This window comes from Elaeis guineensis, chromosome 16 (assembly GCF_000442705.2).
Source record: "Elaeis guineensis isolate ETL-2024a chromosome 16, EG11, whole genome shotgun sequence".
Lineage (NCBI taxonomy): Eukaryota > Viridiplantae > Streptophyta > Magnoliopsida > Arecales > Arecaceae > Elaeis > Elaeis guineensis.
This window is the reverse complement of record NC_026008.2, coordinates 2,577,688-2,649,776: the sequence shown is the minus strand read 5'-3', so window position 1 is coordinate 2,649,776 and position 72,089 is coordinate 2,577,688. Positions and strand designations below refer to the sequence as shown.

The 72,089-nt window shown below is 42.0% G+C and overlaps 1 protein-coding gene across 2 annotated transcripts; it reads right to left on the bottom strand.

Annotated features, from left to right (window-relative positions):
• Nucleotides 1–18,165: 18,165 nt before the first annotated feature.
• Nucleotides 18,166–68,501, bottom strand: LOC105034030 (protein ACCUMULATION AND REPLICATION OF CHLOROPLASTS 6, chloroplastic). Of its 2 annotated transcripts, none has more exons than XM_010909053.3 (6): nt 68,018–68,501; nt 67,481–67,936; nt 66,245–66,505; nt 65,180–66,140; nt 64,272–64,414; nt 18,166–18,696 (listed from the first exon to the last, which is right to left on the bottom strand). In XM_010909053.3, exons 1-6 carry the CDS (start codon nt 68,348–68,350, stop codon nt 18,406–18,408), a joined length of 2,445 nt encoding a protein of 814 aa, XP_010907355.1. In that variant the 5' UTR covers nt 68,351–68,501; the 3' UTR covers nt 18,166–18,405. The 2 variants fall into 2 exon arrangements, with proteins under 2 accessions (XP_010907355.1, XP_010907356.1); XM_010909054.3 differs by having other exon boundaries at nt 65,180–66,056.
• Between the last annotated feature and the right edge of the window lie 3,588 nt (nt 68,502–72,089).

Below are 72,089 nucleotides of genomic sequence, written 5' to 3'. Positions count from 1 at the left end.
TCACTCTTGCTTATGAATGGACCTCCACAAGATGCATCAACCATCTATCTATATTGGTCTCCTAAACCCTCCTAGAAAGCTGGAATAATTTGCCACTTAGGTAGACCATGGTGTAGGCATTTTCTAAGAAGTTCCTTAAGTCTCTTCCATGATTCATGAATTTGTTCCCTTGGAAGCTGAGCAAATCCAATGATGATTCACCTCATGATGTTGGTTCAACCTATCGGATAGAATTTCTTAAGAAATTCATGCTACAATTCAGCCCAAGTTCGGATTGGTCTCCCTATTGTGCCAAGCCAGTACTTGGCTTTGTCTTTAAGTTAGAAGGAGAATAGGGTCAGTCTAAATGCATCATCAAGAAATCTTGGATCTTCATCGTGGAACAGATTTCAAAGAACTCATCTAGATGCTTGTAAGGATCTTCATTGGTATTCCCATAGAAAGATGGGAGCACCTAGATTGTGGTTGACCTGATCCCATAATGGCTTGCAGGAATATCAAGTAAGTGGATACAAGTCGATGGATTATAGGTGGAAGGAATAAGGTATTCCTTCATATGCCTAGGTGGTTCAGCCATTTGATTGTCGGGTTTAACATGGATCAGCTGATCAATTTCAGGATTGAGTTCAACTAGGTCAGAAAAAAAAAATTTCTACCATGCATAACCAGTGCAAACCCTAATCTGTGTGGTTTAGATTTTTTTTTAATCATAAGCAAGTTAGCAAACAATTAAACCTAGACATCTATAGATTTCTTAGATCTAATAATTTGATATAGAGTGACTCGGCCTAGATGCAAGTTGGGTTTGTTCTCACTTCCTTCAACTAGCCAAATAAGAGGTGGGATCGTGGGAGTCCTCTCGTTGCTTGCCTTAGATACTAATTAGATTGGCCAAGTAAGCTAACAGAACCAATTAAATAATCATGAGTCCACTTAGGCTTAGCCCTTTTAATCTCTTGCCTGAGACATCAATTTCAGAGGTAAGTCCAAACTTACTTTGTACTTGACTTCACCACAATACTCGAACTGAACTCAATTATTCCTAAGGGTCAACATCTACTTAGTTTTAATTAAGCATGGGTTAATGATGGATGCTGGTTGGTTGTTTTTGGACCAAGGAAGGATGACAAAAACCTCACCTTATCTTGTTACTGGGTGTTGCCCTTAAATTGATTTGAGATGAAAATGCACAACCAATTTCACACAAGAGGTTCTATGCAACTAAATTAGATGCATGAAACTAATTAACTTGAGAGGCTCATCTTGTCTCCAACAATCACCAAAAAAAAATAAATCTAAATGATGCATGCTCTAAGTAATTAGGGTTTCTACTCTTGTCAAGAAGTTTTTATTAGATTCAAGTGGGTTATTTTTAAATTAATTTGAAAAAAGTAAATAATACTAAAAAAAAGAAGTCTAGGGTTAGGATTGATCTCACCAAGCAAAATTAGAAGCTTTCTAACTCTTTTCTGATTTTTTTTTTTTCTGCTAAAAAGAATAAAAAAAATTTAGTAAGCTATATTTACAAAAAAATTAAAGAAATCAAATATTAAAATTGGTGCCTTCTTAGACAGCGACGTCAAAATTGATAGATCGCAATGTTGTCATTAGAACATCATGATTATCAAATTAAATCTAACTTTTAAAAAATTAAAAATATATAAAAAATAGTGAGTCAGATCGAATCCATAGAGAAGGCAATACTTTTGACTTAAAAATTTTAATTTTTTTTAAAAAAATTTAAAAAAATAACTTAAATTGAAAAATAAAAATTAAAAAATATAAAAAATAAATTTGGTACTAAAATCTACTAATTAGATCTTAGGTTCTACTTGTAATAAACATAAAGAATAGAATTTAAAGAGCATGAAAGTAACTTGGTACTAGGATCTACTATCTAGATCTTAATATCTACTTACAATAAAAATAAATAATAAAAATTTAAAATACAAAAAAAATAAGTAACAAAAATTTAAAGTATATGAAAATAAATTTTTCATTAATTAAAATTAAAGTTCAATTATAAAAAATTTAAAAAAATAATAAAATAAAATAAAATTATAATAAAGATCTGAAGTTGATCGGTGCAGCCTCATCGAAAAGATGGTTGATGATCTCTCCTTCTTCCTTCATACTCCGTGGAGCGAACTGGCTTCTCTTCTTCTTCTCTTTGGATCTCTACACTTCTTCTAATTTTTTTATTATTTTTTCTACTATTTTTTTATTTTTTTTTCCACTGTTCTCAGACTCTCCTTTTATAGATGAATTTTTTTTTTGATAGAAAATGAAAAGAATATACCCTACAAGCCAATCGAAATTTGTATTTTGATAGATTTTTCTGGTAATCTTTCAGACTCATGTATTGACTCTTTAAATAATAAAAGATATTTTTTATCATATGCTGCATCTTACTTTTGTAATGATTATGATGAACTTCATAAATCAGGATAATGGGTTTAGGATTATGATGAGATCATATCTATGAGACCTAAAATCTTAAAAATTCTGATTTAGAATATTTCTAGTCATAGGAGCATTGAGAAGGGGATCAATATTCCGGATAGACTAGCACTTCCTATGTATGCTTGATGGAGAGGGTGGCTGATCTCATATGCCACTTGTGTGAGACACTAATACAAGGAAGTGGGTGCTCATTAGAGAATGAGTTCACTGAATTGATCCGACTTAAGAAACATCTTATGAAATTTACTTACCCGTCAAAAAATATTTTCTTATAGTAGGAGTTGTGCATATAATCCTTTGACCTGAGACTACCATAGAACCTTTTATACATGAATCTATATTTTTTTGGTTCATACTCATTTATGACTTAGTCATGTACGGGGTGTTCTGGATATGGTAGAATATGTATGGAGGTTGTGAGTAGGTCAACATGGAATCGATCACTCCTGGTAAGAGGAGATCGCAACCTACTTGCTCTGATCGATTGATGATTTAGGAAGCCTTTGATCAAAGCAGAATGAAAATTAGAAAGAGTTTTTAATATTTTATTAATTGAATCATCATATAAGATTGAGAAAAATATAAGTATGATATTGGATTTGACATCATTCTATACCCAGAGTCATATTCGGGGTGCAGGGAGATCGCAGGATCAAATTGCATAATAACTTTCCACTGAAGGATATTTTTGATATTTTTACTAAAATTTTATATCTTTTAGGTAGACATGATACATTGCTAGATGTCAATCTTATCTTGTAGATTTGATCGAATTAAAGAGTTTAATTCAATCGCTAATTAGAAAGAGTTCTAATTGTTGAAATCGGGTTAGTTCGATTGAATCTAGATCAGTCAGATTAAATTCTAATCAAATCAAATCAACTTACACTCAAATCCATTGCTGGCTAGATGTAGAACCCAATGGGTCACACATAAAAAAAGTTGATTAGGGGTCTAATTGGATTAGATCATATTTGTAAAATTGACATGCTAGCACATGTTGCAAAAAACTAGCTCCTTGTTTCGAATCGGGTTCGAAATTGATTCTAGATTGGGCTAATTAAGACCAAATTAATTCAAACTAATTTTAGGTTTGAGTTGGGTCAGCCTTAACTATATGTATCAAAAATTTGGAGCCAGAAAACTAAGTCTCCATGAGTCAAAAATTTTTCTTGTGTGTGGGTGCAGTTTTTGTGTACAGAAATAGCTTTCACATCTCATGAGATAGGACACCTCATCCTCGAGATTATCCAATGTTCCATGATGAAATAAATTTTTTGATGATTTTTAACTTAATTTTTTGTGTAAATAAATTTTTTGAAATTAAAATTCCTTCTGGTTTAAATGTGAAAATTCATCGAAGTTGGAAATCCTGTCAGTCTAATCCATGCGCCTGACCAAGAGTCCAATTTGTGAAGGACTCTAACCCATTTGTCACGCTACTTCTTAACCTAAGATTTTTTTCACACCATTTTGATATTAGAACCTTCATTTTTGGCTATTTGATGGACAAAATTACACTGATGGGTGGTGAAGAAAAATTATGCCATAGGAAGCTGCGCGACGCATCAGAGAATCATCGAGAAAAATATTCTGAAGAGTCCTTCTGCATGAGCCATCTCTTGAATTTTTTTTCGATGATTGCCATGTGTCAAAATCTTTTAGATAGGTATGAGAATTTATCAGAAGGTGTGAGATTTTTTGATGGATGCGAGATGGTGCGTGGAAGGGGCGCGAATAATTCCCGAAGGCAACCCGTCGTTAAGTATTTAAAGGGGGGTGCACCGGAGGATTGGATTCATTCATATTTCCAATTCCTCCTTTCTTTCTAATATCCTCTCCCTATTGTCCAATTAGTCACTTCCTTCTCTTGTTAGGACAAGTCCAAAATAGTAAGGACAAGTCCGATTTTAGGACAAGAGTTTAGGAAGAAAATTAAGAAAGATAAGGAGAGAAGAAAGGTAGGGATAGGAAGGCTAGGAGAAGAGGAAGAGGGTCTTAAGGTCTTGATGTCCAAGAAAATTCTCAGAGTGAGAAGTTTGGAGGAGGACTCATCTCAAAGAGTTGGTGTCCTGATTATAGTCCTGTGTAGATCACCGTTGGAGGGCGAACATTTAGGTGCCTGATGGAGATTCTGTCGGAATTTGGATTAAGCGCTACAGGTATTCTTCTATAGCTTGAATTTAATTTTAAATTTATATTATATATGATTGTTAATCATCAAGGAGATACTGATTTAAGGGTTTTATATTTAAAATTTTTAATTTAAATTTTGAAATCTATTATGATTCTGCTGTGCATACCCACCCTAAAATCCTACAGAAAATAGTCCCAAAACCCCTCAAAAATATGTCCAACCCACGTATAACTTTTTGACCATCAGATTTTGATTCAATGCATGAGATCACATCAAAAAATCAAAGACCAGCACCTAATCTCAATCGGATTCAATGTCAGCCATCGAATCACATTGGTGGATGATTTTGGACCAACGAATGGTGCCAAAAAAACTCTTTCTATTTAGTTCTCCCACCAGCAACCAACCACAACCATCCGTTCTCACCTCAGAATTGCTTGGAGCCGTTGGATCATGCAAAGGATGTGGACCACCACCGTTGGATATGGGATAGTGCATCCTCAGCCGTCCGATGCGATATTCAATGCGATCTCAGCCGTTGATCAGTGCAAAAGCCAGCTATCACCGCTATGGACCTGTGGCTGATTCTATGGACCGATCAGCCAGTCCACCATGCACCGAAGGCTTTTTAAAATAGATTTTTAGATATTTTTGCTTGATTTTTTCTTGGATTTTGTGTCTAAAAAATTAAATAAATAAATAAATTAAATTTTTTATTAATTCTCTAATTATTTTGGTGCTTAAATTTTTCAATCAACTTGGCATCTATTTTTCATAAATATGCTCTAATTTTATATTTTTTAAAATTATTTATTTTTACAAAAAAATTAATTTAATTATGAAATTAGGGTTTCTAGAAGATGTTGGCACCATTAATTACCAAAAATATTTAAAATAAATGTACAAATATATGAGTTATCACATGCCAACCTGAAAGATATAGAATTTGGTTTAAATTATCAAAATATCCTTCTGTGGTAAGTTACCATACAATTCAACATCCTGCATCCCAAATATATTTATAAGTATAGAATTATGTCAAATTCAAACACATATTTTTATTGATTCATCATCAATCAATAATAACTCTAATGAAGAATTAGAAATCCCATCTAATCTTCACACTACTTTGGCCAAAGACTTCTTGAGTTATCTAGAGATGAGAATACATGAGATGTCATCTCTTCTTACTCGGAGTGATTGATTTCTTGTTAATCTACTCACAATCTTCATACACAATCCACTATCCAGAACACCCCATCCATGATTTAGTCATGATTGATTATGAACCAAAATATGGATTCATATGCACAAGATTCCATGGTGATCTCAGATCAAAGGATTACTTGCACAACATCCACTTAGAGAACTATCTTTTGATATGCAAGTAAGGCTTCCATAAGATGTGTTCTCTTGATGGATCAAATCAGTATACTTATATCCTAATGAACACCCACATCCTTGTATTAGTATCCCTACACAAATAGTTGTGAGATCAACCACGCTCTCCTTCGAGCATACATAGGATGTGCTAATCTTTTCAGAATCATTGATTTCTAACTCAATGATCCAACGACTAAAATTATTTTAAATTAAAATTTTAGAATTTTATGTCCCTCTGATATAAACTCTTCATGCCCATAAAATCATTGTCCTAATCTATAGGGTTCATCATAATCTTAAAAATTATTAAGATACAGCAAATGATGAATCATAAAATTACTTCTTTATTACTTGAATAATAATTGTCATACATGAGTTGGAAGACATAACAGAAAAGTTTCTATCACATATCAAATACGATTGGCTTGTAGGGCATAATTTGTTTAGACATTGTCATATCTATGTCCAATAAATATAATGCCATTGTCATTGAGACTAGAGACTATAGATAACAAAGATTTAAATATTACTTTAAATTCTTTGTCACAAAATTGGCTAATGCTAAGTAAATTATATTTCAATCCTTCAATTAATAAAAAATTTTGAATAGTTGTAGAGAGAGTGATACGGATGTTACCGATACCAATGATATGTCCTTTTTCATTATCTCCAAATGTAACCACTCCTCCATGCTTAGATTCAAAAGTGACAAATTATGATTCGTCACCCATCATGTGTCTTGAACAGCCACTATCAAGATACCAAAACTTTTTTCTTTCGTGGGCTGCAAGACACTCCTATAAAAAAAAATCAAATAAGATTTTTAGGTACCCAAGTCATCTTAGATCCTTTAGGGTTAGTTCTAATGGTTCTTTTCAGAATCCAAACCATTTTAACCATACTTCCATTTAATTTTTTGAAATTACATGTATAAGATTTATGGCCTACTTTTCCATAGAAAAAATGAGACATTCAAAATAGGATTTGATGAGGCTCTAACAAAGAAATTTTTTAGTAATTTTTGCTTCTTTTGAGGTTTGAATCCCAATCTAGCCTTGTTAAAAACAGCACTTTGTTCATTCAAAATCATATGCAGTTTTTTAGAACTATGAGTAAATTTTTTTACAAAAGGTTTACTTTTTTTTAGTTCATCATTTAAGTTCTGATTTTTCAAAAGTTAGTAAATCAAGTTTTTCAGAAATCCTTTCTTTTTCATAAGTTCCTGATTTAGCTTTTTCAATTCTTTGTTTTTCAAACTTACTTTCTTATATTCAGTCATAAGTTCTGAAAATACATCTTTTAATTCATCAAATATAAAGTCTAGCGAGTTTTCAGCATTTACCTCCTCTTGATGCTCCATCAAGCAAAGATTTGCCATTTCTTGTGTTACTTCTTCGGAGCTTGAGTCCTCACTATCAATCTAAGTGGCCATCATTACTTTCTTCTTAAACTTTTTGGATGATTTTTCGAGGAGAGGATAGTCCATCCTAAAATGATCGAATTTCTTGTATTCAAAGCAAATGGATAGCTCCTTCTCCTTTTCTTTCTCCTTATCCTTGCTTGGTTCACCTTTGAAGGTCTTCTTTTTAAAACCTTGCTTCTTCTTCCTCATGAAACTCTTAAACTTTCTTGTGATCAAGGCCAAGTCTTCTTCTTCTTCTTCATCTTCCTCATCAGACTCATCACTTTCATCATCCTTGGGGTAGTTCTTTTGAGTGCGATAGTCTTTTTCTTCTTGGTTTCTTCTTCCACATTTTGTCTCATGGTTAACTCATGAGTCATTAGAGATCCATGGAGTTCTTCTAGTGGCAGTTTATTGATATCCTTGGCTTCTTGTATAGCAATGACTTTTGCCTCTCAAACCTTCGGAAGAGATCTAAGAATTTTACAAACAAGCTCACTGTTAGTAAAGACTTCCTTAAGCTTTTCAAACATTTATAATATCAATGAATCTAGTAAATATTTTGAACATAGATTCATTTTGCTCTATCTTAAATAATTTATATTTATGCATAAGCATATTTATTTTAGACTCTTTAACTTGATTGGTACCTTCATGGATAACCTCTAACCATCCCAAATTTTCTTAGCTGATACACATATAGAAATTCTATTTAATTCATTTGGATCTAATGCATAATATAAAATATTTATAGCTTTAGCATTTAATTCTATCAATTTTATATCAAGCTCATCCCATCTTCTTTGGGTTAGAGAATATCATTACCATCTACTTTAATCGTGGGTGTGTGTGGACCTTTGATTATAACTTTTCAAAGTTGATAATCAAGTGCTTGAATGTAAATGTACATGCATGCTTTTTGATAAGTGTAATTTATTCCATTGAATAATGGTGGACGATTGGTCGATTGCCTTTCGATAAGAGATGCACTCATTTGGATTGCCATTTAATCTTAACTTTTGATCACTAGATCAATATAAGTGAGTACCATACTCTGAGACCACTTGTTGCCCAGCAACACAATCTAAGAGGAGGGGTGAATTGAATTTTTTAAAATTAAAATAAGATATGTGCTATTTTTGCAAAATAATGAAGTAATAATGAATGCTGAAAGTTATGCAACTAAGTAAACTAAAATGCAAAGAGATGATGAGCTAAAGAGCAAGCAAGCAGCAAACAAATATCATAATTTTTATAGTGGTTCGATACCCTCAGCACCTACGTCTACTTCCTAAGATCCATTTGAAAATTTCACTATAATCTGTCCAAGATTATAGTCGGATAGTTTTCTCGGGCTCACTATCCAAAACTCAATTAATTTTATACCAGATTACCAACTATAACCTACACAATGCCAACCGTTAGCTTACAATCCAATTTTTAGGCTTGGATGGGCCTATCCTCTAGCTTTAAAACCCAATTGAAGCTAGTTACAATGAAAGATGAAAGAAAAGAATAATAGAACACTAAAGCTCCTTTAATGAGCAAATGATTGTCGTTGAAGCTTGACTCTTTTTTTATGGAAGCTTTTGGAAGGATGAACTTGTCTTCTTGTTGAAAAAAATCACTTGATTTTATGTTTCAAGTGGTTACAAATTGAATGCTCTCTTTTCAATGCTTTTTGGACTTTTTCACTTCATTTTTGCTTTCTCACTTTGATTCTCTTATCTTGTCACATCAAATAGTTATTGGAGCTAATAAACCACTACTTGAAACCTAAAAAAATTATTTCTAGCCATTGCAATCCAAAAAATAGCCATTAGAAGTATTTTTGCATAGTTTTGAATATTCTATAGAACTAGCCGTTGGAACTCAAGTTGACTCAGATTGGACTCAAGTCGACTCGTATGGCCTTCGAGTCTACTTTTTTGAAAACATGCCTCTCTATCTTTTTCCTGTAACTTCGACTCGAGCTGCTTCTCGATTCATTCTAAAAATTATAGTTCTGCCATTCTTCATTCGAGTCAACTCAACTCAAGCTCGAGTTGAGTCGAGGGCGTGCCAATTGAAAAATTCTACGTGCCAGTGCTGTTTTTGCTCACTATTTTAGCTTGAGTCGACTCGGATCAACCTTGAGTCGACTAGAGGTGCCCTCCACTAAACCTTTTGTAAACTTTTTCATTTGAATTGTTCTTCAATTGCAATCTTTCAATACCCTTCTCCAACTTTATTTTAGATGTCTGTCACACTCAAAAGCTTCCAAATTCTTATCATTTGTTTTTTATTGCACTTTTAAAAATTACTCTCTTGGTACTCTACAACCTTCTTGAAACATAATTTTAAAGAAATCATTAATCCAAATATATATTCAGATGTATTGTTATTCATCAAAATCAATCTTTGGGGTTAATACCGATTATTTTTTGGATTCACAATCAACCCAGTTGATTTTATGGGCTCACCAACCAAACTTACAATATCTAATTTCGGACTTGGATGGGCTTTTACCTGAAGTTTCTTTTCTGTTGGGTTTCGATCACGCAATGAAATATGAATTTTAAAAAATTTTGACATGCAAATCGAAAGCTTTAACAATTAAAACTATCAAATCAAAACTCAAATCCTAGAATCATCTTGTAGATGTCGAACAAAATAAAATCCAAGTATGCAAAGAGTTAGAAACTTATACTTTCTCAAATGAGCAGTATGGTAAGAAGGTGATCTCCATAAGACTCCAAAGTAGAAGTCCTTCAATGGTGATCCACACAAAAGATGGTTAAGGTCCTTTCCAATCGGTGCACCACCGCAGCCTTTTCTTTACAAGAACACTGCTGGCTTCTTCTCGAAGAACGATCGCACCAACACACTATTGCCTTTGATTTCTCTACTAAGATCATATCAAAACAAATTTTTCTAGAAATCTCACAACCTAGGATTTGATTTTGTACTCCAACACATAAAAAAATCAAACCCTAGGGCAAGCACTCCTCACTTGCTATTTTTCTCACCTCTCTTCTTTCTATCTTTTCCACTCAATTTTTTCCTTATATTTTTTTTAGATTTTTTTCAAATTTTTTTTCTCTCTTATCACACATCAAGATCTCTGATTTTTCACTAAAATATAACCCTTATCCCATAAGAGGTGCCCCATTTAAATAGGTGAGGAAAAGGCATCAAGGAGACCCAAGGTGTGCCAACTCTTGGCGCTCCACTTCCTCAAGCGGAGAAATTAATTCTCCAATGAATTAAGTAGCACAAAAGAGGCTTCACATAGAAGAACTCTTTCTCTTCTGTGTCCCATAATTCTCTTAATTAATTCTGACATGTGACATTAAAGGAATCAGTGGAAAACTAAGAGGTGGTTGAGAGTCTTAAGGAAGAAGGACTCTTCCTCTTCTTAATGCAAAAAGAGGGTGGTGGTATTAATTTTTTGACATGAAACTAGAGTGGCATGGAGGAGTCCTTCCACACTTAAAACCCTTCCAAGTTGGGTAGGAGTCCAATTAAAATAGATCTAATCCAATCAGGTCAAAGGCAATAGATTCAAATTAGCTCAAATACTTTGAACTTAATCTAATTAAGAACTTGGATTAACACAATGTGCTAACAAATCAAATTAATCCTTAGAATTTATATTAAATCTTAATTAAATCAGATCAAGATTAAATTTTAAAGTGTATGATCCATTGGATTTCAAATCTAGCCAGCAGTGGACATAGCTCTTGACTTAATCCTAATCCGATTAGATTAGATCAGCTTAAGAGTCTCAATTAACTAGGACTCTTCTTAATTAATTTTTAAATTAATTTTTTTTTAATTTTAATGAGTCCACAAGTCAAGATTGATATCTAGTAATATATCATGACTATCCAGAAAATATAAAATTTGATAAAAATTATCAAAATATCTTTCAGTGGTAAGTTACCATGCAATTCAATCCTTCAGTCAAACAACATCCTATATGAGCTGTGGACATAGAATTATGTCAAATCCAATTGCTTATTTAAATGTATCTCGATTAGAAGATAATGATTCAGTTGATGATACATTAAAATTTTTTTTCTAATTATCATCCTATCTTGGCCAAAGATTTCCAAAATCATCAATCTATGGGATCAGATAGGATGTTCACTCTCCTTATTAGAAGTGACTGATCCCTTATTGATCACTCACAACCTTCGTGCATACTTCACCACATCCAGAACACCCCACACAAGGATCAAGAATCATGTTAGAAAATGAACCAAAATATGAATTCAGTACACAAGGTACCATGATGATCTCAGATCAAAGGATCACTTGCACAACTCCCATTAGAGAACAATCAGCTGATATGTAAATAAGACTCCATCAGATGTTCTCTCGTAGGTCTATTCAGTGAACTCATTCTCTAATGAGCATCCACATCCTTGTATTAGTATCGTCCATATAAGTGGTTGTGAGATCAACTATCCTTACCACTGAGCATACATAGGATGTACCAGTCTTATCGGTATCATTGATCTCTGACTCAATGAACCAATGACTAAAAATATTTTAGATTAGAGATATCAAGGATTTAGATCTTACGAGCATAATCTCATCACGGTCCTAAAACTATTGTCCAGACCTATGGAGTTTATTATAATCTTAAAAATAATAATAAGATGCAACATATAATTAATCGAAAAGTCTATTTTATTAATTAACAATGTCAAATACATGAATTTGAAAGATAAATAATAGAAAAATATCCTATCGCATCCCATATGCGATTAACTTGTAGGGCATTATTTTTTCATTTTTCCCAAAGAAACTTATAAAGAAAATAAAAATACAAAAAAATAGAATTTTAGTATAAATAAAAATAAAAAAAATAAACTCTTTAAGCTTGGAGAAGTTGCTGATTGTTTGCTTGATTGAGGCTTGAACTTCTCTTATTTGAAGTTTCAAAGCATGTAGAAGAAGTTAAAAAAGATTTCTGTTGAAAGCACACTCAAAATTCTGTACTTAATTCTTCTCTTTTCTTATTCTCGAGGATATTCAGTAGTCCTCACATAAATTGATATGTTCTTCTTTTTAATCCTCTTCTCTTGGCTCTTCATTAAGTTTGAAAGCTTTTAAATTCTTTTTAGAAGCCAAACTAACCATTTCTAACTGTTAGAAAATAAAAACTAACTATTAAAAATAATTCTGCACACTTCTGAAATTCTGCAGAACTAGCCATTGGAGCTTCGAGTAGACTCGAATGAACTTCGAGTCTACTCAGCTAAAATTCTTGAAAACATAGCTCTTTATCTTTTCTTGAGACATTGACTTGAGCAATTCGAGTCGACTTGAGCTGTCGCTTGATTCGTTGAATTTTTTATTCTGAAAAATTACAGTTCTGTCATTCTTCACTTGAGTTGACTCGAATAATCCTTAAGTCAACTCGAAGGCATGCTAGATGAAATTTTTACATACCAAAACTATTATTCTTCACTATTTCAGCTCGAGTTGACTCGGATGATAGCCAACTAAAAATTTCTATACATTTTTTTTGCTTAAGAAGCTTTTCATCTTCAATCTTTGAGAACTTCTTCCATCTTAATTTCTAAGATCTTTCACAGCATTTAAGCTTTCAAAAACTTCTTGTTTGAGTCTTATTTGACCATTAATCATCATTCTTTTGAGATAATTTTTTCTACAAATAATTCTTTATTTTAAGCACCTAAAAAATCCTATATTCACTGATGAACATATGATTAGTACCATAATCATTCAACGTTTGTAATCATCAAAATCAATCATAGAGTCAATAAACTTTGTGTCTTACAACCTAATCCATCCCTCGTTGCTCCTCTCTACCAATCTCGATGGTAGCTTGAAGTAATGCTTTCTTCATGTCAACTAGGTTGAAGAACTCATCATATGTTAAATACATGGAGTGACAGAATGATGGCCCCATTGGCCACCTATATAACTCAGCCTATTTTTGTAGTGATCTCCTCTTCCCTTCTGTGAAGTCTTGAACAGACTGTCTGAAATGTTGATAGACCTCCTTGGGACATATCTTCTAGATCGTAACATCAGAATTTCCACTAACTAGGTACTGCTTCAATTTGGTGATTCATTCCCTCCAAAAGGAGGAACACTATTTACACCTCCAATAGCTCCAATGGTGATGGCCACTTACTATCTTATTATGATGTAACCCAATGTTATGATCGATATACTTTTTTGGTTTCTATCTCTATTGCTAACCAATTAATCTTAAAATTTTTAAAAACACTTATTCTTAACCCTAGAACATGGTTGCATACATTGTCACTATGCACTTATAAAATATCAACAATATTCATGGATTAATCTTAATTTTTAATTTAAAATTACTTAAAAATTGAAAATTTTTAAAAGCTCCTAAGAAAGTGCTAGTTACCTCAAAAGCTACCTCTAAACTGTACTTGCATTTTCTAAATTTACATAAATTTGCAATTTATTAGCATTTTTAAATTATATTCACATAAATATGTATAAATTGCTTGACAATTAATGCATACTTTAAAAAAAATTCTGAAGAACCTTCGCATGCTACTGAAATTTCATTACTTTCTAAATTTAATTTTTTTATTAATTTGTTAAAAATAATACCTAATTTGAATAAATTCTAAAAAGTTAAATTTCAGTTACGAGTAATGTTTCCTCTAATAGGAGGTATGATGCATATTTTTTAGCCCATATGAAATACTAATAGCCTAACTAATTTAGGAATTACTCTAAAGTTGGTGTTTTATTTGAGAAATAATTAAGGTGCTGAAAATAAATCAAAATTGCTGTCAAAAGAGGATTGCAAATAGCATGCTAGACGTCAAGCATCAGACCAATTTTTGAATATAGCATCTCTTTGTTTTCTTTTTATTTTTCATCTAAAAATATATGAACACAAAAATAAAATATGTAACAAAAGATTAAAGAAGTTATGCCATTACGTTGATAAGATCTATGATATATCATGAGAATATGCCAAATGCAAACTTTGGACAATTTGTCTTCATATTTTCTCGATTTCTATCTATTTATGGAATGTAATAGAAAAAATAAAATGTAGCTATTTCTCTGATCAGTATGGGCCCTTGTAGGATCAAATTGTTCAAAATCTAGCAGTTCCCAAATTATCCGGCCTAGTAAAGGTCATTCCGTACCCAAGATTGTGCCAAGACTACGGACTATCATAGTTTGTGATTGGTACAATGTGTTATGGGGATTATACCACCTCAGTTGATGTCCTCGAGACTCAGTTCTTGAATTGACAAGAATACCAATATAAAGCTCGATTGTGAAGCTCATCATAAGGCCGATGTCATCAGAAGGCCGAGGTCATCCAAAAGCCAACCTCATCGAAAAATTGAGATCATCAGGAGGCCAACCTTATCAGTAGGTTGATAGCTGAGCTCATCAGAAGACCAACCTCATCAGAAGTCCAACCTCATCATAAGTCCGACCTCATCATCATCTGGGTACATGATAGCAGATCATTATCTGAGTTAATGATACTCCCAGATTATATTAGCCTCTGACCGACGTGACTCTTTAGTATTACCTGCTAAGTCAACTTAGTCCAAAACTGCCAATAAGCAAGATACTCATCTCAGTTGTCGACCGATCTGATTATTGATACCAAAGGCATAAATCGACCTGATTATTGACACCAAAAGCATGATGCCCAATTCAGATATTTACTGATATCAATTATTTCATATCGGTCTATTACCGACATGGCATCAGTAGTATGGATGGTTATCTGATGGCTGTCATCCAGCTCAACCGTAACTGCCTTTCAGTTTATTTCAACTCATCTTTACGTAGGCAGCCGCCCCACGATCTCTGCACAGTTGATCATTCTATTACAACAACCCAACGGCCTAATAGATCTCTAATGACCTAACAGATTTTTAACGACCTAACAGATCTCTAATGGTCTAACAGTTCTCTAACGGTGTAACAAATTTTTCTTAAGGCCTAAACAAGCTTCTTCTACAAAAAGGAGACAAGATGCTCTCCGGAACGTAAGTCCAAACTAAATCTGAACTCACAGAGATAAACTTCTACTAAAATTTTCACTGAGGAATCATAGTTCTCTCTAGTTCATTCTACTTATCTCCACTCACAAACTCTTATTTCTTATTTTTTACTTCATTTTTACTACTTATTCTTAAGGCTCCGACTGACTTAAGCATCGGAGGATCTTAAACTGGAGGGCACCCTATAATTTTGGGACTTCTTTTGCAAGTTTTGTTCGTGGTTCACGTCAGCTCAACTCTTAGCTCTCCAGCTCGGTTCATTGCCGACCTCATCTCTGAAGCCTTGCAACAATACAGCGTAATATCGACCAAACCAAATTGTTTTGTATGATATTATATACTATGGGTAAAATATCTGATCCGTTTGTGCAAAACTTGAACAAGCATGTGAAAGGAGGCAGAGAGAAACAAGCAACAATACAACCACAAACAACTCCAGCAATATTAATCTGTGTTACAGAAGCAATCCTTGAATTATTTGTCAACGAATCAAAGATGTAAAGTATTTAGGATCGTTTTGGTATGGACTTTGCTTGCTTTTTATTTTCGTTTTCTGAAAGTTCAAAGAAGAAAATTGAAAAGTAAAGATTAGACTTTATTTGCTTTCAAAAAAAGTGAAAATTCATTTTATTTGCTTTTGGAAAAAATGAAAATTCAAGTAAGAAATAGCGTACCATTTCACAAATGCTATCTTCAACATCAAGTCTTCATGTAATATTCCTCGAATATGTAGAGAAACAGAAACACAAAATCAAGAACTGTTGGAAACCTGAGTGGGTGCCCGTGATGGGTTGACCCAGCCTGGTTCAAAAAGGCAGTTTTGTAAGCTGCCGAGATGCATGACTTAATGGCATGCGTCGCAGTTTTTTTGAGTGGGACGTGGGCCACGATAGTTTGTGCTGGTGAATGAATATAGAAGGGGATTGCACAGAAATAAAAAGATGTGGGATGCGTGAGCAAAAGTGCTTCATCCTTTTGTGATAAAAAACATAATGAAGGTCTTTTATCTCCTTGATTTTCCAGTGGGAAGATTAAGATTTGTGATCAATTATTTTGTTTGTGCAATTTAGTCCAGCACAATTTTTTTTCTCTCATGTGGTATTTAGACGGTGAAAAGCGAACCCGTTTCATCTGTGATCGAGTTCCGACCAGACCGGTGATCAATCAACAAATTAGATCCGAGGATTTGCAAATGCACTGGTAGAAACCTGTAAGTTCTGCTTCCGAATTTAATTTTTTACATTGGTATCAGAGCTCAAATTCGATTGTTTCTTGGCCTGCTTAAATGCTGTGTGGATGATTAAATGTCTCGAATTACCATACTTTTATTTGATGGAATTTCGATATCACTAACGCCATATCACTGTGTACATTGCATTAGGCTATGAAATTTTATGTGAAAGAAGCCTATGACATTTGATTAAATTTGGTATAATTGATATGAAACGGAAGTAAATCGCATGAGATATAAGCAGTTTAACATTCTAGAACAAAAATTTCTTGGTACAATTTGGTTATGTATATTACTTTTCTGTAATTAAATCTGGTAACATTCATGTTACTAGATTTATTTTGAAATATGACTCCTTGTTTTATCATTTAATTCATCTGACATGATATTTGAATATCCCAATACATTCTACCCCTACAACCAACGGAATGCATGAATGTACTAAAACAATCTGAGCACTGTGATTTATACCATGTCCCATACCCAAATTTTTACTGTGAATGTATGGAATGGTACATCGGTACCAACACATGGTACCTCCTTGTACTTGTTCTGGGACTTTAAAATTTGCTCACAGGGAATGCATACAGAGGTGGTGTGATGAAAGGAGCACTGTTTGTGAGTTGTCTTCGGACATTTGAACCTAATTACACTATGCCACCCCAGAGGGCATTGGTTGAGGTCCCTGTTACAATTAGAGGAAGCTTGGAGGTCCCTAGGCTAAATTATGATCATGAAAATCTAGAGAGAGACTTAGGTATTTGAAAACAAATAGTTTTTTAGGGCCTAAAAGTTAGATTTTTAAACACATGATTCCAGCAACTCTTGAGAACTGTACATTGATGACCGTAGAAGTGACTTTGTGTCATTATGGTGTATCCATTCCTAACTAAAACATTTTTCCTTCATTTGTTGTGGGAAAAATGGCAAAACGACCACTTGTAATGAAGACGCCGAGAGTCATTAGAACTATGGCTCAAAAATAAAAGAAATCAGAAAGATAGTATTAGAACTGCATCATTATCGTATGAAACTTAGACATGATGTAACCATTCACGTCAAGATCGTGAACAAGATGATCGAAGAGCTCATTCATACCGACTATTTCATAAGTGAATCATTAAAAATCATCACTTTGTGTACCACGATGAATGAGCCTTGATCCTCTCTTCTCACAGATATCTATCTTAGAGAAGATATTACTACAAAAGCTCAAGTTAGAAGAGAGTCCTCAGCTGCTCCATATTGTCTCAGTTCCTCTAAATCGTTGGGTTGATAAAAAAAAATAAAAAATCAACTAATCCTTGAATAATTTCAAGAATGTTACTCCTGTAGCCCTTATTTGGTCCGGTCAGGTATGGAGAGTTGCTTGCATCCTGAGGACGAAGCTGTGTCAGGCGCATGCCCTCACAGTTACTGACATGACTGACGTGATAAACAATTAACGACCCATAGTTATCGGGATCTGTTGTCTGCTAACAACTTCAATGTTCAGGAGACAGATCTGCAATTATTGAAACCTTCGTAACCATTAAATCAATCTAAATCAGAGGCTTATTATCACCTCTGAGCAGAGCTAAAAGTCGGTAATTTTTTTATCTACACTGCATGATAAATGTTCTTAAAAAATTCAAAAATGATGGATGATTGCAGGCCCCCAAACTCCAAGAAATTCTGGAGCAAAAATCAGAAATGATGCTCCGATGGAACATACGTTATTATTTACATCAATCAGAGAGGAAAGTGTCGTCTATGATTTCAGGACTGCTCCCTCTGTTATCTTCCAGCCGGACTTGGAATAAGCCATCTCATACCTGGTGGTGTAGGTAGTGCTGTAGGAATCGTTGTGCTCTGGGTGAGCACCGTCCGTCAGTTGGGCTGCTTCCTGAATTGTTGCCTCCACTGTTGCTCGATAGCCATCCAAAGAAACAATCACACTATCAACAGTCACACCTAATAGGGTGTACTGCCAGAACCAACCATGCTGCGCAATCTCTGCAGCTCGATCAGTCCATAGCTTTAGCATTCGGCCATCCAATACCTGTCAATGTCTCAAAGTTTTTGTACTATGATTATACTTTGCAAGATATAACTTCGTATGAATTAGAGGGGGAAAAAATACCACAGCCCCATTAACATAAGCCGCTTCTGCTATGCTGTTACTCATCAAAAGAAAACCTTTACTTCTATCTGACATGATGCACGGTTACAGGGTCAAGGAAACCAGGTCGATCAAGACATACAGGCACAAAGTACATGCTCGCACAGGCATGCATACTCACATCTACTCAGAATTTGTTTTTCATGCATGTTCATGCATGTGAGCAATTGGATGGTCGCAAAATATTTCACATCAAGCATGACTGGCCGAAACAGAAGAATGCAAGAGCAGCATCAAACTAAGCCCAGGGTTAAGACAAGCTTACTGCACTCGTGTACAGAACAAGAAATTTTACTGCTGTAGTTGATTTTGTTTCTCATCTCATGAATCTCATTTTGAGCATGAAATAATAATCTATTTGAAGTTGGACTCCCACTGGTGCAACACAAGTTCTTATCGATTTTAATTCAATCAATGCTCATTCAAGTGAGACTATTTACAGGTCATCAGATGCAGTTAGATATCAACCTGCACTCAATACTGTCAATCAGTCATTCGAATGATATAAATGATTTTTATTTGGCTACAAAGTTTGAAGACCACCTATGTTTAATATTTTCTAGTTATCCAAGTTATAACAACTGTTATTAGTCAATCTTCGAAAGAAAATTGGATAATGAAAGCAAAATAACAGCATCACTTGGAAAAATCACCATTCACCAATTAAAGTTAGTATTTCTGTATATGTATTAAGTCAATTAAGATATGAAACTTGTTGCAGCATGTGTCTGGTTGACGCCGGAAAATCGAAAAGCACAGTGCTTGAGCAACCTGCAAAAATATCCGGACTGGAGGATTGTGCTCCAGCGAGGACCCTCCGATGCTCAAGTCAGAATACGCAAACAGAGAAACAGAATTTTAGTTCTCTGAGATAGGGTTACTTATCTGGATCTTCGAGGTTTGAGAATTTATAAAAGAGACTGTTGTGTAACCATTTTGATAGACAGATTGGCTGAATCTGGTGTGGTTATTTGGTTATGATTCTCGAGATCAAGCGGTTACGCTGGAAATGATTCTCAGGATCAAGTGGTTATATCGGAAATGATTCTCAAGATCAGACGATTACACCCAAATAGTATTGACAGCTACAGCCAGTTAGCGCCTGCCTTTTAAATCTAAGCCTGATCAATCTGCTTCCGAGGAGAGGTTGGAGAGTGTAGTGTGCCGACTAGAAGTTGGAACTGATAGTTTTCCGACCAAGAGTTGGACCCAACCTTTTCCGCCCAAAATTCGGATCAAAAACATACCGACGAGAGATTGGATAGAATAGCCTCCGACCATGAGTCGGGACAGATACTTGCCGACCAGAGGTCGAGCAAACCGCAACAATTAGGCCGCTTGAAAGGCACTGATATGGATCTGATGGGTCACAATGGACTTGAATCTTCATACATCCCTGGTCCATTCCAAATTACTCCTAACAGATACCCTCCTACTCCCTAGTCCGAGCTCTGATCGGACTATGGGAGTATTTATCTTGGCATTTTTGAATGGCTGAGGTGAAGAGCTTTTTAAACCAAATGTCTGCACACGATTTTTTAAACGAAAAAGTTGCCAAATTAATAATGAAATTTTTGAAATCTGTGCAGACGCTACTCTTCTCTGCTTAGACGCATTGAATGTGAAGACCATCAGCTAGCTTGAGCTAATGAAGGTTTGACGCGTGGTTCGTTTCAGAAATTTGTACCGATTTGGCATCCTCCGAGAGACGTGTGCTCTTCTATTTAAAGGGGCGGCTTCCTTTGTTTTATTTTTTCTTATGCTAATTTTGGTAAAATCTTTTCTCCCTTTGCCATTTTTCTTGCTCTAAATCTCTTACAAACAGATTTCCTTCCTTCTTCACCGTGCGAAGAGCCTTCGAAAGATAGTTACTTCCTTTAGATCTCTTACTCGAAAGTAAGTCCCTCTTACCTTGATTTTTTCTTCTTTTCACTTTCCCTTATGTTTCTATTTCCATGGTGGGTTCTGAAAACTCTGAGTGAGAGCCCCGTGCGAAAGAAAGTGAAGAATCCGAAAAGCCCTGGGGCTAAAACCAATTCTTCGGTCGGGCCTGGAGAGATCCAAACCGAACTGAGCTTGGGCGACTTAAAGTTGCCCCAAATCCAATACTACATTCCGGAGGAGTTCCATCTTGAACTTCCTGATTCAAATGTTTGAGTCCACAGTCCACCTCCCAGCCGATTAGCGGTGTACGAAGACAATTTTCGAGCGGGTCTTAGATTTTCCATCTTTTCCTTTATTTTTGAGCTTTTTAGATTCTACAAGATTGCTTTTTGTTCTGTCTCCGAATTCCTTTAGATATATCATGGGGTTCCTTGTTCTCTACTCTCGGACGGGTGTCCGACCTTTGATTCATCTCTTTCGAACTCTCTTCACATTAAAGAAACATCCATACACCGACTGACTGTATATCTCCTCCCAGAGGGGTGCTACTTCCCTAGTTTCTGGTGCTCTCTCATCCATTGATGGCTGAAAGAGCCGTTTCTTTTTTGTTTCTTATGCTTCGATGGATGACTAAGGGCTTCCAGACTGAGGTCGGATCGAAGCTTCATCTTTGAAACCTATAAAGTTGAGTATCGAGAAAAAGAAAGAGCTTAGAGATCTCCTGGATCGCAATACTCCTCATTTGGATGAGCTTTTATTCGACGAATCCCTTTTCTCGACAGCGCTTTCCTCTAGCGACCCCAGAAGTGAGTGGGGCCGTCCATGCTTTCTCTTCTTTTTTTGTTATATATATATATATATATGTATAAGTATAGCTCTCTCATCCAACATTTATTGAATAATTGTAGACATGGAACCCTCAACAAAGGATATCACGAAATTGAAGGCCTCTCTTCCACAGAAGAGGAAGACTCAGGCCGTCGGGACCGAAAGGAAGAAAAAGCCAAAATCTACTGAACTCAGCCAAGAGCTTGCCACTATCGACCAAGCAGTCTCTTTCAAGGTCGGAGCAATTTTGACGACACCTGCACCTACTCCGACCCTGACTGCCGACTCCTGAGAAGGGATCGTCGAGCGACCTGAGCCTTCTAAGACCTCTGCTTGGACTGAGTCTTCTAAAGAGGGTGACGATGATGAGGCTCTTTCCGACGACATTCTGGAGGGTCTACTTTTTCAAGACTGGAAGGCCATCCAAAAAACTGTCGAGAACTCCGTAATTCTAGCAGAGTTGGAGCAGATGGACAGGATGAGCGTTTCCAATCTGAGAAAACTGTCTTTGATCGTGGGTCACCAAGTGTAACATCTATCCTATCACCCCTTCTCCTTTAATCATCATACTTCTTCTAACTCAGTCGATTTGATACGCAGCTGCTTCATATTCTCGTCAATTTGTCGAACCGCTCATCTAGGGAGGCACAAGCATGGGAGGCCAAGAAGAGAGCCGAAACGGACGCCCAGGTAGCTTGGACGAAAATTAAAGAACAAGAGGCTGAGGTCAAAAATCTTCAAGAGGCCCTTGGGCAAGTGGAGTCCAATCTCGCCCTCACCCTGAAGAGGGATAAAGAGACGGAGAGGACTGTGGAGTGCATTCAAGATGCCAAGCACTCCTCAATCGAGGAATTCAAGGCATCACCTATCTTTGCTGAGGAGATGGCTCGAGCGGTGGAGGCATTTAAGGCATCTACAAAATATCGCAACAGCCATGTGACCTTCAGCGAAAGGATTTTTCACCAGACTCACAAAGAAAGTTGGATCGACTGCCGAAAGTCAATAGAGGAGCATCCGGAGCTTGATCTCGCCTTCTTGGACTACGAAGATGAAGATGAAGAGGACGAGAAAGTTCACACTGCCTCCGAGCTCTCCATTTTCAAGGAAAATATTGCTGAGCCGTCCTCCTCTTCAACTGCTGATGCAGGTCCCTCCAAGCCTCCTCCGAATACAACTCCCCAAGAGAAGGTCGGGGATTGAATGCTTGTACTTTTTGCCCCCTTTTCTTTTTTATCTCTGTAAGAAACTTTTAGTTAATAAAATGAAATTACGAGCTTTTTGAATTTACCGCTTTCAATTGTTTGCACAGTTGGTGAATGATGCTTGCGACGTCGGCCCGATAACCGCTGTCGCTCCTTTATTGGCCACTTCTCTTCCTCCGATGATGGTAGTTAATATTAGAGCTCATATCAAGAGCCTGGAGAAGAAACTTAAATTCTTCGAAGGAGAGGTCGTCGATCGGGAAGAGAGACTTCAAAAGGCTCAGAAGGAACTTGACGAGACTGAGAAAGAAGTTAATAGACTTCAACAAAAAGTTTGGCAAGGAGTTGTGGCACACAGTGCTGAGAAGGCACAATTGACAGAAAAGATTATGGAGAGTATCCGATGCAGTGGGAGTGAAGTCCTGGGGCATGGCGGCGAAATTGACAGTATATCATTGTCAGCTTGACTCTGCCCATGAAGAAATCCGTGCCTTGGAGTCCCTGATCAAGTATAAGAAATTTGGATGGGTGAGGTCTATGCAAACGTTGCAACTTCAAAACGAACTCCATAATGCCAAAGAGAATTTCGAAGTTGCAAAGGACGTTGAGTGGCAAAAAGACCGTCGCCGCTTTCAAAGACGTACAGCAGCGAGGCATCCAAGTAACTGCTCCTATTGTCGATGTTGGCTCGAAAGAGCTTCTTTCGGTCTCCCATGACGAAAGATCTTCGTCGGGATTGTGAGAACCAGAAGGCCGATCTCCGACAAGAGGAGAACTCAATCTCATGAGCAGTTGATGGACAATTCTCAATTGACGATCCATACGATATTTGCTGTCAGCCGCCATTCTAGCTACAACTTCTGTCAGAATGCACTTCAAATTTTGTACCCATAATTCGATCACTTCGAGCTGCCCAACCCCGAGATGGACATGAAAGACGCTTTGCAGCTACGAGAAAAGCAAGCGAATACTTACAAATTTTCTGGATTCATGATTCTCCGCAGAGTGCAGCACATTGAAGAGGTGCAGCCAACTGACGATGCCCCACCAGCCGAAAAGCTAACTTCTCCTTTTCTTCGTTGCGTTTTTTTTTTTTTTGTCGTCGTTTTCTAAATCATACTGACTCCACATGGTCGCCATAAAACGTAAAGGCTTTAATATCTTGAGGCCGATCAAAGGCCGAGTTTCAAATATAAGCTGATCTGAGGCTTTTAATGTCTCGAGGTCGATCAAAGGCCGAGTTTCGAATAAGATGATATGAGACTTTAAACATCTCGAGACCGATCAAAGATCGAATTTCAAATATAAGCCGATCAAAAGCTTTTAACATCTCGAGACCGATTAAAGTCCGAGTTTCAAATATAAGCCGATCAAAGGCTTCTAACATCTCGAGGCCGATCAAAGATCGAGTTCTAAATATAAGCCGATCAAAAGCTTTTAACATCTCGAGACCGATCAAAGGTCGAGTTCAAATATAAGCCGATCAAAGACTTTTAACATCTCGAGGCCAATTAAAGATCGAGTTTCAAATATAACTCGCACTTATATATGGAAGGATCGATGTTGACAAATCGGAGTGTTCATTCATGTATATGCTTCAGTAAAATTACAATATCATTAATAATATATGCGGAGGTTAGCTGAGTTCCATGATCTTTGAAGTAGAGTTCCATCAAGCTGTTTCAATTTGTAAGTTCCAGGGCATACTTACTCATCCACCTGATCGGGCCTTTCCAATTAGGTGATAGCTTTCCTCGCTCCGTAGGTTGTGAGACTTCGGCATGTCGTAGCACCAGATCACCAACTCAAAATTCCATAAACTTGACTCAAAAATTGTAGTACTTGGCTACCCTTTGTCGATAGGATGCCATTCGCACAGCAACTCATTTTCTGCTCTCCTTAACCAAGTTAAGGTTGGTTCGTAACCATTCAGAGTTGGTATCCTCGTATTCCTCGACTCTGAAGGAAGCTCAATCTCAATCGGTATAACTGTCTTGGTTACGAATGTGAGATTGAATGAAGTTTCTCCAGTCGGAATTCTCTGAGTTGTTTGATATGCCTACAACATATGATACAACTCGTCCACCTAGCACTCCCCAGTCCGATTAAGTCTAGCTTTCAGGCCTTGCAAGAGAGTCCTGTTCATTACTTCAACTTCCCCATTTGCCTGTGGATGTCCGACTAAGATGAAGCGTTATTCAATTTCAAGGTCTTCACAGAATTCTCGAAGCCATGAGCCGCTGAATTGCCTGCCATTGTCAGTTACCCTTGCCCTCGGGATACCATAGCGGTAAATAATAGATTTTCAGATGAAATCTTTAACTCTAGCCTCTGTTATTTGGGCCAGGGGCTCGGCCTCCACCTATTTTGTGAAATAATCAATGGCCACCAGAAGGAATTTACGCTGACCTGAGGCTTGAGGAAAGAAACCTAGAATGTCCATTCCCCACTGAGCGAGAGGCCATGGAGCAGCGATAGAAGTAAAAGGCACCACTGGTTGATGCTGAATATTAAAAATCCTCTGACAGTGATCATACCTTCTGACAAAATTGGAGACATCCTTTTGCATCGAGGGCCAATAATAGCCTTGCCGAAAGATTTTTTAAGAATCCTTATGCCCAAATAATTTCCACAAATCCCCTCATGGACCTCTTTTAGTGCATAGTCTGCTTCAGATGGTCGCAGACACCTCAGAAGTGGAAGAGATGATCACTTATACAACTTGTCATCATGAAGCACATAGCAGGCAGCCTGCTTGCGGATTTTTCTAGCTTCCCGACTATCAGGTGGTAATTCATCCAATCTGAGGTACTTCAGCCAGGGGTCAATCCAACAAGGCTCTTCGTCAATCTGCTGAACAGCAAAAGGTTCTTCTAGGCTTGAGTTCTCTAATACCTCAATGTAAGTTCCTTTTTGGACTTCAGACGGTAGAGGCTGCTAGCTTTGACAGCGCATCCGCACGTGTTGTGTCTGAGGTACCTGTCGGATATCAAAACTCAGAAAAGATGTAGTTAGTTCTTTTACCTTTTCGAGGTATCTCATGTTCTCCTTTCGAGCTTCATATTTGCCCTTGACTTGCCCCATCAATAGTTGAGTCACTAAAGACCTTCAAGTATTTGGCTCTCATATCCTTTGCAAGTCTAAACCTAGCAATTAAAAGCTCATACTCTACCTCATTATTTGTGGCTAAAAATTCGAACCGCAAAGCATACTCCGCCACATCACCTTCTGGCCTAGTTAAGATGACTGACTCTTGATCCTGATAAATTGGAAGATCCATCCACGTGAAGAATCCACTGGTCATTAGGATCAAGGTCCATATTTATTTGTTCCTCTAGCGCCATTGAGCTGCTCTCCGCAGCCTCTGAACCCTCCTCATCGAGGATGGTGCGCTCAAGGATGAAGTCCGCCAAGACTGGATCTTCGATTGAAGGCCTTGGATGGAACTTAATGTTGAACTCAAAAAGTTGTAAGGCCCATTTTGCAACACATCCCGACGTGTCCAGACGGTGGAATGCCTTGACTGGTTGATCCGTGAGCAGCACTATTGTATGAGCTTGAAAGTAAGATCGGAGCTTCTTTGCCATGCGACTAGAGCAAATATCAATTTTTTTAACTGTGTACCTGATCTCAACATCCTGAAGGATCTTACTTCAGTAATACACTGATTTTTGGATTCGTCCTTCCCGGATAAGAACCGAACTAATTGCTAACGGAGACACGACAAGATAGAGTAACAATTCTTCTCCAAGTTAGGCCTTTGTAAGCAAAGGTGCCAAGCTAAGGTATTGCTTCAACTCTTCGAATACTTTCTGACACTCAATCGTCCATTGAAAGTCCCTCAGCTGCTTAAGAGTTTGAAAAAAAGACAAACATCTCTCAACCGATCTGGAGATGAAATGATTGAAGCAATCCTTCCGATGAGGCGCTGGACATTCTTTACATTTTTTGGTGGGGACATCTTCAGAATCGCCTTAATCTTCTCCAGGTTTGCCTCAATTTCTCATTGGAAGATCATAAATCCGAGAAACTTTTTGGAGCTAACTCCGAAGGCATATTTTGTGGGGTTCAATCGCATCTGGAATCGGCATAAGGTGTTGAAGATTTCTTGGAGGTCGGCTATGTGATCTAGGATGGCTCAGCTTTTTATCAATATGTCATCCACATAGACCTCCATGTTGCGACTAATTTGATCTTTGAATATCTTATTCACCAATGGCTGATATGTTGCCCCGACGTTCTAACCCAAAGAGCATCACCCTTAACAATAGAGCCTAGAGTCAGTAATAAAGGTCGTTTTCTCTTCGTCCTCAGGTGCCATCCGGATTTAGTTATAATCGGAGAAGGCATCCATGAAAATGAGGAGCTCGTGCCCAGAAGTAACGTCCACCAATTGATCTATTTAGGGGAGAGGATAGCTGTTTTTGGGGCAGACTTTATTCAAGTCAGTGAAGTCGATGCACATGTGCCATTTTCCGTTCGTCTTTTTGACTAGCACCAATTAGCGAGCCAGTTAGGATACATCACTTCTCAGACGAAGCCGGCCTTGACCAACTTGTCCACCTCCTCAGCAATTGCCTTCTGACGCTTCGGGATGAAGCTTCTCTTCTTCTACTTTATAGGACGGAAGGTCGAATCCACCCCTAAGTGATGAGTCATCACCTCTTGGTCAATGCCAGGCATATCCACTGCTGTCCAAGCAAACAGGTCTGTATTTTCCTGCAGAAAAGCAGTTAGCTGAGCTTTGGTTACCTGATCTATGGATGACCCGATTTTCATAGTTTGATGGGAATTTTCCTTCCTCAGGGGGGACCTCCACTAGATTCTCGGACAGTCGAGCATGCTCCCCGATCAGATCATCACAAGCGTCCAAACCTATTGGGAGTTCAGGTTGGGACGCCGCCAGCTGTTCCTCTGCCCGCAGCTTAGCAGCAAAACACTGTCAGGCCATGGCCTGATTGCCTCAGACTTGCCCCACTCCAACTTCCGTCAGAAACTTCATCATCAAGTAGTAGCTCGACACCACTGCCTTCAGTGCTCCTAAACTTGGTCAGCCAAGTATTGCAGTGTAGGCTGACGGTCGATTAAGCACAAAAAAATCCACATGAATAGTCGCCTACCTGGATTTGATTCCCAAGGTGAGGAGCAGTCTGATTGTCTCCTCCAGAATTACCAAACATTCGGAGAAATCTTGGATTGGAGTACTAAGCTTATTAAACTGTTCGGCAACAAACCCCATTGCAGTGAAAGCAGCAAAGCACAAAATGTCAACAGAACTTCTATTATCAATGAAAACACGGTATACATTGTAGTCAGCTATATTAGCAGTAATAACCACAGCATCATTGTGTGGGATTGTACACCTTCAGCATCTTGTTCTGTGAAGATCATTGACTCCTCGAGCCAAGGCCTCTTCACCACATGCGGCTCCACCGACCCAAACGATCCTCCAGTTATCATATGAATTTCACCCCATAGAGATCGATCTTATACTACCACCTGCCCCTCCTCCCGCAGTTGTGCTGGTGTTGGGTGAGGTTGAGGCTGAGGGGGCTGGTGCTGTCGCTGCTGAAGCACGGGATGTCTCCGCTGCTGCTGCCCGGCTCTTGTAGGATAGGCGTAGAGGATCTTGTCGTCGGATGAATTGATCCAGTCTCCCCTCCCGGATCAAACGCTCAATTTCCTCCTTGAGCTGGTAACAATCTTCAGCACCGTGACCGTGGTCACGATGATAGAGGCAATCTTGTCTGGATCGCGGTGCCCTGAATTTGTCCACATCTTAGGAGGCGAAGGCAGCTCGACTCGCACCTCCATCAAGATCTCTCTCCTAAAAGTATTTAAAGGAGTAAGATCGCCCATTTGCCTCGAAGGTGAATGATTCCTTCTCGATGAAACATGCCTTCTCAGTGGGGATCTTGAACGGCGGCGATTTCCACCATTTCGTCTGGATGAGCGAGCCCCGTCCTGCTCTTGATTCCCCACAATCGACATTATTCGGACGGTTTCTTCCATCAGAGAGTCTTCCAATCGGGCATATTTTTCTATCCAAGCCAGTATTTTCAAAAAATTTCAAAGAAAGATCTTCAATAGCGACTTTTTGAAGTCGCCCATCAACAATCCACCCTTCAAGACGGACATTACGATCGAGTGATCTAGGTCGTGAATTTCCAACATTGCCCTATTGAATCAAGCTACATAAGACCGAATGGACTCGCCCTCTTTCTGTTTGATGGTCTGGTGGTAGTCCGAGTGCTTCTGTTGTCACCGGTTGGTGATGAAGTGGGCAGCAAAGGCTTGGCTCAGCTGTCGAAAAGAGTGAATAGAAGCCGACTTCAAACTGGAGTACCAATGTCGGGCCACCCTCTTCAAAGTGGAGGAGAAGACTCGGCACAAGATAGCATCGGGGGCTTCCTGAAGGAGCATGACTACTCGAAAGCTGTTGACATGATCAACGGGGTCTGTGGTCCCGTCGTAACTCTCTAGCTGAGGAATCTTAAAGTTTGGTGGGATAAGTTCCTGAAGGATGCTCGCCACGAAAGGCAGTTCAGAATCGAACCCATTGGATGAGACTGACGGATTGTTGCAAATTTGCTGGATCCTCCGATCCATTTCTTGAAGTCTTCGCTCGACTTTCACATCTCTATTGGTATATGCCTCAGAGCGCAGAGATCGCCGGCCAAGGGTTGAATCATGCCCCGACCAAAGACTCGAAGATCGTCGTCTCCCTGGCTCTTGGATATGATCCGCCATCAGTCGTTGGGTTTGATTCGCTGACTGTGATGCCGGCAGAGGCTGGATCGACTCCTGAACAACAGCTGTTAATTGCTGCACCTGCTGGAAAAGCAGATTGAATTGCTCCACGATCACCGTCGCGAGTTGCTGCACTGACGCAGGAACCTCCGCCATCGCCGGAGGCGCGGGAGCAGAATGATTTATTTCATTATGTACCTGCCAAGAGGTGGTGTTGGTTCGTCGGGAAGAAGTCCTGCGTGGAGCCATCTTTGAGAATTTCTGACTTGTCTGCTTCTTTTTACAGGACTTGAGGTTCAAGCCCTTCCTTTGTTTGTTGCGGCTTGTTTCTGGTTAACACCAGAAAATCGAGAAGCACGGTGCTAGAGCAACCTGTAAAAAAAGTCTGGATTGAAGGATTGTGCTCCAACGAGGACCCTTCGATGCTCAAGTCAGAACACGAAAACAGAGAAGCTAAATTTTAGTTCTCTGAGATAGGGTTACTTACCTAAATCCTCGGGGTTCAAGTATTTATAGAGGAGACAGCTATGTTACCGTTTTTAATAGACAGGCTGGCCGAATCTGATGCGATTATTTGGTTGTGATTCTCAGGATCAGACGGTTATGCCAAAAATGATTCTCAGGAATAGACAGTTATGCCTAAATAGTATTGACAGCTACGGCCAGTTGGCACCTGCCTTTTGAATCTAAGCCTGATCAATCTGCTTTCGAGGAGAGGTCAGAGAGTGACATGCCGACTAGTTGGAACTGGTAGTTTTCCGACCAAGGGTTGGACCAAACCTTTTCCACCCAGGATTCGGATCAAAAACATGCCAACGAGAGATCGGACAGAATAGCCTCCGACCATGAGTCAAGACAGATACTTGCCGATTAGAGGTCAAGCAAACTGCAATAATTAGGCCACTTGAAAGGCGCTGATATAGACCCGATGGCTCACAATGGGTTTGAATCTTCACACATCACCAATCCATTGCAAATTACTCCTAAGTCAAAAGCAGATTGGTATGATATACATGAGATCAATCAGATCCATGAAATAGTGCTGTCATTATCTGCTTGTTCATACACTCCAATAAGGAAACTGAATTGCACACTGATTAGCTGGGTTTGCATGCACTTGTGCTCAACCGAAATCTAAATGTTTAACTCGTTTTGATTTCCCATGGAGTTTCAGCAATTCACATAGGCTGATGAGCTAGCTCAATTTTCATATGATGAATGAAACTGCCTATAGGCATTCTATGATACATTACAAAAAGAGAAGGGCGGCAATAAGAAGTTATAGTGATGGCCATATATATGAAAATGCTGCTGCACTATTAGCTGCTCCCCAAAGAGGTGTCAGGACCATAATAATGACTGTCACAATGTTATGATAGTCGTTATTTAAACCAGAGGTTCAAGTCCAAAACCAAAACCAACAAACCTTATTCTAACAAGTTGAAGTTAGTCTTGTGAATCTTTCTTCCATTCATTAATGGCTAGTCTTTCAATGATTCAAATCCCATAGGATGAGGGTGTCTCGGTTTGCCCACGAAAGGAAGGCATCACAACCCATCCCTTCCTAGCAGCTATCCTAGTCTGGTGTCCCAACAGTTCCTTGGGATGCACTTTTTTATATTTTCTAATTTTTTAATTTATCTTGGTAGTTTTATTGTTTTATTTGTTATTAAATGTCTTTGGAGTTCAATTATTAATGTATTTACGATAAATTGACTTATTTAGTGTACTCTAAGATCAAAAGCCATGTAAATACCCAATCTACTTTCCTTTTGTATTTACTAATTTTCTTAAAAATTTCAAAAGTAATTTTCAACGAACTTTATAAACTACATTAGCTATTAAGATACACGCTAAAATAGAATGGTGTCTATATCATTGCTAGCCTTCATAATGGAAAAAGATATCAAAAATGAAAATACAATGAACTGAGTACTACCTAATAAACTATATTCTAATACTACATAAAATAATTTCATGAGTTTAAGCTACATGTTTCAAACTCACTACTAATATCACGTCGAATATCTATGGCACTCGTATGCACCTGGTTCATGTTCATAAACAGGTCACTGAAAACAATGCCCACCTATATGTTCAGCCCATTCTTGCTGCCCATATGTATCTGATATTGTTTGGGATAATCCTTTTGACATTACTTCAGTAAAAAAACTAGCCATCCCTGCTTAGGGTAATGAGAGGTGGCACCATATGATGACTTTGGAGCTTATCCTTGTAAAGGTGGGTCCTATGTAGGAGTATACCCTTTAGGATTTGTAGAAGGGAAGGACCATATTATGCATTCTGACTATTTGATGTATCACTGGATCAAGCTCTGGTTGATAATGATGACTTAACTTGCTTGGACTCCTATCTACCCTCCGATCTTCTTGATCCATCTATGCCATAAACTCTGGGTGTTCTCGATGCTGACGTTTTCCTCAATTATCCTCAACTTTGTACAGCAATCTAGAATATCCATGGATAGTGTGCTGCATCTTGCAACAATTTTGGTCCCCCTCCTATAAGCAGCCACTCCTTGCCCTCAAACCTAGATTTGGGCCTAGCTCCATGGTCTTGATCCTACATGGTGTGAGTGAACTCTACCTCGCTAGTGAATGAATGATCCCCTATGCATCATCACCGGCTCCACCTTGACCACCATAATCACCAAATCTATCATCATTCAATCTATCATCATCATCATTGTTGGTATCCAAGATCTAGTCTCACATTAGCTCATTTAAGGAGTTTGTGTTTGTATTTAAATTTCTACACTTGCATATTTGTACTTCAAGTTTCAATAGGGTTTGAAACTTGGGGGATAGACTCATCCAAGCCTTGAATTGGATTTACACAAGCTTATGAGTGACTTGGGGATAGGTTTTAATTGATGAGCCTGCAAAACCAACTGGATTCAGATTGTAATCCCTTAAAACAATCTTGCTGTAATCTGTTGATTATAGTGGAATTCCCAAGAAGGTTGCTTGGGAAGCGGACGTAGGTGTTGGGAATTGACACCAAACCACTATAAACCTCTTTGTTTGTGTGTGTGATCTTGCTCTTAAATTATTTACTTTCAGCATTCATATTTCTGCTTATTAATTCACTGCATCCACTACATACACACTCAAGTTCAGTACATTCTTGTTTAAGCTAGTAAAAGTTTTTGAAAAACTAATTCATCCCCTGCCCCCATCTTTTGGGTTGTATCTCTGGGCAACACTTACGAATTTTGAATAGGCTACAACATTCAATTTTGAGTTGTATTTGATTCTATGGTACCATCAGAAATAGCAGAATTACCTCCTATGGAAACTCAACCTCTTGCTTTAGCACCCTATAGCATCGATACTTGCCAGTTTCTTTGTAACTTCTTTTCTATCACATGAGCACATTGATGCATCTCTGATACTGACCAATAATCTCTCAATAACAATTCATCCTAGATGCTTTGGCATAAATTGCCAATGTATCTCGAAACCAATTATTCTTGGCATTCAGCCAAATAATTCTGAGCAACCAATTTATAGAATTTTCAGAATAATTATCAAATGAGTCACTTCCTTGTAATAGATTTTGCGATCTATGATATAGAGTTTGAACATAGTTATAAGGAACCCACCGCACATCTTCTTCATCTTTTCCTAATCAGTGATTTTCAGATTGCCACTATGCTTCTACATGATTTTCAATTGGCACGACCATGCAGCCGCCCTGCCTCGCAATCATGTTGCCCCCAGCAGCACTTTCTTGTCATCTAGAACCTCCGTGAACTCAAGGATCTCCTCAACCTTATAAAGCCAATCCAAGAACTCCTACATGGTCAAGCTCCTTGAAAACATGAGTGGGTCGATTTTGAGGCCCTACTCCCATCTCATTGGATCCCTACCAGAGGTCACCCTCCCTTCCGATGCCCTTGGTGTGGTCTCATGGAATGGGCGGAGCATGCCCTCATCCTCAGCCTTGCTCAACCTCTTGCATGCATGAGTGGGGTTCAATTGCATGAAGCTATCAAGGGCTTCGATGTAGCATCGAATCTTGGCTGCGTCTAACACCGATCCACTTATGCTCCCAACACCATGGTTACCTACACCATCTACTTCTTCAAAGCCATCTGAATCAGATCAGAAACTCGGGCTCTAATACTAACTAATGCAGCGAAAAAAAGAAGGGGTGATTTGATCAATAAGGTTATGCTTCGAAAATCAACACATAAATAGAAGAAAACTGGATTATAGAATCCTTCACTTGGTGAACGATTCTCTCGCAAAGAATTTTATTAATATCTCAAAGGCTGTCCCTTACAATGTATTATGTGCATATTTATAGAACATGATACCCTAAATCTAATTCAGGCACTAAACCTGATATAGCATTATACTCAAAATAGGCTTGGACAATAAGAAAACATACTAGAATAATTCTATTACAAATATGGAAACTTGGCTAAAATTTGATACCATCCCTAATGGAAAATTTGTAAGAAAATCTGTTGAAAATCTCTAAATCCTATTCACTCCCATGCTCACTCATGAGATAGAAATAAATCAAATATTTGCTTACTACAATCTTCGCTAGTGAATCCACTGGATCCTCCAATACTTAGCATGGTCTAGTTGGTCGTAGTACCTACTAGCTGCATCCTATGTTGCATCACTAATTCTACTAAGCACTTAATATTTTTATCCTCAATGGAACTAGTAAGGCACATGGTTCGTAGAACCATCCGGAATCGAGCAGTTTTGGACATTCCGAACCGTACTGACCATCAATCGGGACGGTTTGGCCTTCCGAATCGGAACACCAAATGAAGGGGAAGAAAAGAGAGGAAGAGAGAGGAGGGGGGAAGAGAGAACAATGCTGTTGAAGGGCTGCAGAGGCCTTCGCGGCTTTGTATCACCCGATAGGGCATTTAATCGAAAGAGAAAGAGAGGGAGCGAGAGTACCAAAAGGAGGCGTAGCTGGCAGAAAGGGCACTAGATGGCCTTCGTGGCTATTGGAAAATCGAAAAGGCAACAACAGAGCCACAGTCATGGAACAGAGGCGACCACCCCTATTCATCGCACTTTTTTAAAATGATGATGAATAGTAAAGCTGACAATAGATTTGTCAGATTCATTTAAAAAACTCTGTGAAAGAGGGATGATCGCCTCTATATCACACCCACATAGCCATAGGCTACGATATCTCCATCCAACGACCATGGCTGCTAGCTAGAGGCCCTCTAGTGGCCTCTCCATCAGCTTTCCTCTCTTTCTTTCTCTCCCCCCTCTCTTTGTCTCTCTCTACCATGATTTGGTGGAAGCGGAGGCCTTGGTGACCCTCCAAGCGCACCTGTGGCCACTGTCGGTATCTCCTCTAGCCACCCTCCCCCTCCCCCTCTCTTCTTTCTCTCTTTTCCTCCTCTCCAGTTCCTTTCTTCGCTTCTATGTCGATTCGTGCCAGTTCAGTCCAGTACAAACCTGTACCAACTCGTATTGCCGACTAGCCGACATGGGTTCGGGTACCGATTCTACGGATCTTGATAAGGCATCCCATTTTCATCTTCAATGAAACTAGTAAGGCATCCTAAATCGTTTACTTGACTTTCACTAAATATTTTACCAAAATAACTTTTTCCCATTTTCGTTTGATCTTGTCTTCCTTCATTACAATATTTTGCTTTTTATCTTTGATGTATTCAACCTAAGTCTCTAGTTTTCCTTTCTCTTAGTCTTGCAATCTTCCAGATATTTCTCCCCATTATCAGTTTCTAGCTTAAGAAATACATTTTGAATTCAGCCTCTTGGACTACCTTCTTAACTCCCTTCTTAGACATCTTATCACTCTCATATGCTTCTCTATTTCTATAATTTAGTAGTCTTCTATAGTACTTATTAGCCTTAACCACCAACAGAATTTTTCAATTCCACTACCAAGTTTCCATACCATATCTTTGTAGCCACTTTCTTAATATTGTTAACCATCTCTTGTCATATGATATTGATTTCCCCATCTAGACCTTTTTTTTCTCTTCCTTAAATATTCTATATTTTTAAAAGCCATTTGTTTCTCTCCCCACAAGTTCCACCACCTAGTCCTTGAGTTCTTTTTCTCTTTAGTCCTATTCTATTTCCTAACACACAATCTGTGTTGGTTATTGTTGCGGCCAATCGCCTCGTCGTCCGATCGCCGGGGGACGTGCACCTGCAAAAACGAGAAGTCCACACTGACCGAAGGCGGCTCCGGCGGGGACCCTCCGACGGTCAAGTCAGAGAGGTGACTGGGCAACAGTGAAATGAAGACAGAGAGCTCGATCGAGGGAGAGAGAGGGAGAGAGGAGCGAGCCTGTGGATTTGGAGTCGAGAAGTGGGGGGAGCGGATCCCTTGCACTGTTGCCTTCTCCGATTTATATAGTGGAGCACGGTATGGCGCCGTCATTAATGGCGCAGACAAGTGAGGAATTGTCAACTCACTGTAGATTGTCAGAGTCGCCGTGAAAGTGTCATGTCGCCGTGGGGCTGTCAAATCACTAGGGTTGACAAAGCCCTAGGCGGGACAATGCCCCTAGGTGGCAGCGCGGCATGCCGCTGTCAGAACTGACAAGGTCTGGCGGTTGTACGGCGATCAGAGGAGTCGACCGACCCTAGGTCGGTAGCCAGCTGAGTGGCGTCGGGCTCCTCCGTTGGTCGGCGAGTTTTATGTGAGTCGGCCATCAGACCTCCCGGTTCAGTCGGTCGGGAAAGGTGCGCCCGACATATCCTTAGTCGATCGTGAGCCGATGATTGGCCGGTGATGGCGTCAGTCGGTCGGTCCGACCGTCAATCGGTCGGTCGGTCCGACCGTCAATCGGTCGGTCGGTCCCTCCGACCATCGGTTGGTCGGTCGGTGGGTATTCCCCAACAGTTGCCCCCCTCCACTCCTGAGTCGGACGGTAAGCTGGCCGATGCTTTTATTCGGGCAGCAACCCTGGGCGAACAGGAGTGGATTCGTCATATGCCAGATTCCGACCGTACCGCGGGTTGATCCGGTGTCAGGCGTCTCATAAATGCCAAGCGATTTGGACGTCTAGTCGGTGTCAGATGTCACGTCGGCGTCAGGTGTCAGACGTCGCGTCTTGTCGTCGGCAGACGTTATGTCGGTGTCAGAAGATCGGGTGCCGGACGATACGGTGTCAGACGATCGGATATCCGGCGCCGATGGTGGGAGCGCGGGGCGCTGTCAGGCGTCCCATCGGGAACGCGAATCGGCGCGGTGGCATAAATGCGAAACCGCATCCCCGCGTGCCGCGTGTCGAAGGTGGTTGGCCGGCGCCACCCTCATTTAATATGGGCGGTGCGGCCGTCCCGGGATGGGGCACGCCGAATCCTCAGGCCATCCGGAGGCCGCCACGTGTCGCGCATCCATGGAGCTTCGATCGGCACGGAGTCATCTCGGCCGTCGGACGGCCCTATATATATAGGGCCATCCGAACCCGAGACCTTACTATTGCCATTTTGCTGCCGAAACTCTGTCCGGGCGATTTCTCAGTCGTCGCGGGCAGAGCTTTCCTGCTTCCAGAAGAGTTCTTCTGGTTCGTGGTCTCCCCTTCGTCCTCCTCTTCTTCTTCTTCGCCTCTCCTTCTCTTCACCTCTCCTTCTTCTTTGTTCGGTTTCGGTATAATGGCCGGGAATCCGACTCGGGGAGCTCGGTCGGGAAATCCGACTGACGACTCCCGGTCGACTCCGGAAGTTGAGGTTTCCTCGCTTTCGGGGCCGAATGTTGATCAGCTTCGGGAGCAATATTGCATCCCGGAGCAGTTTCAACTATCCGCCCCAGGGGCCGGCGGTCGGGTTAACAGCCCTCCGCCCGGCCAGCTGGCGCTGTACGTCGAGGACCTTCGCACGGATCTTCGGTTCCCGATTCCGGAGTTCGTCCGGAATCTTCTGAACTATTACGGACTCTGTTCGGCGCAACTAGCGCCGAACTCCGTCCGTCTCATAATCAGTTTTGCGCTGTTGTGTCAGCTCTTGCCGACCAACCCTCGCATTTCTCTCTTCCGGGCCTTCTTTGTGCTCCGACCCCACCCTAAAGCCCGAGGGTGGTGGCTCTTCAACCCCCGGAAGGGCCTTTCCTTCATCACTGGTCTTCCATCGTCCATCCATGGGTGGAAGAACCAGTTTTTCTTTGTTTCTTCTCCATCTTCTTGGGGCTTTCCTTCCCACTGGGGCGTGCCCCGAACCGAAGCCAATGACAACAGCCGGGTGGAAGCGGACGATCGGGAGGACTTCCACCGACTAAAAGATATGTCGGTCCCGAAGCAGAGGGAGCTTGTTACCGAACAAGCTCTCTATGACGCCGGCTTAAGCTTGGTCCCCCGACTAGGTATCGCCCGATCTCCCGGTCTCCTTTTCATCCGGCCCTTAGTCCGGTTCTTTAATTAACACCTTTGTTGGTATCGCAGGGACACCTCCAAGAATGCGGCCGACAGATGCGGAGATTCGGCAATTCGCGACAAGAAAGAGGCCAGCATCGGGGGCCGGACCTTCGCGCCCTCCAAAGAGGCCTGCTCCAGCGGCGCCGATCGTCGAAGCGTCGGTGACCGATCAGTCAGAGCCCGTGATCGCGCTCGCGGCTCCGGCGGCGCGACGGAGGAGGGGCCGGTGGAAGAAGCGGTCGAAGGAACGTCGGCGGCATCACTGGAGGCGGTGGAGCCGGATGTCGTTCGGGAAACCGAACATCATCCGGCGGCGTCTGTGGCCGCAGCGGGGGGTGCTGGTTCTACTTTGAGCATCCCCTCGCTGCCGGTTCCGTCTGTCGGGGCGACTGATCGAGGGAAAGCCCCGATGGACCCCGCGGACGAGACAAGGTCGGGGAGCCGCTCTGTGCCGCCCAGCGCACAATTCTCCAAAGGGGCGTCGGCGTTGGCCGACCACAACCTGACGAGGAGGTTGTGCCAGGGGATCCTACTCCCGGCCGACGTGGAGTCGCTGAGGTCTCGGCAAGTGACCGAGATGTTGTCCAAGTTCTACCCGACCATAGTCGAGGTAAGTTTTGCATCACCTTCTTTTTCCTTAGAAATTTTTCTCATTATGTGATCCTGACGAAGCATTTGCAACGGCAGCTGATCTACACAATGTCGGAGCTCGAGGCCGGATACCGGAGGTTCGGGAACGTCCGGGCGGCATGGAAGGAGAGGTCGGCGGCGGCCGAAGCCGAGAAGGCAATGTTGGTCGACCATCTACAGCAGTCGGCCGATCGGGAGGCCAAGTTGGTAGACGAGGTCTCCCGGCTCGGGTCCGAGCTAAGGTCGGCCAAGAAGGAGGCCAGACATAAGGGTCGGGCCGTGCGTCGTCTGCGGCATGAGCGGGACGGCGTTGCCGCCGAACTCCAAAGCGAGCGCGAGCAGCTTCGGGTTAGCCTGGAGAAGCTTGCTAAGGCTGAGGAGGAGCTTTCGATCGCCCAGGCCGATACCGACATAGCGAAGGCGGAGGCAGAGTCGGCGAAGGACGCGCTCAGCAGGGCGGAAGAAGAGGCAAGGTCGGCGAAGGAGTCGGCCGACCGGGCGGTTGAAGACTTCCGGGCCTCCGACCAGTATCGGGAGGAGATGCTCGAGTCGGGCTTCGCCTCGTACCGGGTGGGGTACGAGGACGGTCGGGATGCGGTCCGGGCCTTGTACCCGGAGTTGGACCTCAGCAGCATCGTCCCACCGGGGGCCGAGGGGGAAGCCACCGAGGAGATGGCCGACCAGCCATCGGGAGGCGTCGTCGCTGCGGAGGAACCCGTCCCAGAGCAAGCGGCACCGACTGCCAGTCCCCCACCGACCGAAGGACCAGCTTCAGCCGTCGACCCAGCTCCGATCGTGGCCGACACACCAGTCATCCCCGATCTCCCGTCGGTCGAGGAGATCGACTCAGAAGGGTGATCGGGCCTTACCGACTTTCTTTTGCTTTTTCTGTTTTTTGAAATACTTGTAATCGGGCCTCGACCCAACTTTGTAAACCTTCTTTGAATGAAAACTTTGAATGAAAACTTCTTCCGCTTTCCCTTTGTCTACTTCTTTCAAATGTATGGCTGAATGCCTTAGTGAGTCACTAACTTATGTAAGTCGCTAACTCACATAAGTCGGTAGGACGTTCGGCAACTCGTGCCGCTACGAAGGTGGGGTAAGTCCCGACTTTGGATCGGCTTCTGATAGTCGAGGTCGTCAGTCGGGCGCGTCTGTTGAGTCGGGAGCCGATCGAACGTGGCAAAGGTTCGGTAGTCGGGTCTCCCCTGACGCGTTCAGTCGAATGTCGTCCGGCGCATTGTCGGGTGAACGACAACAAGTCGGATCCCGATGCTCTTGCGTCGGGTATTCATGATGTGTCTTTTGATATACGGTGGTAAGCCGAATATCGTCCGGTCGTGGCTCGGTCGGCAAGTCGTAGATGCGACTAAGGTCGCGTTGTGCGATAGACGGTGTTAAGCCGAATATCCTTCGACCGGCCGTAGCTCGGTCGGGAGTCGCGACGTCAGTCGCGTAGGCTTTTCGCCTCTCTTTGGTCGGGGCTCGATCAGCTTGTTAGCCGATGGTTTGGCCCGAAAGTCCGACCGTAGGAGTGTCAACTCCTGTCAATGCAGATGCATCGGTCCTCGCAAGAGTCCGATGTGTCGTCGAAGGTCGAAGGAGTGTAACTCCCGTTCATATGAGCGCATCGGTCCTTGTAAGGGTCCGATGTATCGTCGACCGTCGAAGGAGTGTCAACTCCCGTCCGTGTAGATAAGTCGGTCCTCGCAAGAGTCCGATGTATCGTCGACCGTCGAAGGAGTGTCAACTCCCGTCCGTGTAGATAAGTCGGTCCTCGCAAGAGTCCGATGGGTCACCGGCGGTAAAGTCGTCGGCTTGAGGCGGATACCGAGTCCAAGTCGGTATGTCGGGGCTTGGCCTTGATAAGCGCCGATCATTAGTCGAAGAGTTAAAACTCCGAGATTTCAAACCGAATTCGTATTCCGACTGAACAATTACAAAGTTCACGGGTAATACAACTTCAAGTTGTCGGCGTTCCAAGTCCGGGGAATGGTTTTCCCCTCAAGGGTTTCCAGTCGGTAGGCTCTCGGACCATAAGTGTCTGCTACTTTGTAGGGTCCTTCCCAATTTGGAGCCAACTTCCCTTGGTCCAAGGGCTTCGAGACTTCCGCCTTCCTCAAGACCAAGTCGCCAGGCCTGAAGAGCTTCGGTCTGACCTTGGCGTTGTAATACCGAGCGACCCTCTGTCGGTACGAAGCCATGCGAATTTGAGCCTCGTCTCGCAGTTCGGGGAGGAGGTCTAGGTCGGCCCTCCGACTCTCAGAGTTGCCCGGCTCTTGATACCGCTCGACTCTTGAAGATGGCAGTCCGATCTCGAGCGGGATCATGGCCTCCGTTCCATAGGCCAAACTGAAAGACGACTCTCCGGTCGGAACGCGGGGGGTCATTCGGTAAGCCCACAGAATGGAGCCTAGCTCGTCGACCCAGAGGCCTTTGGCTTCGTTTAGTCGGGTCTTGAGTCCGTGGAGCAAGGTCCGGTTGGTCACCTCGACCTCGCCGTTGGACTGTGGGTGCCCGACTGAAGTCAGTCGGTGCTTGATGTGGAACCTGACGCAGAAGTCTCTGAAGTCCTGGTTGTCGAATTGCCGTCCATTGTCGGTGACGATCGTATGCGGCAACCCGAACCTGAAGATGGACTTCTGGATAAAGTCCTCCATCTTCCGCTCGGTAATCTGTACCAGGGGCTCAGCCTCGACCCATTTGGTGAAGTAGTCGATGGCGACGGCTATGAACTTCCTCTGACCCGACGCTGGTGGAAAAGGACCGAGAATATCGACCCCCCACTGGGCGAAGGGCCATGGAGCGATAATAGGAGCAATTTGGCTGGCCGATTGGTGTTGAATGTTGGCGTACTTTTGGCATGGCTCGCATCTCCAGACCAACTCGGCCGCATCCTTCTTCATGGTAGGCCAGTAGTAGCCCTGTCGCAAGACCTTGTAGGCCAGGGACTTGCCCCCCAAGTGGTTCCCGCAAATTCCTTCGTGAACCTCTCGGAGAGCGTAGTCGGCGTCGGTCGGTCCCAAGCACCTAAGCAGGGGAAGGGAGAACGACCTCTTGTAGAGTCGGCCATCCATGATGACATATTGAGAGGCCGACCATCGGAGTCGCTTGGCCTCCGCGGGATCTTCGGGGCCGATCCCGTCGGTCAGATATCGAATGATCGGGTCCATCCAACTTGGTTCGGCCGTTAGCTGCTGTACTTCTTCGACCCGATCGATGCTCGACTGCTCGATGTTCTCCACGAACATCCGACCCAAGGAGTCGTAAGCCGAAGTCGCCAGTCTGGAAAGTGCGTCAGCACGGGCGTTCTCCGACCTAGAGATGTGGGAAATTTCAAAATACCTGAGGCGTGCCACGAGATCCTTCACTTTCTGAAGGTATTTGACCATGGTCGGATCTCGCGCCTCGAATTCGCCCTTGACCTGCCCCACGATCAGCTGAGAGTCGGAGAATGCTCGGAGGCTGTCGACGCCCAGCTCTTTCGCCATCCTCAAGCCAGCGAGGAGTGCCTCGTATTCGGCTTGGTTGTTGGAGGCCTTGAAGTCGAACCGGAGGGCGTACTCGGTGACCACCCCATCCGAATTCGTGAGCAGGAGCCCGGCCCCGCTTCCCTGAGCGTTTGAGGCTCCGTCGATGTGGAGTACCCAGGTGGAGATCGGGTCTGGCTCAGAGACCGCATCTCGTCCCGGGTCTTCAGCTCCCGACCCTCGGTCGGTTGTCGGGCATTCGGCGATGAAGTCGGCCAAGACCTGAGCCTTCAAGGCGGGCCTTGGTCGGTACTGAATGTCGAACTCGCTGAGCTTCATCGCCCACTTCGCGAGTCGTCCAGATGTATCGGGTCGGCGCAATATCGCCCTCAGGGGCTGGTTGGTGAGCACCACTATGGCGTGGGCCTGGAAGTATGGACGGAGTCGTTGCGCGGAGACGGTCAGGGCGAAAATCATCTTTTCCATCTCCGAGTATCTGGCCTCGGCGCCGTGGAGCACCTTGCTGGTGTAGTAGATAGGCTGATGGGTTCGGCACTCGTTTTCTCGGACGAGCACCGAACTGATCGCCTCAAAAGATGTGGCCAAGTAGAGGTACAAGGTTTCTCCGACCTGCGGCTTTACGAGCAGCGGCGGGGAAGCCAAGTACTTCAGGTCTTCGAAGGCCTGTTGGCACTCATCCGACCAAGAAAAATCATTTGCGTGACGCAAAGTTTTGAAAAACGGGAGGCACCTTTCAGCTGATCGAGAAATGAATCGGCTAAGAGCGACGATTTTTTCGTTCAGCTGTTGGACCTCCTTCTTGGTGTTCGGATGACGCATGTCGAGGATTGCCTTTATTTTCTCAGGGTTGGCCTCAATCCCTCTCTGAGAAACGAGGAATCCGAGGAACTTCCCTGAGGTCACCCCAAAAGCGCACTTGGTCGGGTTGAGCTTCATTCGGTGTCGTCGAAGGGTGCGGAAGGTCTCCTCGAGATCCTGAACATGATCCGGGATCTGCGCACTCTTCACCAGCATGTCGTCCACGTATACCTCCATGTTGCGCCCGATCTGATCTTTGAAGACCTTATTGACAAGTCGCTGGTAGGTGGCGCCGGCGTTCTTCAGTCCGAAGGGCATCACTCGATAACAGTAAAGGCCCTTGGGAGTCACGAACGCGGTATGCTCCTCGTCTTCAGGCGCCATCCGGATCTGGTTGTATCCGGCAAAGGCGTCCATGAAGCTGAGCAGTCGGAATCCCGACGTCGCGTCCACCAGCTGGTCGATCTTGAGAAGTGGGAAGCTATCCTTTGGGCAGGCTCGGTTGAGGTCGGTGTAGTCGAAGCAAATCCTCCACTTCCCGTTGGCTTTTTTGACCATGACAACATTGACGAGCCAATCGGGATATGTGGATTCTCGGATGAAGCCCGCTTCGAGTAGCTTGTCCACTTCTTCGTCGATGGCCCTCTGCCTCCCTGGAGCGAAGGACCTTTTCTTCTGCCTCACCGACCTCATCGTTGGGTCGATGTTGAGTCGGTGGGTTATGGTTTCTGGGGGGATGCCCGACATATCTGCTGCCGACCAAGCAAATATGTCGGCATTAGCCGTCAGCAGCTTCGTCAGTCGGCGTCGTTCTGGGTCGGGCAGTTGAGACCCGACCCAAACCTTCCTGTCAGGACTTTCTCCTATCGGGATCGCCTCGAGCTGCTCGGCCAGTGAACCTCGCTCTTCCTCCTCCCGTTGGTCCAGCTTGTCGATAGTCAGGGAGCCCTTCGACTCGTCGTTTTGAGCGGAGATCTGGAAGCACCGTCGGGCGAGCTGTTGATCCCTGCGCATCTCCTCGATTCCGTTTTTTGTCGAGAACCGAACGAGAAGATGGTACGTCGAGACGATCGCCTTGAGGGCGTTCAGTCCGGGTCGTCCAAAGATGGCGTTGTAGGCCGAAAGAACTTGGACGACCGCGAAAGTTAAGTGGACCGTGCTTTGCCGTGGTTCGGTGCCGGCCGTCACGGGCAGGGTAATTTCTCCCTCTGTCGTGACGGCGTCTCCGGCAAAGCCGATCAAGGGCATGGAGACCCTCTTAAGTCGGTCAGTTGACAGTTGCATCCGGAAGAAGGTCGAGTAAAACAAAACATTTGTCGAACTTCCATTATCAACAAAAATTCGTTTTACATCATAATTTGCTATTGTCGCCGACACAACAACAGCATCGTCGTGGGGAGTTTGGATGCCCCGAACGTCGTCCTCCGTAAAGGTGATTACGTCGTCCGGGCGCGGCTTTTTCGTCGGCTCCCCTCCCGCAGGCGTCCCCGGGCCCAGCCGCTTGGAGATCATGTTGATGACTCCGGCCGTGCTGATTGGTCGCCGCTTCTTCAGTCGACTGGGGTCGTCGATCGGCAACTGGTTGGGTCGGCGGACCCTTCCGAAATTTGCCGAGATACCCCTGACGGATGAGAGCTTCGATCTCATCCTTCAGCTGGATGCACTGCTCGGTGTTGTGGCCGTGGCCTCGATGAAATCGGCAGTACTTCCGACGGTCGAGGCCTTTTGCCTTCAGAGGCGGAGGCCGTCGCAGGTATTCTTCCCCCTCGATCTCCATTAAAATCTGTGCACGAGGAGCGGAGAGAGGAGTGTAGGAGTCATACCTGGGGCGTGCCGGCCTCGGAGTCTGTTGCCGGGGTGACTTTTGGATTCGTCGGGGTGGCGAGACCCGACTATCGGTCGGGGGCCTGCTGGGCTCGGCAGGCTCCCTACCTTTCCTTCGCTTCTCTTTCGGGCATCTAGGCTCGGCCAAGCGTCGGTCGGATGCTCCTTCGTCCGCGCGCATATACTTGTATGCGCGCTCCAGTAGCTCGGCATATGTCCGGGGGAGGGTCTTGTCTAGAGAGTAGGTGAATCGAGGCGCCCTCAGGCCCCGCTTCATGGCTGAGATAGCCATATCTTCGTTGAGGTCCCGGACCTCAAGCGTGGCCGTGTTGAATCGCGCCACGAAGTGTCGGAGCATCTCATTTTCCCCCTGTTTGACGGAGAAAAGGCTGTCCGACGTTCGCGGCGGCTTTCGGCTGGTGCTGAAGTGGGCCACGAAGGAGTGCTCGAGCTGCCCGAAGGAGTGGATGCTTCCCGATCGAAGATCGGAGTACCAGGCCCTGACAGCCTTGCGGAGTGTGGCGGGGAAGCCGATGCAAAAAAGAGCGTCGGTTGCCCCTTGAATCGTCATGAGAGCTTTGTAGCTCTCCAGATGGTCGATTGGGTCGGTGGAGCCATCGTATGGCTCCACGTGCGGCATCTTGAACCGACTGGGAATCGGTTCGTCGAGAACTAGTCGGGAGAGAGGTTGGGCGGTTTGGAAGTCGACGTCATTCGAAGACTTCTGGCCGTCCATCTGCAACTGGGCGAGTCGGCGGTCGATTTCCTCGAACCGGCGCTCGTAGTCGTCCGCTCGTCGATGCTGGGAGACCCCGGGAGTGGAGTCTCCAGAAGATTCCGAGAGGGAGGCCGACGGCGTGCGCGGTCGTTTCTCCTTCCTCGCCCGTTCCAGCGGGGAAAGAGAGGGCTGCTGGGACCGTCGGTCATCACGCCAGGGCCGCTCCTCTTCTCCGCGGGAGCACTGTTGAGGGCGCTCGCGCGGAGGCGACGGGGATCGGCGCGGTCGTCGGCGGCTGCTCCTGGAGGGCATCGGACGGGCCGCCGGTTGTTGCTGGAGGCTCTTGACTGCGTCCGTCAGTACAGTCATCTGCCGCACGATGGCCGCGATCTGCGCCTCCGTGGTCACCGCGGGGTGTGGAGAGCTGGGCTCCGCCGCCGGCGGTGGCGGGGAGGCCCCTTCCCGGCGGGAAGAGCGCCTTGCCGATCCGGTGATCCTCGATCGCTGAGCTCTTGTCTTTGTCATTCTGCCCCCCTACCTGGCGCGCCAATCTGTTGCGGCCAATCGCCTCGTCGTCCGATCGTCGGGGGACGTGCACCTGCAAAAACGAGAAGTCCACACTGACCGGAGACGGCTCCGGCGGGGACCCTCCGACGGTCAAGTCAGAGAGGTGACTGGGCAACAGTGAAATGAAGACAGAGAGCTCGATCGAGGGAGAGAGAGGGAGAGAGGAGCGAGCCTGTGGGTTTGGAGTCTAGAAGTGGGGGGAGCGGATCCCTTGCACTGTTGCCTTCCCCGATTTATATAGTGGAGCACGGTATGGCACCGTCATTAATGGCGCAGACAAGTGAGGAATTGTCAACTCACTGTAGATTGTCAGAGTTGCCGTGAAAGTATCATGTCGCCGTGGGGCTGTCAAATCACTAGGGTTGACAAAGCCCTAGGCGGGACAATGCCCCTAGGTGGCAGCGCGGCATGCCGCTGTCAGAACTGACAAGGTCTGGCGGTTGTACGGCGATCAGAGGAGTCGACCGACCCTAGGTCGGTAGCCAGCTGAGTGGCGTCGGGCTCCTCCGTTGGTCGGCGAGTTTTATGTGAGTCGGCCATCAGACCTCCCGGTTCAGTCGGTCGGGAAAGGTGCGCCCGACATATCCTTAGTCGGTCGTGAGCCGATGATTGGCCGGTGATGGCGTCAGTCGGTCGGTCCGACCGTCAATCGGTCGGTCGGTCCGACCGTCCATCGGTCGGTCGGTCCCTCCGGCCATCGGTCGGTCGGTCGGTGGGTATTCCCCAACAGTTATTAAATCTCACTTGGTATAAACTCACAATCTTTAAATAGAACTTGATCAATCTTTCTAGTAAGAAAGAAATCTATTTGACTAGTATTCTGCTTTTAAAGTTATCAAGTGAGAATCCTTCTTTTTAAAGCAAGTGTTAGCTAATAATAGGTCATATGCCATCATAAACTCCAAAATGGCATCTTCTTCCTCATTTTTATCTCCGAAAAAAGAAATCCCATACACCCTTTAAAAAAAAAATCTGTATTATATTTCCCCACATGACCATTCAAATCTCCTATGATAAATATTTCTCAAGAATCTCTTGAATTGATCCATCCAGATCCTCCCAAAAGCGTTGCTTTGTAGCATCATCCGATCCTACTTGCAAAGCAAAAGCACTATTGATATTAATAAACTCATCTCCTAACACTAATTTTATCACTATTTCAAGGTTTTAAATTCTGTGGAATGCAGGTGTCCCAAATTCACTAGAGAACGGGATGCCCCATTGTTCCATCCCATCCGGTAGCTATCCCGATCATGCATCGTCGTAGATATCCTTCGTCTCTCTTCATTTCTTTTCTTTCTTTTTTCTTTTCTTTCCTTCTTTTCTCTCTCTTTCTTCCACTTTTCTTTCTTTCCTTTTCTTTTTCTTTCTTTTCTTGTCCCTTCCTTTCTTTTTTCCTTCTTTCCCTTTCCTTTTTCCTTGTTTCCTTCTTTGCTTTTTCCTTTATTTTTTTTGCTTCTTCTTTCCTTTCACTTTTTCTTTTTTTCATCTTTGCTTTCTTTCTTTCCTCCTCCCCACACGTGAATGGGTTTCCGACTCTCAATCCCATCTTCGTCTTGTTTTCTCATAGGAATAGGATGGAACTGAAAAAAAATTATCACATGGTAATAAGTATGCATGTAGAAATTTCAAAAACAAATACGCAGCAGAAAAAAATTTCAGATCTAAATACTTTTAAATCTAATTAGTTCTAATCTAATTAAACATGCATGGAGATCATATCTCAATTCTAGGCATCATCATTACATTAGCAAGATTATGATCTAAGCTAATCAAGATCCAATCTTTACCTTTGCGCGAATAGTTTTTCATCGCGATCTGAAATCCGTAAATGTCTTCGAGATTTCTTGAAGACGCACGTGTCCGGCCTCTACAGGTATCCATACAAGACTGATCTTGATCAAGAAAATCCGAAGACCATCGGGGTGCTAGCTTCCTTGCAGGTTCTCTCTCCCTTCAAACTAAAATCTGGCTTCTTCTTTCTTTTCTTCTCAAGAAATTAGGAAGAAGACTTTTGTGGAGAGGATGGAAGAGGAGAGGAAGAAGAGGGGGCGGATTAAAGCCCGTTTTTGATCCCTTCCTCATTCCATTATTTATAAACGCCACGCCCCCTTATCCATCTATCTTATCCTTTTGATTTTGAATCAAATTCAAATATTAGAAGTTTGAATCAAATTCAAACCTTTAAAAACCAGATTAGGATATAGAGATAAAAGAGAAAGGAGAAAAACTCCCAGAGGTGTGCGTCCAACCCTTGGACACGCCCCTCTTTCTCTCTTCTTATTTTTCACACACGCACAAGAGGCATGGCCCTCTTCTGCACCCCTCTTCTCGTAGGCGTATGGGATGAAAGAGAGGAGTCCCAATCCAATTGAGATCTCAATTTCTAACCCTAATTGAACTTAGTTTGAATCGAATCCAATTTCAAATTCAATTGGGTTTAGTCAGATCCAAATTTGACTACGACTAGATTCAAAATGAACCAAATTAAATCCAATTTAATTTGTATTAAGCCCAATCTTTAATTAAGTGATCAAATCAAATAATTAATAATTAATTCAGCAACAATTGCTAATTGTTCTTCCTCTAACTCACTAATCTTTTGTAAGTCCTCTTTTATAACTTTTACAACTCAATCCAATCATCAATCAAGTTGATCATTGTATCCATCTATGAATCGAATTCGCAATTCAATTATTCGATCAAGTCAAAACCCCTTTTACGTATAACTCCATAAATTCTATTATGTCTGGTAGTGAAACATCATGATCTCCATCATAAATATCATTGAAACTCCTTTCAATAGATTGAAACAATTCCAACTCACTCAATAAGAATTATTGACTATCAATTAATTCTCACGGATCTCACAATCCACTAGTGACGCCTAGCAATATGTAATGACAACCCAACAGAACGAAAGAGTCTAAACATCTGAGTATAGTTAACATGTGATTCAATTCTTCTATCGTGAGTCCCAATAAGATGGAGATTATGAAAAACTCGTCAAACCCCTGTTGGATGCATATCCTATAAGCCAATCTGACAAATACATTGTATTATTCTAGGGCACAAAGTTATACTTAAAACATTGATTTGATCAATAAATGGATAGTTTTTATCAAGGTTTGCCATACCGTGCCGAACCGGCCGGTACAACCTGTATCGTACCGTACCAACAGAGAACCGGCACGATTCGATCGATAAATTCGGTACACTGATGGTACGGAAGAAAAAAAGAGAGAGAGAGAGGAGAGGGAGGTAGGTGGGAGCTATCGGAGGCCGGCGGTGGCCGGCTGCGACCGTCGGAGGGCTTTCGAGCCCCGTATCACCCAATAAGGCTTTCAAGAGAGTGAGAAAGAAAGAGAATGCTCGGGAGGGAGGGACCTACCGAACGGATGGTACCTCCATCACGAAGCCCTCAATGGTCGATGTGCCAACACCGATGGCCTGAGGACGGTCGAGCGTGCGGAATCCCTCGCGGCTCCGCCCCCTTCTTTTTCAAAACAAACGGTCCTCTGTTTTGATTTTTCTTTTTTTTTTGTTTTAAACTCATGAAGTCGCCAACTGAAGTCGGCAATCCAGTTGCAGACTTAAGGAAGTTTTTTAAAAAAAAGACAAAAATCATGAAACCGACAAACTATTTGCCGGCTTCACTTAAACTAAGTTTTCTAAAAAAACTTGCGAAATAGGGGCAAAGCCCCTGTTTCACGCTCGCAGCGCAGCACGCATGGACTACGCCCTCTGGCGGCCATGACAACTAGTCGGAGGCCATCCGACGGCCTCGCCGGCTCCTTTCCCTCCCTCTTTTTCTTTCTTTTTCCTCTCTCTATCTCTCTCTCTCTTTTCTTCTTTCGATTCGGGTCCACTTGCCTTCGTCTGTTCGGTACGGTACGAAATCATACCAAACCGTACCGCCAATCAATCGATACGATCGATGGTACCGATTCAGCATACTTTGATTTTTATTTTTTATTCAACTGTAATATGTCCTTAAATCGTCCAAGAAATTAATGCTTAAGATACATATTCTCAAAGAGTTGAGAATTAAAGACATGTATAATTAATTTCTAAATTGCTACCAGTCATAGTATCATCATGAGGATGGTGATCGATGCAGATAGACTGATGCACAGATCGCTTCTTTTGCGGTATACGAGTCTCTAGTTTATAGTGTAGAGATATTGAGCGACAAGTGCGGATAGTTGTTAAAGAACTAGTACTGAGCATGACCATACGAGAGATAACATAAATTTTTACTCAATCGTCAGTGATCATCTTGATGCTATAGTTATCTGAGTATTCTTTTGACCTGTGGTGGCACGACTGTTCACAGTGAAGCTACTGAAATTTAACTGCACAGAAACATGACCTCTTAGCCACTTGAGTCCTGATTATATATGTTGGCGACAGTTAGTCCACAGTAAGAACAGGATGTGCATCTAGATGGAATCTATCGATCTTGAAAAAGAGGAATAATCCTATAAGATTGAAAAAGCTAAGTCCTTAAGTCTGTAGCCACAGCAGTGTGATTGATGAAAAAAAATTTCCATAAGAATTACTATTAGACTTGATCTGATTGAATCTATCATATAACTAATATCGAGGTTTGATGATTTATCCACGACCTACCATCTGGTTAGAACTCACGATAAAAGGACTGAATCACATGAGAACTACATCTAAAGATTCCTTTTTGGTTCTGTTGGATCGCCACTATATACTGCTAGGTTCACTAATAGATTGTGAGAGCTCTCTGGAATTATTCTGGATCGATAATCCTTATTGAGCAAGAGTGGAATCATTCTGACCCATTGAAAAAAATTTCAATGATACTATGATAGAGATCATGGTATATATCTCATTACCAGACAATTGAACCTATGAGGTCACACAACAAAGGGATTTGATCTGGATTAAACAATTGAGCTTATGAAATCATAATTAGGTTAAAAAAAATCCTATTGGGTTTAGGAGAACCTTGCTAGCACATGATTAAACCCAATTCCACTTTTTAGACTTGGATTACTTATTTGATAAGAATTAATTCGAGTCATTACATGCATTCAACTTAAATGAATTAGATTCAATGGGCTCCAAATGTTGGCTGCCCAATGGGTTAGGATCAAGTCAAGATAGGAGCCTAATCCCCTAACTAACTAACTCACTCCTTGATCAAGATGAGGCGCCACTTGATATGATCAAGATGGGGCGCCACATGGTGGAATACCATGTAAGAAGGAAAGGAAGAGAGGGGTGGACGCCCTCCTCTCTTTTTTCATGTGAAAAATTCCTAAGTGGGCGCCAAGAGTTGGTGGCCCCTTGTCCTTATTAGGCGTGTATTAGGGAGGTCTTTTAGAACGATTAAAATAGGAATCCAAATGCGATTAGGATTAATCTTTTAAACTAGATTTGTTTTTGGTTAGGACTCAAACTAACCATCTATTTAAAGGACCCAACCCTTGGTCCTTAAAACAGAATTTCAGATCACAAGATAGCACCTCCTTAGCCTCCACACGCCCCTTTCTTCCGCTTCACGTCCTCACGTCCAAAATTGTTTTGGGCGTCCCACCATCCAATGCCTAAGATTGGTTGGGTGTCGCCTCTCTTCCATCTGGTTTCTAGTTCTTGATTGTTACAAGATCAAGAAAGAAAAATCAAGAAGAAAAGAAAAAGGAAGATCAAAGAAAAGATCAAAGGTTGATCAAAGGATCACAGGCTTGATTCAAATACGCAGGAAAGATCTAACTTAGAGAAAAAGGATCTTCATTAAAAGGATCGATCCAAGTTGATTCTGAGTGGATACCTATAGAGGTCAGACATTTGTGTGGCTAAGAAAGAACCTGTTCATCTTCCAGATCCAGATTTGAAGAAAGAAAAAACGAAATAGATATGTGATACGATCACATATTTTATTTTCAGTATAAAATCAGCATGTGTTAATTTCTGCATATAAACTATATCCCTAGGTGCTTTGTTCTATGCATGCATGTCCTAGATTAAAAGGTGTTTTAATCTATTATTCCGCTGCATCATTTCAAAAAGAAATTTTTGAAATCCACATGATGCACATCCTACGAAATTCCAACAGTGGTATCAAAGCCACAGATTTTTATATGCATGAGATTAGCATATATATTTTGAAAAGGATTTTCAAAATCTGATTTTTTCTAATGCATGAGATGTATGGATGTTTGATTTAGATCTGAAAATTATTTCAAATCTGATTTCTTGTTCATATATGAGATATATGAAGGCATGCATAGATCTAAAAATTGTTCTAGATCTGTTTTTAATTCGCATATGTAATATATGGATACATGCATAAATCTGAAAATTAAATTAGATCTGATTTATGATTCATATATGAGATGTTTGATTGCATATCAAGGTCTGAAAAATAGTTTAAATCTGATTTATGATTCATATATGAGATGTATGATTGTATGTCAAGATCTGAAAATAAATTTAGACCTGTTTAAAGTTCATATATGAGATATATGATTGTATGTTTGAAGCTGAAATTAGTTTCAAGATCAAAACTTACTTTTTATGCAAAAAATTTAGATCTGAAATTTAGTTTTAAGATCTGAAATTTGTATTTGTGCATAAAGGTTTGGTCATCGATAGATCAAACTATGTCATGTAATTAGATTACACCTAGGATTTTTCATTTGATCATAATGGGTCTAAATCGATTTAGCAGTTGATCAAACCGAGTCAAGTGTTGAATAGGGTTAGGTCAATAGAGATTAAGATCATATAATTATTGTTGATCAAATCGATTAACACTCATGTATAGAATTGATTAATCTAAGGACCTAATTCAGTTTGATGACTTGAGCCTGATTTGCTTAAGCAAACCTATTTGGGCCAATTGCCAATTAGTGTCTAAGGCAAGTAATTGAGAGATTGCTACTTAGTTAGGACCCTTGATCTAATCAAAAAGGAGCCTCCCACCGATCTCCACTTATCTGGCCAATTTGAAAGATTGAGTCTTGAATATGATTGCTTTAGCCCATGCTAATTAGATCAGTCATTTAACGACTGATTATATGAGACCTAAACCTAATCTCCTCATGAATATTAAGTCTAGAGGTCTTCCACCATTGTAGATGTACGGGCATGCTACTGGTGTTGATTGTTCTCGACTGATCACAGTGGTTCAGTTGCATCGGGAACACAACCACTCTATTAGCAAAGAGTTGCTCCAGGGTAAAGATGGAGTTGGACCCAATAACTGTCAAATGAGGGACCCAATGATGACTTTGCATCTGCTTGTGAACGGTGGGTCAGACTTAATTAAGGAGTGTAGTCAATAACTGTCAGATAAGTCCACATAACTTAGAGATCAAATCGCTGCAACATACTTAGAAAAGTATATGGACAACAAGTTGTCCATGCATCGGTGTACATGTGACCAATAACTGTCAGGTGAGGTACATGGCATGGTGGGACCGCAGCACCTATTAGAAATTCAGTTATCGCACTAGGATTTTTCGCTTCTCCTCCGAAGTGTAAGGATCTGAAAAAATAGTGGGAGTCTATTTGCTTCTCAAAATCCTAAGAGAAAATATAAAATTTAAGTACAAATGTCTAACTTGAATATCTACTCTTGCAATTAAATCACACCAGCTTCGAACCCTCTAGCCCGCATCCTTAAGTCCAATCATTTAACTGGAACTAATTTTAAAGACTGGCTCAAAAACCTCAAGATTATCTTGATATCCGAAAAATTAAGATATGTACTTAACCAGAACCCTCCAGTTTTACCAAACCATCCTAGTACTGAGCAGAGAGCAGCATTTGATAAATGGATGGATGATGACAGTCAAGTTAAATATTATGTGCTGGCTTCCATGTCAAACATATTGCAAAGCCAACATGAGCATATGCTTACTGTCAGAGCTATGATCACTCACCTGCAAGAGTTGAATAATGAGCAAAGCCACACTGCATTTTGAAGTATCTAAGAGGCTCTTCAACGTGAAGATGCGCGAAAGATAGTCAGTCCATGAACATTGTATGACAATGATCTAGGATTTTGAGAAGCTTAAGAAGCTCAAGCTAAATATGCAAAAAAAATTACAAATGGATTTGATCCTGCAATCCTTTACGAGTTCATATAGTCAATTTATTATGAATTTTCATATGAACAAGTTGGACTGCACTATACCCGAACTAGTCAATATATTGGTCACTGCTGAGGAAATCTTGAAAAGTTTAAAGGACACTGTTCTTGCTGTGGAGCAAGCATCTTTCATGAGAAAGTCTACTTGAAAGAAAAAAGAATAAACCTGTGAAGAAGCAGAAGGAGAACAGGCCAAAGAAGGCTGTAGATAAAGAAAAGTATTTTCACTACAGTACTGACGGCCATTGGAAAGGGAACTGTCCACTATACTTGGAAAGTCTAAAGACCAAGGATGACAAACCTTTAGAAGGTATGTCAAGTGTGCTCGTAATTGAATCTAACCTAACGATTTTTTCTACTTCTAGTTGGGCATTGGACTCCAGTTCTAGTGCTCATATATGTACTTTAATGCAGGATCTAATAAAAAATAGGAGATTGAGACAAAGTGATATGATCCTTCAGATCGACAATGGAGCAAAGGTTGCTACAGAAGTTGTTGGCACCTATCCTCTTCGATTACCGTCAGTATTTAGATTAGATTTAAAAGGTTATTTTGACCTGTAGCTAGCCAGAATTTCATTTTTGTATCTGTACTAGCACAAGATAGATTTGATTTCTATTTTAAAAAAAAAATTATTTCATTTATTAGGAAATAAATTTATTGCATGGATCTTTTAATTAATAGTCTTTATCACTTGCATGTTGATGCAAATATGAATATAAACGAGCAAATAGTGAGTGCTTAGATCAAAAGAGACCCAAAAATGAAGTTAACCAAAAGTATATGTGGCATCTTAGGCTCAACCATCTTGGAGAGAACAGGATAAACAAATTGAAAAAAGATGGGGTCCTTGATTCCTTTAATTTTGAGTCATATACAGCTTGTGAATCTTGCTTTCGAGAAAAAATGGCCAAGTTATCCTTTGTGGGACATAAGGAAAAAGCCACTAATATACTTGCCCTGATACACACCGATGTGTGTGGGTCATTTGATGTGTAGGCCAAAGATGATTATAGCTACTTCATTATCTTTACCGATGATCTATCACAGTACGGATATGTATTTCTGATGAGACATAAGTCTGAAGCCTGTGAAAAGTTCAAAAAATTCAGAAATGAAGTAGAAAAACAAACGGACAAATCCATTAAGATTTTTCGATCAAATCGAAGTGGGGAATACCTTAGTCGAGCATTTCTAAGATATCTTAAGGATAATAGCAGTCTCTCAATGGACTCCTCTTGATACACCTCAACTCAATGAGATATCCGAAAGGAGGAATGGGATCCGATCAGATATGATCAGATCCATAATGAGCTTCACTGATTTACCCTTATATCTTTGGAGACATGCCTTATCAACCGAAATATATCTATTAAATAAGATTTCTTCTAAATCTGTTCCTACCACATCATATGAGATATGGCACAGCAAGAAGCCGAGTCTAAGTCATCTAAAGACTTGAGGATGTCTAGCTTATGTGAAAAGACAGATGACTGACAAATTACAGGATAGATCTGTTATAGCTCGCTTTATAAGATATCCGAAAAAATTCATAAGATACTACTTTTACTTTCTATATGATCATAATATGATTGTGAATTGTCATACCATATTCCTAAAAAAATAATTTACCCAGAATGGTGGCAGTGGGAGGTTCATTAAGCTCGAAGAGAAAGTTTCTGAAGAACAGCGAGCTGTAGATCCTCAAGAACTTATTATTGATGAGCCAGTAATTAATGTTCCTCCACCACCTTGAAGATCTAGTAGGATCTTCCATTCTTCTGAAAGATACATGGGTATACTTATGGAGGATGTAGAAGAAATATTCCTTATGGGAGATAAAGATTATGGAGATGATCCGAATACCTTTGACGATGTGATATCCGACATCGATTCTGAGAAAGGATTAGATGCAATAAAGTCAGAGATTAACTCGATGCATTCGAACCAAGTATGGACCTTAGTAGATCCACCAGAGGGTATAGTACCCATTGGGTGTAAATGAATCTACAAAAGAAAAATAAATACAGATGGTAAGATAGAGACCTATAAAGCTAAGCTCGTAGCAAAAGATTATAGTCAGTACGACGGCATTGACTATCAAAAAACCTTCTCGTCTGTAGCTATATTTAAATCTATCTGCACTCTACTTACTGTTGTAACTTATTATGATTATGAAATCTGACAGATGGATGTGAAAACTGCTTTCCTAAATGGATATCTTGAGAAAGATATCTATATAGAGCAACCTTTAGGTTTCACTTCCGATGATGTGGATCACAGAGTCTGCAAGCTGCAAAGATCCATATACGGATCAAAGCAAGCTTCTCGGAGTTGGAATCTTCGTTTTAATGAAGCGATCAAATCGTTTGATTTCATTGAAAACAAAGAGAAACCCTGTGTATACAAAAGAGTCAGTGGGAGCGCAATAACATTCCTCGTACTGTACGTGGATGATATCCTCCTTATTGAGAATGATATTCTCATGCTGACCTTGATCAAAGGATGGTTGTCTAAGAAACTCCATTAAAGACCTACGGAAAGCATTCTATATTCTTGAAATAAAGGTCTATAAGGATAGATCTAAAAGGATGCGAGTCTGTCATAAAAGCTGTACAAAAAAAAATACTGAAAAGGTTCAGTATGGAAAACTTTAAAAAGAGACTTCTATCTCTTAGACATGGTATTCATCTTTCCAAAACGATGTGTCCAACCACATCTGAAGAAATTCAACGCATGAGTAGAATTCCTTATGCCTCGACTATAGGGAGCCTCATGTATGCGATACTGTGTAATTGACCTGATATTGCCCTTACTGTGACCATCACGAGCAGGCATCAGTCAAATCCAGACAAGCACTAGACCGCTATGAAGAACATCCTTAAGTACTGGAGAAGAACTAAAGATTTGTTCTTAATCTTTGAAGGAGGATCTCAGTTGCGAGTCGAGAAGTATACTGATTTAGACTTCATGTCTGATTCTGATGATAAAAAATCTACAATAGGGTATGTGTTCGTACGCAATGATGGTGCAATCAGCTAGAAGAGTTTCAAGCAGCCCATCATAGCAGATTTGACCACAGAAGCTGAATATGTCACTGCTTCGGATGCTGCGAAGGAAGGCTTCTGATTCAAAAAATTCATCACAAAGCTTGGTATAATGACATTGGATGCCATACCATTGTACTACGACAATAATAGAGCCATAGTACTTGCTAAGGAGCTCAAATTTCATCAGAAATCCAAGTACATTGAGCAGCGGTTCCACATCATACGCATCTCGAAAAAATATATCGAAGTATAAAGAGTAAACTCTGCAGACAACATAACAGACCCACTGACAAAGCAGTTGAACCAGCCAAAGATGGAAATCTATCTTGAGAAGATGGGACTTAGATTAATGGTCAACTGACTTTAGTCCAAGTGGAAGATTATTGGATGTATACCCTAAAAGCCAATCTGACAAACACATTGTATTATTCGAGGATACAAATTTATACTTAAAATATTGATTTGAAGAATAAATGGATAGTCTTTATTTTTCATTCAAGTATAATGTGTCCTTAAATCGTCCAAAGAATTAATGCTTAAGATACATATTCTCAAAGAATTGAAAATTAGAGACATGTATAATTAATTCCTAAATTGCTTTCAGTCATAGTATCATCATGAGGATGGTGATCGATCCGGATAGATCGATGCATAAATCGCTTCCTTCACAGTAGATGAGTCTCTAGTCTACAGTATAGAGACACTGAGCGGCAAGTGTGAAAAATTGTTAGAAAACAACTAATACTGAGCATGACCATATGAGAGATCACGTGGATTCTACTCTAATCGTCAGTGATCATCTCAATGCTGTAGTTGTGCGAGTAGTCCTTTGACCTACAATAGCATGACTACTCACAGTGAGGCTGCTAGAGTTTGACTGCACAGAAACATGGCCTCTTAGCCATTTGAATCCTTGTGTATTTTGACGACAGTTGGTTCACTATAGGAGCAGGATGTACATCTAAATGAAATTTATCGATCTTGAGAGAGGAATAGTCCTATGGAATTCGAGAAGCTAAGTCCTTAAATCTATGGCCATAATAGTGTGATTGATGGAAAGAAGTTTTCATGAGAATCACTATTGAAGTTGACCTGATTGAATCTATCATATGACTGATGTTGAAGTTTGACAATTTATCCATGACCTGCCATCTAATCGAAACTCACGATAGAGAGACTAAATCGCACAGGAACTACACCTAGAGGTTCTTTTTCAGTTCTGCTGGGTTACCACTACATACTGCTAGGTATCACTGGTGGATTTGAGAGCTCTCTAGGATTATTCTGGATCGACAATCCTTATTAGGCAAGAGTGAAATCATTCCAATCCATTGAAAAGAGTTTCAATGATACTATGATGGAGATTATGATATATATCTCACTATCAGATAGAATTGAATCTATAGGATCACACAACAAAGCGATTTGATCTGGATTAAACAATTGGGCTTAAAGTTACAATTGGATTAGGAAAAATCCTATTAGATTTAAGAGAATCTTGCTAGTACATGGTTCAACCTAATTCTTTTTTAGACTTGGATTGCTTATTTGATAAGAATTAATTTGAGTCAATTACCTGCATTCAACCTAATTGAATTAGATTCAATGGGCTTCAAATATTAGCTGCCCAATAGGTTTGGATCAAGTCAAGATAGGGGCTTAATCCCCTAACTAACTCACTCCTTTATCAAGATGAGGCGCCACTTGATATGATCAAGATGGGCGGCACATGATGGAATACCGTGTAAGAAAGAAAGGAAGAGAGGGGCGGGCGCCCTCCTCTCTTTTTCCACGTGAACAATTCCTAAGTAGGTGCCAAGAGTTGGCAGCCCCTTATCCTTATTAGGTGTGGATTAGGGAGGTCTTTTAGATCAATTAAAATAGGAATCCTAATGCGATTAGGATTAGTCCTTTAAACCAGATTTGTTTTTTGGTTAGGACTCAAACTAACCATCTATTTAAAGGACCCAACCCTTGGTCTTTAAAACAGAATTTCAGATCACAAGATAGTGCCTCCCTAGCCTCCACACGCCCCTCTTTCTTCCACTTCACGTCCTCACATCCAAAATTATTTTGGGCATCCCATCATCCAATGCCCAGGATTGGTTGGGTGTCCCCTCTCTTCCATCTGATTTCTAGTTCTTGATTGTTACAAGATCAAGAAAGAAAGATCAACAAGAAGAAAAGAAAAGGGAAGATCAAGGAAAAAATCAAAGGTTGATCAAAGGATCACAAGCTTGATTCAGATACGCAGCAAAAATCCAACTTAAAGAAAAAGGATCTTTATTAAGAGGACCAATCCAGATTGATCCTGAGTGGATACCCGTAGAGGCCAGATATTTGTGTGGCTAAGGAAGAATCTATTCATCTTCCAGTTCCAGATTTGAAGAAAAGAAAAGCGAAACAAATGTGATACGATCATATATTTTATTTTTAGCATAAAATCAACATGTATTAATTTCTGCATATGAACTAGATCCCTAGATACTTTGTTCTATGCATGCATGTCCTAGATTAAAAGGTGTTTTAATCTATTATTCCACTGCATCATTTCAAAAAGAAGTTTTTGAAATCCACATGCATGCACATCCTACGAAATTCCAACAATCCCATATCTATCATATGTAAGATTTAATCAGCTCGAGTTTAAATCGTGAGATCTCACGAAAATCCTTCACCATCAATCACATCACCGTGGGCACGATCTTAAGAACTCGACTTTATAAATCACATAGGACTATCTTTTAACTACTAAGATCGATAGATCCCATCTAGGTGCCTCCCTATTCCTACAGCAAACCTACTGCAACCAACATGCACCACAAAAATCCATATGACTAGGAGACCCAGTGAATGTACAATCAAACTGCAGCAATCTCACTATAAATAGCCGAGGCACCGCAGATCAAAGAATCACTCATACTACTACAGCATCGAGAAAGTCACTGACGAGTAGATATCCAAATGACTTTTCGTACTGATCATACTCTATACTGATATTCTCTAACAACCACTTGCACTCTCGCTCCAGTGTCCCCACACTGTAGACTCAATACTTATCTATCCAAAAGGAAGCGATCTATGCATGAACCTCACCGGATCAATCACCATCTCCGTGATGATCCATCGATCGAAAGCAACTTAGAAATTAACCATCAATGGCACATGCCTCAAATTCTTTAACTCTTGAAAATATACGTCATCATCTTATTAATTTCTTGAACAATTCAAGGATACATAACACAAGAATGGATATAAAATGACCAATTTTATTAATGAATAAATAAGTCAAGTACAAATTTATGCCTTAAAAAGTATACAATATATCAGCCAGACTGACTTTTAAGGCATATATCTAACAGGGACAACTGAGACACCCTCCACACCGTTGGGACGTAAAATCTTGCATTATTCTATCTCCTTCTCTCTTAATATCTATAACCTCATCTTTTAAACTCTTATCTAGAATAGTCCTAATCTATTTTTATTCCTATCTTACTTGGTATACAAAAGTTTATAACCTATTTTACTAACTTCCATAGCTTTTCTTCTATCCAGTTAGTCTCATGTAGGCAAGCTATGTTAACCATCCGCTAGACATTGTTCCATCAATTTTCTTATCAATGACCCTATATTCCATATTACTAAATATTTTCCTAGAACAACATTTTTTACCTACAACCATCCATTAAACTATGAGAACCCTTGCCTACTTCTCCCCACACTAGGGCATTGATGCAGCGAGTCGCTTTTGAAACACCCTGGTAGCTCGCTCACTTTTCACTGCACCTAGGGTCTAACGCAGTGTGTAGGGTACTCCCCAATAGCATTTTTATGTAGATTCATGTTCATTGGATGTGACTAAAATTTTATGCTAGATATTAACCTACCTCAACCCTCCATCTGGGTTTGAGATAGGCTATGTACAAAACATAAGTGGTGTTTCTAGGGCTGGAAATGGGCCGAGCTGGGCTGGACCGCACCCCCACCCAAGCCCGACCTGAAATATTTTTTCGGGCTTTAGGCCATGCCTAGGCCCAAAAATTTTCTAAAATTTTAGGCTTGAGCCCAGCCTGACCCGAATCCAATCAAGCCAGCCTGAACATCAGAACAACAGGATGTGGGACACTGGAACACGGAACCCAATCTTCAACAAGGGCTACCTTCTCATCCTGAGAGCTAACTTTGGAGGATTTCTCAAGTAGACATTCTATTTGTTTCCACAAATAAAACACCACAGCTAAATGCTAACATTAAATTCAGAACAATAACCACTGTAGCAGAAGTAAATAAGACCATGTTGATGGACAAGGCACCTTCTCGGACCTATCACACCATCCTACTGGTTTAAGTGGGGTAGCTGCTTCTGTTGATAGTTGCAGAGGGGCGGCACATAGGTAGCTTTTAGAGACCACAGGCTTAGAGGTATGATTGGTAGCAGGTATAAGTATATATCTGGTCCAAGTAAAAGAATGCTTCTTGTTTGAATGCTTAGGGATGCTCAACTTGCTTCACTATTTAGCCCCCTTCACTATTTTACTACGGAACAGAGGACATTAAGCCTTATATTCGGGTTAATTGACTAAAGCAATTAGCCAAAGCTAACTGGCTAATTGACTAGGATCGGGCCAACTCAAGCCGAATATTCGAGCTAAACCAATTTGAATAGGGAACTGGGCTCAAGCCGGATATTCAGGCCTACTAATCGGACTGGAATTTGGGCCCGAGCCCAAGCCAAATATATAAGATAAACAGGCTTTATATTTAGGCCCAAGCCCAGCTTGAATTGTTTTGAGCCCAGTCCGAAGCCCAACCGATGTCGATCCAAGCCTAGTTCCAGCCCTAGATGTTTCTGGCAAAATAATATTATCGAGAACATCTTTTTTGGATTCCTAGTTCCTTCTTAACATGGACTCTCTACTAACCCATCCTCCTATTCCTTTACAACTGATTGAACCTATGGAACTTGCATCTCATAACATATCATGCTCCTTCCTGGCCAATTATCAAGCACCCTACCATGATCAAGTAGTAACGAAAAGAATAAAGAAAGTTCTGGATAGAAGCTATCCTTTGCCTGAGAATGAGGGGGAAAAAAGGAATATTACATCTACTGATCTTTATATCATTTGATAAATCATAAGATATGATATTTATTATTTAGTCAAAAGAATAAAATACAAATACTATGCATGTGCTTATCTTATCAACCTTTACAATGGGCATGGCACTAACAAATAATAAGAAAAATGATATTATTTACTCATGTTATGGTCACAAATATAAATTTCTGAACAATTTATATATTTTGGTAGTTATAAAATATATAATTTTGAACTGCTATAGAGAATTGATTTTTTCTAATTTATTATGTTAATTAGCATCCAATGACATGAACAATCGCCCATGGTAATCCATGCTGAAATAATGTTCATAAGTGCTCAAAACACTATGCACAGCCACTTTGTGAGGAAAAGGAAAAACAAAAAGCTTAGGCCTATCCATGTTCACCCCTCTCAGTACCATGGATTACACGGAATGTAACTGGGTGATGACCTTTTTAATCTCAGTCAAACTTCTATTTTCTTGGCCCTACATATATTTGTGTGTATATGTATGCATGTGTGTGTGTGTGTGTGCACGTGTGTTTATGGGTATACATGTATTATGCACACATAGATGCATTATATACATATACATATACATACATACATACATACATGTATGTATGTATGTATGTATGTATGCATGCGCATGCATACTAGTATAAATATGTATATATGTGTGTGTCATCAAATATTAAATTTTTGATCCAGGATTTAACAATTGGATTTAGCAATTCCAAAGTCTGTTATGCTATTCAAAGGTACATGGAATTGATTTTGATCTGTGCCTCAAAAAATTGGTAGAAACCAAAAATCATATGTTTCGAAGATTTCTAACCCCATGAACCAAGTGGGTCGAGCAATCAAGGGTATTAATGAGTTAGCATGCTAAAATACATACTAGTCCATATAAACTGAAAATCCACTTGATTAATGGATATTTTAAGACAGTGGTAGATTTGAATTTAATGGGTTTTGATGATCGGACCATGGCAAAACAAAGAATCAACTATTAAATCTGTCCGTATGTGCAATGGTTTGAATCTGTATCTTCCTTCCACTCATCAAGGGTTATACTCTTTAACAACCTGAGTATTTTCAGAGTTCTTTTCTACAAAAGCCAGCTATGCTCACCAATCTTGCTCTTTTATTTTCTTAAGTTGCAAAAATTGAAAACTGCAAAAGAACCTCCCTCCTCCTATCCTGTTCCACATGCCCATACCATCCTACTTAGAGATTGTGTTATCCTAAAACAGTGCGATTTTCGTACATACTTTTCTGTCCTAATATTACTACTATATATCCATCTCAAGCTTTCAATCTGTCCCACATGTAACCAATGCGCTGATCCATATGGCATTTGGCAATTAGACAACTAAATTAAATAACTAAGCAATTACCATTAAGTAACTCTCTGGTTCATCCACTCCAATTTCACCTTAACATGTATGTAGTGGTCTATATTCCCATTATGCTGCCTAACAGACACAAAGTAATCAATTATGACTATAACAAGTTGTCTCTTGGCCATCAATTCTAGCTAAGACCCATTTACATTTGTCTCTTGGCCATCCATTCTAACTAAGACCTATTTAAATTTATCTTCCAACAAAAGTTGCAATTCTACGTAATTCAAATAAAATCATACATTGTTGCCGAAAGCTTTTCTCTGTTCTGATCAGCATTTAATTATATTCTTGTCTCATCAATTAGCATTACACTATAATAGTTCCTGAATTTTGTTTTGCATTCATGTCCAAAAAATTGTCATGAGGAAAGGTAAATACTAAATACCAATCCAGGATACAACCCTCAAAAAACCATGGCCTCACTTTTCTGGCCACATCTACTTAAAGAACTTGTTGTTACAAATCAAACAGAACCAATCGCAATAATATTAACAAAACATTTGTTTAAATTTTTCCAGTTGACAATGTGAGAAATTGGCTAGAAGGCTGCAGTTTTGGGAAATTTTCATTTTTTCTGGAAAAACTAAATAAGCGAAAAGTTCATCATATCACTTGTCAGTTCCAGAAACACAGCCCATGATAGTCGTAATAAAAGTTTGAGTATCTCACCTCTGGCAGTTTTATGAGACAATGATCCGGTCCCAAAGCTTGGGATTTCACATTTTGCCACTTGTGAACTAGAGTTTCCGCAAGCCTTGCATCCATCTTAGGTGCTTCTTCTCCCAAGTTCTCAACCATAGGGACATCTGAACCTAGAAAGTTAAAATAAGAAGGCCCTGACTAAGAAAGTTTGTGAAGAGATAATGTGAAAAACATAAAAGAATGCTATGAAGAAGCATAGTTACTTCTAATTCACCCCAAAAAATAACTACTTCAAGTAAAAATCATGGTTTGAAAATCCTATCCTGAGTGGGAATATCAAAATAACAGCCAAACTCCTTTAATAATTCAATAAACAAAAAGAAAAGGAAAAACTAAAATAAGTTAAAAGAGTGCTTTTGCATCATCTTATTGTTCATTGCTCTCACTAGCAAAATATCCTTTTCATTTGACTATTTTTATCCTTCAAAATTTGGATGCTTTAAACCAGGTGGCAGAGGAACTTAATTTTATGCATAATACTTTAGATGGTTACAAAATAGCAAAATATCATCCTTCAAAATAAGGAAAAGAAACCTTCTTTGAACTTTTGGGCTAACTACAGCTTCCTTGAATTTCCTAACAAGTAGGAGAAACAGCACTAGTGAGGAAAACAAAAAAAAAGTAATACTGAATAAAAGGAGGTTGCAGGTGCATACAATGCTAGATCTATAATGCGACCAGTGATGAAACAAAGTTGTGGATAGACTGTCCTAACTACTAGGGAAATATTATGTGGTGCATGTACAAAATGTTTGGCCTTGTGAATGCAGTCCAGACACACTTTTACTTTAAGATCAGAAACTAGAAGCCAACAATTTTCCTCAACTTTCAGCTCTATAGTTGCAAAGTAAAGGTATTGGGGTGTTACACATTACCTAAATTGACGACATTAGCAGCCATTGCTGAACCTGTCTCTTTCTTAGCAACAGGCAACACATTTTTTCCAGGTAAATGCTTGAGCCCAGCTAGAGTTACTAGTCCAACCACAACGCCAGCACACATTATCTTGACACTAGCATTTTTTATATCATACATTAAATCTTGCTCATTTAACTCTTCAGAATTAAGATTTCCAGAAGCCTCAGCCTCAAAACCTGAACTAACTTGATTAATCTTTACCCCTGACTCGTTTGTTTGTATCTCAGTAACAGAATCATGTGAATCATTAACTTCCTCTTTGCTCGATCTTTCTAATTTGTTGACCAGTGGAAACACTTTCCGCAATGCCTGAAGTGCACTTGACTTAGCGTTACCAAGTGCAGCCGTAGCCTCAGCCCCAATGTTTGCTATGGCAGCTGCTGCAGCTAAAGGTGAACTACCACCACCTTCCATCCTTTCCAGATACCTAAGGACTGTGGAGTCATCATAGTAGTCTCCAAGCTTGAACTGTATATCTTGAGTATTTCTAAACCTGGGAAAAACCACTTCCATTAGCCAAGCCTCTAACATTTTGCAAAGCCCTGGAAGAAGATCGTTATCCTTGTCAATGCTAGAATTATCCGCAATGAATTCTACAATTGCTGGATTTCTGTATGGCGAGGTCTCGCTATCTATGCCTAACCACATGCGGCATGCATCAAGATCTCCCAAAAGCAGTGAACAAAGCCCTCTCTCAAGTGCAAAGTCTATCTCATGGTCAGCCTTTGTAGTGTACTCAGAAACAGAACGTAACAGAGCAGCCTTTGTCTGCTGAAGTTGTAGAAAAAGATCATCTGCTTTCTTGACAAGTTGAGGTTCCTTCCCCACAAACGCCTGGGCAACCAAAGCAAGTGCCACACCATAGACTTCAGAACTCTCTGGTCTTATATTATTTGGAGTTGCATAAAACAATTGTACCTTTACGCCATAGAAACAAAAGAACAGGAAACCTCATAAAGAGGCACTCATATGACTTCAATAACAATGAAAATACAGACTTCTACGAGAACTGTCACATATACCTGCTCAGCTGCAGTCATGCGTAGAAATGATTCATTCATGAAGTCTTCACGAGTAAATCCACCTCCAATCACAGCAGCACCACCCCTACCAACAGTCCACAATATGTTGCGCACACCATGAAGACCTTCCTCCCGTTGTATTTGGTGCTTGCCATCAAGAGGCAATGCCAGGAGTTCCAGAACACAACAAGGGGTAATTTCTTCTAATGTTTCATCAATCTGTGCCTGCAGGTCTGATGCAAGGTTGCTTGCTCCTTCCTCCTGTTTACATGAGATTCTCATTCAGTTATTTCGTATCAGGAATAATGGTTCCAGAAGCATAATGCTAGACTCAAAATATGTACAAACTTGATTTCTCTCTCTCTCTCTCGGGGTATTATGTGCTTGCAACATTTACACTATTTGCTCTTTCTTTTTCTTAGTTTTCCTCTTTCCTTTGTGAGGAAAGAAACAGATGGAAGATCCAAGATGACCTACTTCCTCCAGTGTTACAGTGGAATGCTTTAATAATGCATAACAGCTTTTGCTCCTTGTTTTGCCAGAAATGAACATGATGCATTTAATATTCAAATGAATAAAAAAAGCAATAGGAAAAAAAAAATATTACAATAGAAACAAGTATGTTCAAATAAATGAGCTTCAGATTTGTGCATCAGTACCTTCATGTGGTTTTTCTTGTCACATAATTTACAATCAATGAGTTTGCAGATTATATTCTCTTGGTAAATTAGTTGCGTAAATCCACATCCTGATTTTTACTCATGCCATTAAAAGAAGAGACAATCAGACTTCCAGTTCCTCCAAGGAATGAATATAAACAAGCAACTTTAGTAAAAGAAGAGGGATGTGTTTCAGCACTGCAGTGAAGTCCTCGTTTGAAAAATGTCATGCAGGAGACAGGAGACAATGCAGCTGCATTTGGATGCTTCATTTGCAACTAGGGAAATCATGTAAGGGAAGAGCTTGTCTTTTAAATTAAGCAGGGTTACAGGGTGATTCCCCAAAAACCAATCTGTAACATCTTAAAGGCCACATATTTCCCAACAATTGAACTCCAGAGCGTCCTATTTAAAATAGTGAACTGACACGATATGCATTGCATTCGGAAAACGTTCAGGATTTAACTTTAATAATGATGACAGATAGAGAATCTGCATTAATGTTTATGTTCAAACAATCAGCGACGAGGAGAACAATATCTCAAGAGCTCGCGAAGAAGATGCAAACTTTCTTTACCTGCAGGAGCTTCAAGGCCCTCTCGAGGACCTCGCAACACCCGATGAAATCCGGCGGTCTCAAAGCCATGGCATCCCTAGAGAGGTCCACATACGCTAGCGCCATGGCCAGCACCACGTCCTGCTTGAAAGACTTGGACAGGCGCTCGAGCAGAAGGCTTGTACCCACTCGAAGGACCACCTCCGTCTCCCCAGCCTCCTGCAACAAACACAGCGCGCCGGGGATCTTATCCCAGGGGACGTGAGTGGTGGGCGTGGAGTTGGGATCGTCGTCAAGGCCAAGATTGTAGTCGCCACGGGAGGTGGGGTTGGAGAGGGTGTCGCAGGCGGCCTGGAGGATCTGGCGACGAGCGATGAGGGTCTCTGTGCTGAAGCCATACTGCGGGGGCTTGGAAACCCTAGCCTCGAAGGCTCGCCGGATGCCGTCGCCGAGGAAGTGGCTCTCAGCCCCGAGCACCTGAAACAACTCACAGAATAATGGATTAGAATCAGGGGTTGGATTGATGTGGCGAGCTGGAGAGAGAAGGAAATTTGCGACCTTGTAGAAGTCGAGGGGGAGCGCGACGGTGCGGTCAGCGGTGGCGGGGGGGAGGAGGGAGAGGACGGCGGGGTTGGGAGAGGAGGGCCGCGAGGGCTTGGTGGCGGTGGGGAGGAAGTGGAAGTCGCCGAGGAGGCGGTCAGCCCATTTGCTGGCCCGGCACGCGGTGGTGATGGCAGGCTTCTTGTTGGGTTCGAGGAGAGGCAAGAAAGGCTTGGAGAGTGTCTGCGAGGCGGAGGAGGAGGAGGAGGAGGCGGGGGTGGGTTTGGAGAAGAATGGGGATGGGCAGCAGAGGTGGGAGAAGCCAACGCAGTTGAGGGTGAGGGCGTCCATTGGGAAGGGGAGGAGGACGAGGGTGGTCACAGTTCAGAAACCTCGGATGCTCATGGGGGTTGCAGACTACTCGGATCGCTACTTCGATTATCTCAGCTCTCCGAGCATAAAACTTGCACACCCAAACTGAGACATGGAGTTCATTTTTTCTTTTTTTTTTTTTTTATTGTGCCTCGGATTTTGAGGCAGAGGTGAAATTGCGAGGTGGTCGGTACCTCAGCTCGCAGCCGTGGAGTCTGGATCAGTATTTTATCATCAGAATAAAATTTTTTTTATCAAAATAATAAATTTAAAAAAATTAATTATTAAAATAATATTTTTTTTAAATTATTTAATAAAATATTATTTAAAATAAAATCATCTCGTTGTAGGATGATTTTGTGTGCTAACTCAACAACGTCACGTTAGGTAGATCGATCGGTGTTGCAATCAATCTCCGATGAGATGATCGGCAGTGAGCCGAGTTGTGGTGCCTGAGTGGTGGACGACAGAAAATATGCAAAATAAGTCCTCTTGTCAAAAGTTGTCGGATGAAAAACCTTTCGATAGTTAAGTTAGTCGAAGAAAGGGGACAACCGAGAGCCAAAAGCGAGAGCAAAATCTTATCTTTCAAAAGTTTTTGTGGTCCACCGTAACTTACTACTTTATATAGAGTGAGCAAAGCTGTTACTATGTAACTCCTGCCTCCAAACATTCAAAACGTGGGAGTTATGATATTTAGTGGATGGTTACCTCATTATTCGCTATTAAGACCGAGTAATGGGCTGCTCGTGGGTGACTATTATGTTCTATATTTGCGTGTAGTTAATGTTTGTGCCAAATAACTATTATTTAATCTTAGGATTTAAATAGTCGGTGTTGGTGCAAAAATCCGCTTGCGCCGGAGAAGCTGGAGTCGAGGGAGTCGCGGTCGCCATCGGGACCTGCAAAAGAAGTCTAAACCGGAGGTGGGGTTGCTCTGGCAAGACCCTCCAACGCTCAAGTCAGTTCTCTGCCTCAACAAGAATGGAGTGCTCGAACGAAAATTTTAATAGAGTTTTGGGATAGAAAATAGAGCTTATAGAATAACGTATTTGGGGTCCCCTTTTATAGGCAAAAAGGGGGCAGTAGACTGATAGTGACATCGTAACCGTCTGGCAGTGGACTGCCTGGAGTCAGGCGGAGTTTGTTGCAAAGAGTAATGGAGTGGGATCGTGGCCACCGCCGAAACGTGACACGTGGAGTCTGTTGCGGGTAGTGGAACGGCGTCCGTTGTCGCGACTTGTCAGGAGGTGGGAGGAATCGCGCGGTATCCGTCGCAGGGAGTGGAGCAGAATCGTAGTCATTATAGCGATCTGCCAGGGAGTGATGGAGCCGCATGAAATCTGTCGCAGGAGGTGGAGCAGTATCGTGGCCGTTGCTGCGGCCCATCAGCGGGTCCAGGCCTGTCGGCCGAAGTCTGGCTGGAGTGTCTGGCGGAAAGAGGTGACTGGCCACCCGTTTGAGAGGAGCTCGAAGTCCGGCTCCCGTAGGAGTCCGGATGAAGTCTTCTTTCAATCGAAGTTGGGGACGAAGCCCGGCTCCTGTGGGAATCCGGGAGGAGTCCACCTGCAATTGGCGTCGGGGGCGAAGTCCGGCTTCCGCGGGAGTCCGGATGAAGTCTTCCTGTGGCCGGAGTCGGAGACGAGGTCCGGCTCTCGTAGAAGTCCGGTCGAAGTCTACCTGCAATTAAAGTCAAGGGCGAAGTCCGGCTCCCTTAGGAGTCCGGACGAAGCTTACCAGCAGTCGAGGTTGAGGACGAAGTCCGGTTCCTATGGGAGTCCAGGCGAAGCCTTCCAGCCGTTGAGGTTGGGGACGAAGTCCGGCTCCCGTAGGAGTCCGGGCGAAGCCTTCCAGCCGTTGAGGTTGGGGACAAAGTCCGGCTCCCGCAGGAGTCCGGACGGAGTCTATTTGCAATCAAAGTCAGGGATGAAGTCCGGCTCCCTTAGGAGTCCGGACGAAATTTACCAGTAGTCAAAGTCAGGGACGAAGTCCGACTCCCGTAGGAGTCCGGACGGAGTTTCCCCGTGGCCGAAGTCGGAGGCGAGATCCGACTCCCGTAGGAGTCCGGTTGAAGTCTTCCTGTAGCTGGAGTTGGGGACGAGATTCGGCTCCCGTAAGAGTCCGGACAGAGTCTACCTGTGGTCGAGGTCGAGGATGAAGCCCGACTCCCGTGGGAGTCCGGGCGAAGCCTTCCAGCCGTTGAAGTTGGGGACGAAGTCCGGCTCCCGTAGGAGTCCGGATGGAGTCTGCCTGTAGCTGGAGTTGGAGACGAGATTCGGCTCCCGTAGGAGTCCGATCGAAGTCCACCTACAATCGAAGTTAGGGACGAGGTCCGGCTCCCGTAGGAGTCCGGACAGAGTCTACCTGTGGTTGAGGTCGAGGATGAAGCCCGACTCCCATGGGAGTTCGGGCGAAGCCTTCCAGCCGTTGAGGTTGGGGACAAAGTCCGGCTCCCGTAAGAGTCCGGACGGAGTCTGCCTGTAGTTGGAGTTGGAGACGAGATTCGGCTCCCGTAGGAGTCCGGTCGAAGTCCACCTGCAATTGAAGTTGGGGACGAGGTCCGGCTCCCGTAGGAGTCCGGATAGAGTCTACCTGTGGTTGAGGTCGAGGACGAAGCCCAGCTCCCATGAGAGTCCGGATGAAGTCTTCCTGTGGCCGGAGTCGGAGACGAGGTCCGGCTCCTATAGGAGTCCGGACGGAGTCTGCCTGTAGCTAGAGTTGGAGATGAGATTCGGCTCCCGTAGGAGTCCGGTAGTTGTAGAAATCTGCCGTTGGTGAAGTTCGGCTGTTGGTGAGGTCCGAGGCAGTTCGGATTGGAGTTGAACCTGGCTGGAAGAAGTCTGGAAGGGATTTGGGGAGCAGCCGACGACTGTAGGAGGTTGGCTGGCGGCAGAGCTTAGTGAGCGCTTGGGGTGGCTTGATAGACGACTGGGGGAACTCATGTTGAAGGAGTTTGGGGTGGTGCAGTGGGAGTTCGTCCGTCGGGGGATTTCAGTCAACACCGTGGAAATCCGGCTGTTGGAGAAGTCCGGAGAGGTACCATCTGCAATCGAAAGTTGGATGAGTCTTGGGAGGATCAATCCTGTTGTGAACTTCGACTGAGGGTATTTTATACCCAACACCAGTCCCCCTACTTCCGAGTTCGAATTTCAAATGAAGGAAGTACAGAGAAATTTTTGCAACCGAAGTTATCCCCTTGAATTCTGTGCGCGACCGCCCCCAGATATTTTGGCATTAAATGCGCGTGTGCTGGAGTCTTTTCGAATCGGGGCGGTTCGAAGGGACCCTTCGGAATCTCCGCTGGCGCGCTGGCCCAGATACGGCGTAATAATGGCTCCGTCAGCTGTCAGCCGCTTTTAGCCGCCTGCCGAGGTGAGTGGGACACGTGTCGAGCGTGGGTCGGCCTGGGGGGATTCGCGATCATTATGGCGTCGGATCCCAGGGTCTATTTAAACTCGTCTTTCCGTTTGAAAGTTCTACCGGTATCCGCCTTTTCTTCGAGAGCCCTGACCTCCCTTGGCGTCTTCCGAGTCATCCCTGTCCTCGCCCTTCTGCATCCTCCAGAGCGATCTAGGTTAGTCCCAGAACCTTCATTTTTCTTCTTGCCACCTAGGGGGCCTTTTCTCCTCCATTTTCTCCTGTCGTATTCCTCCGATTTGGTCTCCCGTAACCTCTCATCCTTTGTCGCGTCCGATTTCTCTGGGATCTTTAGGGCTTT

Bases quoted from the DNA above. Each gene is read 5' to 3' on its own strand.
- LOC105034030 (XM_010909053.3), bottom strand. From the start codon at position 68,350: ATGGACGCCCTCACCCTCAACTGCGTTGGCTTCTCCCACCTCTGCTGC. The intron at 67,937-68,017 runs GTCGCAAATTTC...GAGTTGTTTCAG, and splicing joins TCCCCCTCGACTTCTACAAG to GTGCTCGGGGCTGAGAGCCA. The intron at 64,415-65,179 runs GTAATGTGTAAC...TTAACTTTCTAG, and splicing joins TGCTAATGTCGTCAATTTAG to GTTCAGATGTCCCTATGGTT.